Source organism: Beta vulgaris, chromosome 2 (assembly GCF_026745355.1).
Source record: "Beta vulgaris subsp. vulgaris cultivar EL10 chromosome 2, EL10.2, whole genome shotgun sequence".
Classification (NCBI taxonomy): domain Eukaryota; kingdom Viridiplantae; phylum Streptophyta; class Magnoliopsida; order Caryophyllales; family Amaranthaceae; genus Beta; species Beta vulgaris.
In genome coordinates, this window is record NC_079203.1 from 9,890,609 (window position 1) to 9,958,406 (window position 67,798).

The 67,798-nt window shown below is 35.5% G+C and overlaps 4 protein-coding genes and 1 long non-coding RNA gene across 5 annotated transcripts; 4 read left to right on the forward strand and 1 right to left on the reverse strand.

Moving 5' to 3' along the window:
• Positions 1 to 14,577: 14,577 nt before the first annotated feature.
• Positions 14,578 to 17,078, reverse strand: LOC130590562 (uncharacterized). The gene is made up of 3 exons (XR_008968413.1): positions 16,296 to 17,078; positions 15,781 to 15,837; positions 14,578 to 14,886 (listed from the first exon to the last, which is right to left on the reverse strand). It is a non-coding gene; the product is annotated as an uncharacterized LOC130590562 (long non-coding RNA).
• Positions 17,079 to 25,353: 8,275 nt separating this feature from the next.
• LOC104906287 (V-type proton ATPase subunit d2) lies at positions 25,354 to 32,292 on the forward strand. The gene is made up of 10 exons (XM_010695023.3): positions 25,354 to 25,731; positions 27,387 to 27,507; positions 29,270 to 29,377; positions 29,455 to 29,557; positions 30,096 to 30,176; positions 30,355 to 30,440; positions 30,660 to 30,719; positions 30,799 to 30,847; positions 31,519 to 31,653; positions 31,801 to 32,292. Exons 1-10 carry the CDS (start codon positions 25,551 to 25,553, stop codon positions 31,930 to 31,932), a joined length of 1,056 nt encoding a protein of 351 aa, XP_010693325.2. The 5' UTR covers positions 25,354 to 25,550; the 3' UTR covers positions 31,933 to 32,292.
• Positions 32,293 to 36,592: 4,300 nt separating this feature from the next.
• LOC104906288 (plant cysteine oxidase 2) lies at positions 36,593 to 41,407 on the forward strand. Its single transcript, XM_010695024.4, has 5 exons — positions 36,593 to 37,156; positions 39,059 to 39,177; positions 39,261 to 39,411; positions 39,909 to 40,124; positions 40,753 to 41,407. The coding sequence occupies exons 1-5, from the start codon at positions 36,961 to 36,963 to the stop codon at positions 40,875 to 40,877; spliced, it is 807 nt and encodes a 268-aa protein (XP_010693326.2). The 5' UTR covers positions 36,593 to 36,960; the 3' UTR covers positions 40,878 to 41,407.
• A 6,899-nt stretch (positions 41,408 to 48,306) lies between these two features.
• Positions 48,307 to 49,968, forward strand: LOC104906297 (uncharacterized). The gene is made up of 2 exons (XM_048638378.1): positions 48,307 to 49,214; positions 49,515 to 49,968. The coding sequence occupies exons 1-2, from the start codon at positions 48,307 to 48,309 to the stop codon at positions 49,966 to 49,968; spliced, it is 1,362 nt and encodes a 453-aa protein (XP_048494335.1).
• A 2,827-nt stretch (positions 49,969 to 52,795) lies between these two features.
• Positions 52,796 to 56,395, forward strand: LOC104906289 (40S ribosomal protein S8). Its single transcript, XM_010695025.3, has 5 exons — positions 52,796 to 52,948; positions 53,094 to 53,166; positions 54,353 to 54,686; positions 55,689 to 55,855; positions 56,115 to 56,395. The coding sequence occupies exons 1-5, from the start codon at positions 52,945 to 52,947 to the stop codon at positions 56,188 to 56,190; spliced, it is 654 nt and encodes a 217-aa protein (XP_010693327.1). The 5' UTR covers positions 52,796 to 52,944; the 3' UTR covers positions 56,191 to 56,395.
• Positions 56,396 to 67,798: the final 11,403 nt, after the last annotated feature.

Here is a 67,798-nt window from a genome sequence, read left to right on the forward strand (position 1 = left end):
GGAGCCGTACATTCTCATATTCGGAGTCGCTAGTCGTCAAGATTTTTTTTTTTTAATCTTCAAAGAAAGAAAAAAAATATTCATATGTGTTGTATAATATGAGCACTATAAGAGGGGGGGTGAATTATAGTGAGAGAATAAGCTCTACTTTTTGCGGAATTAAAAGTAAACTTGGGAAAAAACAATGGGAACACGAGAGATCTTACGAGGAAAAACTTCCTAGGCCTAGTAGGAAGAAACAACCTCGACCACAAGGGATTTTAAACAACTTTCCACTATAATAGGCCAAAACAACTTTGATTACAACCTATTACTTTTCTCTCTATTCTCAACTTAAGTCACTCAACTCAAGTTCCCAACGATAGTTCCCAACAACTGACGTTTTCTCTCAAACTTCACTCGAAGTTCCTTTCTCTTTCTCTTTCTCTTTCTCTTGCTTCACTCAAAGCTTTCTCAAACTTACAAGAGTTCACTCAAACCCTTTTTCTCAAAAATACACTTTATAAAATAATGGAAGAGTAATAAACTCGATTAATATAAGTATGAATTCTCTTAAGGAAAAGGCACTGACACTTTAGATAACTTAGGACAAATTAACTAAGTCAGAAACAATTTTACTCAAATGAATTAGGCGCCTTTTTATAGACAATTAAGACAAGACATGATTTCCACTAACTTAGACCATTATCACATTTCTCCATGATGTTTAATTAATTAATAAATTAAATTAATTATTCCATGTCATGTAAAGCATCCACTAATCCACTACTTCACTTCATGAAGCAGTAACATATTACGTGGTTTTTGAAAACTTGGAGAGTAATTAAACTTATTTAATTAAATTAAATACTTGGAGGATAATTAACTTAAGCCACTAAATCCACTAACTACATAAAACGTGTAGCAGTAAACCTTAGGCGTGTAATCTAGATTTAGGAAATAAATAAATAAAATACTTTAGCTAGTTTTAGGAAAAATATCTTTTTCAAAATCTTTTATAAAACCGGAAAACAGTTTTTATAAATTAAAAATCCGAAACATTTTGAAAACCGGAAATAATAAATTTTTCGAAAACTAAATCTTTTAAATAAAATATAAAAGAAAAAATATATTTTAAAAAGATAATATTTGAAAATCAGTTAATTTAAAATCAGAAAATCTATTTAAAATCTTTTCCTAACAAACTTAAACTAACTTCCTAAAATAATGGATCTTAGTCAAATTATCCCTAAAAACTCTAACAACTATATTGGGCACACAATTATCTTAGGCGCACAGTATTAGTCACTTATAAGTTCCTAAATTAGTTTTAAGTCTTGTTCCTTAGCTTTGTTCCTATAGTGCCAGGTCTGTTCCTTTCATGGGAACAGAACCAAGTTCCTTTGAGAATTCACCACGAACTTAATAAAGCTTTTACTCAACCTTAACAAGAAGATTAATAAATACCCTAATGTATTCTAATCTTCATTCCATGCTTGATTCTTCATCTCTCGAACATCTTTACTTCGATCTTGATTAATTCTCCGCTTTAATCTTCAATCAAGTATTCTCTTAGCTCGAGCATGAATTACCTTGCAAAAACATAAATAAAATATACTATGTCTTTTGTGGTTAGGTCATCTTCAAAACTCAAGGGTCAACAATTTCCCCCTTTTTGAAGATGGCAACAAAAGACATATACTAAAAATAATTTACATAAGTCATATAAAAATAATTTTAACAAAGTATGTAACCAAGTTAAATTAAGTATTATAGACTCGTTATTTTATTTTGTAAAGTCGAAATATGAGAACATAATTCATGACAAAAAAAATTTACTATATTTGCCTTATCTTTCCCCCTTTGGCATCTTCAAAAACATAGTCCACGATTTCAAAAAGATGAATATTATTCACTAAACACATCACACCACAAACTTGTAAGAAATAAGTTGGTTAGTATAAGCAAATAAAGCATTCAACTCTCAAAAACCGCAATCCAAGAATATTAGCCATTCATTTAGACGCACACATGCAAAAAGATCAAACTTAAGTTCCATTGTAGCATGATTAAAAGGAGAAGGATAGAAAAGACAAATATTAAACAAAGTTCATGTTCCCACACAAAATAAAACAAGCTAAACGAGAAAAGTTTATGATTTAGGAGAGGGAGGTTGTTCTACTTCTTCCACCACATCATGAAGCTTTGCCATCACTTCTTGATGATTTTCGGCCAATGTATCATTTCCCTTGAGCACAATGTCTTCCAACTTCAACAATCTAGAGTTCATTGCTTGAAGTGAGGAAGAAAGTTCACCAAGCCGAGCCATAATTTCTTGTTGTCCATCCAAGGCTTTGTCAACTTTGTGCATTACCCCTTTTACCAACCCATTTAAATCCTTAGCTTCCGTAGCAAACTCTGTCATTGCTTCCGAATGACCCATAACCAAGGAGAACAATGAATCCAATCTTCTAGCATGAGCTAGAGTATATGTAGAGCCAATGGTAGGATTTTGAGAAGACGAGGGAGCTGTTCCCAATGTATCATTTCCCTTGAGCACAATGTCTTCCAACTTCAACAATCTAGAGTTCATTGCTTGAATTGAGGAAGAAAGTTCACCAAGCCGAGCCATAATTTCTTGTTGTCCATCCAAGGCTTTGTCAACTTTGTGCATTACCCCTTTTACCAACCCATTTAAATCCTTAGCTTCCGTAGCAAACTCTGTCATTGCTTCCGAATGACCCATAACCAAAGAGAACAATGAATCCAATCTTCTAGCATGAGCTAGAGTATATGTAGAGCCAATGGTAGGATTTTGAGAAGACGAGGGAGCTGGAGAAGGATGGGGTGCATCTGTTTGTTCCTTAGGTTTGGGAACAGCATTGTTCCTCTAATGGAACACCACCTGTTTTCTTAGCTTTAGGAACATAACAGGAGGGTTTTGAGGTGAGGAGGATAGATCATTTTGTGGTGCTAGGGTAGAGGTGAGGCAGATTTTTGTGGAGATGATGAAAAGGAGGATTGGTTTCCATGGGAACAGGAGTCGGTTCCCTAGAAGGAGGTAGGTTAGATTCATAATCTTCCCTATCAATCACCTTTACTTCATCTTCCTCACAACTTTCCTCCGCATCAAGCAAAGGAAAATTAAGCACTTTCATGTTTTGAACCCTTTGACTAGCTCTAGTGCTTTTCACAACCGGTTTCACCATCTCATCAACCACCTTCTTCCCTTTCTTTTTAACTTCTTCTTTTTCTTTTTCGATTTTCTTTTCTTTTTGATTTTTCTTTTCTTTTTCTTTTTCGGCCTTTTCATTTTTCTTCTCTTCAACTGCTTTTTCTTCTTCTTCTTCTTCCACTTCATCATCCACATCATCATCCTCATCATCATCAAGGTTAGCCCTTCCCTTGATAACTTCTCCATTCACAACACAAACATTCAAGTTATTAGGCACGCACATTCAACATATTTCCCGTAGATACTCCAATGGATTGAGTTCCCGAAATTTTCACATTAAACTTAAGTAGAATTTCAGTTACTAAAGCTCCATATCCAACAACAAATCCATTTTCAATGCAATGACTCAAATGTTGAATCATTAAGAGGGAAAGTTATTTGTTTGAGGCTAAACAATGAAGTAATAATAAACATCTAACTTGAGCACGTTTGGAAAGACGAGCAATAAAGCTTTCTTGAGGATGTGAAACAAAATTTTTGATAAGGGAAAGGAGATATATCAAAATTTTACTTTCTGACCACCATACTTAACAATCAATTGATCAAAAGAAATGCGAAAATGATATGAACCACGTTTTTCTTGAAAAACATCCGTTCCTCTCACGAACACCAAGCAATTTACCCAAAATTTTAGCATTAAAATCTATTTGAGTTCCCTTCACCAAGGTGGAACAATTTCCTTCTTCATCCATGGAAAAGTTTTCACAAAATTCGTCCATCAATTTAGGAATCAAACTATTTCCATAACATTTCACAAAAAGATTTTCCCAACCTTGAAACTTAATCATATTAAGCAATTGACGAAAGTTTACTCTTTTGCACCAAGAAACATCAATAAAAAGTCCATGCACATACCTAGTTGCCGTGGAATTTTTTCGAGCAACACGAGTTGTTCCTCTCTTTGAAACTTAATCATATTAAGCAATTGACGAAAGTTTACTCTTTTGCACCAAGAAACATCAATAAAAAGTCCATGCACATACCTAGTTGCCGTGGAATTTTTTCGAGCAACACGAGTTGTTCCTCTCCGGGAACATCTGATTCCCCCTCACTAGTTGCATGAGCTTCTTCAACCTCCATTTCAACCGATTCTTCTATTTTCTTCCTTTTCCTTAGAATTCTAGATGAAGAATTGGGAGAAATATCCATGGGTGTTGGTGATTCAATTTTAGTGGAGGAGGGAGAGGGTTTTTCGGCTTTGTGGGAGGAGAGAGAGTGAGAAGTGTTTTTGGTAGTCATGATTTGTGGAGAGTTTTTCGGTTTTATGAGAAGGAAGGAAAAAAAAATTTGTTTTGGTTTAAGGAAAGAATAATATAAAACCGTGTATGTACACGTTTTTGAAAAAAAAATCTTCTATCTAATAAAAAATATCTTCAACTAACTTGAGAGATATAAGAAAAAAATCAGATTTTTTAGGAAATAAAATCTGAACAGAATATTTTTGGTTTTTCGAATTTTAAAAAAATATCTAAAGCGAATACGCTGGGAACAGCGTTTGGGAACAATGAATGGAAACAATGAAATTTTGCTACTTTGGAACTCCATTAATTCTTTTAATCCTTTGTCATCACTTAAGGCATAGAATTGTCTTATGAACAATAAGGGGAATATTATTGGACATTGGTGAGCAGTTTTCAGACATTTTTACTTATACATATGAAATAATCATATAAGAATTGTGATGTATTTAGCAAATAAAACATCGAAAATGCACATCCAGACATAATGCCAAAGAATTAACACAAAGGGGAATATGTAGCAATCATTTCAACTTGATTAAGCCAAGTTCAAGTCTCAATTTCTCAAACCTATCTCTATTTAAGGGCTTTGTCAAAATGTCTGCAATTTGACGTTCAGTCTCACAGAATTCCATTTTAATAAGACCCTTTTCAACATATTATCTTTCAGAAAGTGATGCCTAATATGGATGTGTTTGACTCTTGAATGATGTACGGGATCTTTAGAAATACTAATAGCACTAGTATTATCACAATAGATGGGAACACATTCAAAGTAGATTCCATAGTCACGTAGTTGTTGTTTTATCCATAGCATTTGGGAACAACATGCTGCTGCTGCAACATATTCAGCCTCTGCTGTAGATAAAGCAACTGTGTTTTGCTTCTTGGTGCTCCAAGAAACTAAACTATGACTAAGGAACTGAACCATACCTGATGTACTTTTCCTATTGACCAGATCTCCTGCATAGTCAGCATCCGCAAATCCTTTCAATTCAAAGGTATCACTTCTCGAATAGAATAGGCTTAAATCATCTGTTCCCTTGAGGTATCTTAGGATTCTCTTCACAGCTGTGAGATGAGATTCCTTTGGATTGGCTTGAAACCTTGCACATAACCTACACTGAAAGCAATATCAGGACGACTTGCAGTTAGATATAGTAATGAGCCAATCATACCTCGATACTTGGTTTGATCCACACTTATTCCTATAGAATCTTCATCCAATCTGGTTGAGATTCCCATAGGTGTATGATTTACTTTGGATGCTTCCAAACCATACTTTTTCAATAGTTCCTTTATGTACTTTTGTTGATGGATGTAGATTCCTTCTTCGTTTGCTTGATTTGCAACCCCAAGAAGAAGTTGAGCTCACCCATCATACTCATTTCAAATTCTTTACTCATGAGATTAGCAAAGTCCTTGCACAAAGATTCATTAGTGGCACCAAATATAATATCATCAACATATATTTGAACAACTAATAAATGTTTTCCTTTTGATTTTAAAAACAAGGTTCGATCCAATTTTCCTCTTTTAAACTCATTTTCAAGAAGGAACTTAGAAAGTCTTTCATACCATGCTCTTGGAGCTTGCTTTAACCCATAAAGAGCTTTGTCAAGCTTAAAGACATGATTAGGAAATTCTTTATTTCAAAACCTGGAGGTTGTTCTACAAATACCTCCTCATTAAGATAACCATTTAGAAAAGCACATTTTACATCCATTTGATACAATTTGAAACCCATGAAGGCAGCAAAAGCTATGAAGATTCTAATTGCTTCCAATCTTGCAACTGGAGCAAAAGTTTCTTCATAATCAATGCCTTCCTGTTGATTGTATCCTTTCACAACTAACCTGGCCTTGTTTCTTATGATAGTTCCGAACTCATCTAATTTGTTTCGAAACACCCACTTTAAACCAATAACCTTGTTATGTTTAGGCTTAGGTTCAAGGTGCCAAACTTTGTTTCTTTCAAATTGATGAAGTTCATCCTGCATTGCTACGATCCAATCAGCATCAGTGAGAGCTTCTTCATGATTCCTAGGTTCCAACATAGAAAGAAAAGCATGAAAAGCACAAAAGTTTTTCAATTGAGATCTCGTTTGAGTTCCCTTATTTATGTCACTGATTATTAGTTCCACAGGATGGGAACGATGAGTTTTCCAAGGCTTTGGTTGGAAATCCTGGATGGAAACTTGGTTTCCTTGATCATCTTCATTTCCCTGTACTTGGGAACCAGGTTCAACAATAGTGGATTCATTCACTAGTGCATCATCACTTAGTTCTTCTTCTTCCTCATTGGGAACAGGAACAGGATGTTGTTCCCTTGGCTTTGTTCCCATGACTTCGTCTTCCAAAGTCTCATCAATAAGACTTAGATCTTTTGCCAATCCTATTTCGAAGTCATCTTCAACCTGTGTGCTTGCATCAAATTTATCTGTTTCATCAAAAATAACATGCACACTTTCTTCTACACACATAGACCTTTTATTATACACTCTATAAGCCTTGCTACTAGAAGAATATCCTAAGAATAAGCTTCTTCACTTCTAGCATCAAATTTTCCAATATTTTGTTTCCCATTATTATGAACAAAACATTTACATCCAAATGTTCTGAAATATGTAATATTGGGCTTTTTACCAAAATACAGCTCATAGGGCGTTTTATTTAATAAAGGTCTTACCATGGCTCGATTTATAATGTGACAAGCAGTATTCACAGCTTCTGCCCAAAAGTTTTTAGGAAGTCCACTAGCTATCAACATAGTCCTAGCCATCTCTTCTAGTGTTCTATTCTTCCTTTCAACAACACCATTTTGTTGAGGTGTTCTAGGGGCTGAGAAATTGTGATCTAATCCTTGTCTCTGCTAAAGTCATCGAACTTAAAATTTTCAAACTCTTTACCATGGTCGGATCTAAGGTGAAGTAACTTATGACCACTCAAATTTTGTACTTTCTTTGCAAAGACAAGGAACTCATCATAAGTCTCGTCCTTGCTAGAAAGAAAAATAACCCAAGTAAATCTAGAGAAGTCATCTACAATTACTAACACATATTTCTTTCCACTCCACTTTGTATCCTCATAGGTCCACATAAATCCATATGTATTAACTCTAAAGGTCTTGTGGTACTTACCACATTCTTGGACTTGAAAGAAGACCTAACATGCTTACCTTTTGCGCATGCATCACACACATGATCTAAATGAAACTTAGTAGAGGGTAAACCTAAAACTAGTTCTTTAGAACGCAGTTTGTCAAGCAAGGAAAAGCTAGCATGACCTAGACGCTTGTGCCATAAAATGAATCATCATCAATAACACTAAGGCATGTGAATTTGTTTTTGGGAACAAGGTTGAGATCCACAACATATGTGTTCCCTTTCCTTGTTCCTTCCAAAATGATATCCTTTGTGCTATTGTTGACAATCAAACATTTTTCACTATTAAACTTCACACAGTTCCCTCATACAGAATTGGGAAATACTTAACAAGTTATGCTTTAATCCATCAACTAGAAACACATTATCTATGGAATGTGACGATGACTTACCAACTTTGCCCATGGCAACTATGTTACCTTTCTTGTTGTCACCAAAAGTCACACTTCCACCATTATAGGCTGAGAGTGAGAGAAATCTTGATTTATCTCCAGTCATATGCTTAGAACAACCACTGTCTAGGTACCATGTGTTGTTCCCCCTCACTCCAACCTGCAAGAAAACTAATTGTTAGAGTTAGGAACCCAATCTTTCTTGGGTTCCTTTCCTTCAGGAACAATAGATTTCTTTTTCCAAATTACTTTACTTGTTTCCAAGTTCTCATTGATGCGACCAAGTCTTTTAGGACAAGAGTTCCTAAAATGACCAGTGTTCCCACAAAACATACAAACTTTATCACTTGGTAAATCAACTCTCTTTTTAGGTTTTTCAAATTTCTTTTTGTGATTAAAACCAAGACCTTCAGTTCGTTTTGTTTGAGGGTTCTTAATCCAGTTTGGAATAGGTAGCTTTTCTTTTCATTTCTCATTTGGTGCAGTTCCCCTACAAGTTCCTTATTTTCAATTTCCAAAAATGAAACATGATTTTTCAATTCGTTTATTTCAGATTTGAAACTTTGCAAGGGAACTGACTTAATGTCAAATGAACTTACTTCAGGAACAAACTCTTTTAGTTGTGATAACTCAAGACTTAACAAGTAGTTCTCATTTTTAAGATTTTCGAAATCCTCTTTTAATTTAAGATTTTTGTCAAACAATTCGAAAAATCTTTTCTCAATATCAATTCGAACACTTTTAAGCCAAGAGGTATGTTCCTTTGCTACACTTAAAGCATGTTGACATTGTTTTAGTTTAATGGTCTCATCTTTGCAATCATTTACAGCGTCAACAATAAACTCAAATAATTTTCTTTACTTAAAGAATTAAGACGAGTTTTGATGGTGTCTAGACTTGCCTCAAGAGATTCAATCTCTTCATCAGATTCGGAATTGTCAAGAGCCATAAGACAGAAGTTTGCAGTCTCCTCATTTGGTTGAGGATCATCTTCTTCTTCGGAGTCAGAGTCTCCCCATGCAGCAACCATAGCTTTCTTCATGTCAGATCGAGTATAGGAGTTTTTGTATTCCTTGTTCCTATCTCTGCTTCTCCCTTCCTTTGCCTTTTTCTTGTTCCCATTGGGGACAATCCTTGATGAAGTGCTCAGAACTGCCACACTTATGACAAACAAGTTTGTTAGAATATTTCTTATTCTTACCTTTGTAATCTCCATTCTTCATGTTCCTAAACATTCTTTTGAATTTTCGACCATGAGAGCGGATTCTTCTTCATCAGTTTCTGAGTCTTCATCTTCATCAGCTTTTAAGGCAATCGATTTTTGCTTGGACATGTCTCCATTCTCATTGTCCAATTGCAACTCATGAGTCATGAGGGAACCAGCAAGTTGTTCCAAATTGAACTTAGTAAAGTCCTTAGTTTCCTGTAAGGCAGTTACCTTAGCCATCCAACGATCCCTAGGAAGGCTCCTTAGGACCTTTCGTACCTGTTCCTCAGATGTAATCACTTTACCAAGAGATGTTAGCTCATTAATTATATTAGTAAAGCGTGTAAACATGTCTTGGATAGACTCTTTTGATTTCATTTGAAAAAGTTCATATTGGTTCATCAAAAGATCTATTTTTGATCTCTTAACTTCACTCGTACCTTCATGAGTGACTTCAAGAAGATCCCAAATTTGTTTTGCGGTTTTACATCCCATGACACGATTGTGTTCATGAGGTCCAAGACCACAATGAAGTAGTTTTATAGCAAGAGCATTAATTTCCATCTTTTCGAAATCAGCTTTATCAAAATCAGATATAGATTTAGGAATTACCTCATTTTTGTCATTAGTGGTAGTGACTTCAAAATCACCTACCTCTATGACTCTCCATACCTGGTAATTGTCGGCTTTGATAAAGATCTCCATTCTGTTCTTCCAGTAAGTGTAAAACTTACCATTGAACATTGGTGGCCTCTGCGTAGAGTACCCTTCTTCCAGTTTCTCTCTAGTATTCATATTTTTCAAGATCTTGAACTCAACAGGGTTTCCTGAATATTAGAGTTCCCGCTCTGATACCAATTGTTGTATAATATGAGCACTATAAGAGGGGGGGTGAATTATAGTGAGAGAATAAGCCTACTTTTTGCGGAATTAAAAGTAAACTTGGGAACAAACAATGGGAACACGAGAGATTTTACGAGGAAAAACTTCCTAGGCCTAGTAGGAAGAAACAACCTCGACCACAAGGGATTTTAAACAACTTTCCACTATAATAGGCCAAAACAACTCTGATTACAACCTATTACTTTTCTCTCGATTCTCAACTTAAGTCACTCAACTCAAGTTCCCAACGACAGTTCCCAACAACTGACGTTTTCTCTCAAACTTCACTCGAAGTTCCTTTCCTTTCTCTTTCTCTTCTCTTTCTCTTGCTTCACTCAAAGCTTTCTCACACTTACAAGAGTTCACTCAAACCCTTTTTCTCAAAAATACACTTTATAAAATAATGGAAGAGTAATAAACTCGATTAATGTAAGTATGAATTCTCTTAAGGAAAAGGCACTGACACTTTAGATAACTTAAGACAAATTAACTAAGTCAGAACAATTTTCTAAATGAATTAGGCGCCTATTTATAGACAATTAAGACAAGACATGATTTCCACTAACTTAGACCATTATCACATGTTCTCCATGATGTTTAATTAATTAATTAAATTAAATTAATTATTCCATGTCATGTAAAGCACTCCACTAATCCACTACTTCACTTCATGAAGCAGTAACATATTACGTGGTTTTACAAAACTTGGTGATTAATTAAACTTATTCAATTAAATAAATACGTGGAGGATAATTAACTTAAGCCACTAAATCCACTAACTACATAAAACGTGTAGCAGTAAACTTAGGCGTGTAATCTAGATTTTAGGAAATAAATAAATAAAATACTTTAGCTAGTTTTTAGGAAAAATATCTTTTTCAAAATCTTTTATAAAACCGGAAAACAGTTTTTATAATTAAAAATCCGAAACATTTAAAAATCGGAAATATTAAATTTTTCGAAAACTAAATCTTTTAAATAAAATATAAAAGATAAAATATATATTTTAAAAAGATAATATTTGAAAATCAGTTAATTTTAAAATCAGAAAATCTTTTTAAAATCTTTTCCTAACAAACTTAAACTAACTTCCTAAAATAATGGATCTTAGTCAAATTATCCCTAAAAACTCTAACAACTATATTGGGCACACAATTATCTTAGGCGCACAATATTAGTCACTTATAAGTTCCTAAATTAGTTTTAAGTCTTGTTCCCTAATTATTAAGTCTTGTTCCTTAGCCTTGTTCCTATAGTGCCAGGTCTGTTCCTTTCATGGGAACAGAACCAAGTTCCTTTGAGAATTCACCACGAACTTAATAAAGCTTTTACTCAACCTTAACAAGAAGATTAATAAATACCCTAATGTATTCTAATCTTCATTCCATGCTTGATTCTTCATCTCTCGAACATCTTTACTTCGATCTTGATTAATTCTCCGCTTTAATCTTCAATCAAGTATTCTCTTAGCTCGAGCATGAATTACCTTGCAAAAACATAAATAAAATATACTATGTCTTTTGTGGTTAGGTCATCTTCAAAACTCAAGGGTCAACAATATGTTTATTCATATGTTTATTACTAACCCTAATACAGCAATATGTCATGGAATGAATCGATGAGCATTATATCGTCTTTCACTGTTTTGATAAGGGTTGGGAAAATATATGATGGTATAAGTCTCGTATAGAGACTGAATATGTTAAGTGATAACAATGTGGAGATACTATAGGAGTAAACAAAAAGGTAAAGATTAAAAGGAAAGTGATCAAGCACATTAAGATTACCAAAGTGACTCTAGGAAAGTTTTCTATCTAATTTACACTATCAAACTCCAGCTTTTCATAATATGTTATTATGTGCCCCACTGTTTGTTCTTTTGAATAATTCATGTTATTGCTAACTTTGTGGTGCAATGTGGGAAAGTTGATGTTTGACACCAACTGGTAGTTAGTTGGACTCACCTAGGTGAGTGAGGTGGAGAAGAAAACTTCATGGGATTTAATGTTGTTGGGTTCCCTTATTTGTTTCTTTGAGCTATGAGTTGTATACTTCTGCTCGTTGTATTATGTATGATGTATGCATGTCGTACATTATTTCTTTAGAGTTGCTTTGTGAAACTCTAGTAGAGTTTAAATGGATTGATCTTGTTTAGTCATATTGACGTATGGATTGGTTGAATGACCTTTCGGGTTTATTAGCTGCAACTTTAGTGCTAAGTCGTGTCTCGAAGTGACCCTATAGTTGTGTCTATTAGGGTTATTGAATTATTTGAGTTAATTCTTGAGGACTTAGCTTCTTTGGTAAACTTGGAGTAATGATTGGTGAATGTTATCACATTTCATGTGTTGATTGATTAGAGGCTAACATTCCTTTGCTAAGGGTCTAGGTGAGACCATTTGGGACTCCATGTTTGAAGCAGAAGTTTGATATTAAATGTGGCTTTGTGCCAAGTGAGTAGAGTCATTCAAGGTTGAAAGAACATGAAGCTTCTTGAGAGGATTATGAGTTTCTTTCATACCATCTTTGGGTATGATCTCCCATGTGGGGGTTATTGTCATCTTCAGCGATTACAACTTGTGTTAGATAATTGCATGAGTTGCTAGTGATTCTCCCTATGTTAAGAGGGTCAAGGTGGTAACCTGGAATGTTAATTGTGGGGGTTTCTATCTGTGGTCGGATTTCTATCCTTCCTTTTACACAATTGGTGTGAGGATTTAGCTCTTTGTGGTTGTTGCTGTGTTGAATTTGATGATGTGCTTAGTTCTTCTTGAATGAATTTTGTTGGATGAATCTCATGATATTGTTGATGATTTGTTAGTTATTAGTATGATTGTTCAATAGTCATGATTATGTATTTGCTGCCTGATTCTCTTCGGTGTCTCTCCTAATAATGTTGATGTGTAGTTCAGCAAAGGAGTAACAACAGGTTAATTCTCTAAGTTAGCAAAGTCCAGTCTTGCTTGTAACCTTCGTCGTTAGAAAGTTGACGTTGTTGATCAATTGTGTGAAGTCTAAGGGTTATTCTCTAGGGGTGATGATCAATTCACAAAGGGATTTTATGACTTCTGGTTGCAGATAGTGGTTAGAGAAAAACAAGCTTGAACATAAATCATTAGTGACCTGTTATAATCATTGTATATGTCTTTGCCGAACCATAGTTGATACTTTGGTGGTGGGTGAACTTCAATAGACTTTGAAGTGGTATGCTTGGAAAGCTATGGGTAAGATACATGATTCTAAGGTTCATTAATGTTTTGATATTGACCTATGTAGTTATCTCACCTGTTGCTAAGTTTGCCTAGGCTAGTGGCTGTGTTTGCATTGGGATCGTGTTATTTGAGTGTAATGTGTCAATTTGATTCGTAGAGTGCATACTTGAATGGCATCTTAGAGAAGGAAGAGTCATTGGATCTTCCGAGATTGAAACTGACCTGTGAGGTTTCCTTGGTGAGAAGACTTGAATGGTCTGTAGGTGGTTTGTGGTTTATACCACTATCCTTTGTATTTGGTGTTCACACTCTCGATGTCTTTGTGATATTTCAAGTACTTGTGTACATTGTCATGTGAAGAATGGAGGCATGTATGGACAAGAGCATGCACAGATTAGTGTTGTGTTCACTGAGAGGACCTGATGGGTGCTTTTGAGGTCTCGTGTTGGGACTTGCCATGCTCACGTGGGGTCACATAACCATAATCAGTTTGGTGGCTCAGCTAGTTCAAACTTAATGATGTGTGAGGATCCATTACCTTGGTAGTTTGCATAGTGAGCTTGATGGTATAGTGACTAGACAATCCATTACCTTTGTGGTGGCTTGATTTGTTTGAGCTTAATGGATTGATTGATGAATCTATAACCTTTGGGTGGTTCAACTGACAATTGAACTTGGTAGATTCATAGATATCAAGGTGGACAGTGATTGTACTTGATGTGTCAATAGTTCTAAAACGAGACTTATAGACACACTATGGCATACAATGAGAGGTTGTATGTGGCATACAATGAGCTGTTGTATGTGAGGTTGAGCTTGACCGCTCTTAATGCTTCCATATCCCAACAGGCTTGGGTGGTCCTTGGAATGGACTTGATGGTTACACCGTTGTGATGCCTTGTGCATGATCTCACATGGTCAGTATCATAATCCTGTAAAATTGATGGTCTACTTAGTTCAAACCTAATGGATCGTGAGAGTCTATAAACTATATGGTAGTTTGAGTAGTGGAGCTGATGGTACTCGGCGGCAATCGGTTGGGGTTGTGTTGGAGTATGGCCTGTATATCTGATTCAATTTAATTGAACATAATGGACTTGATGATTCTATGGTCTTCGTGGCTGATTCAAAATTATTTGAATGTAATAGAACATCATATTTGAGTGTGAAGGGATGGCCTCCTTCTATCGAATGTCATCCTTGTAGGCATTCTAGGGCGCTCACTGGAATCCCAGGGTGATGGCCAGGATTGTTGAACTGTGTGTAACACCCCCGAAATCCACGCGCGCCTACCACTGCTGCGTCGCGTCGACCTCGGGGGCGTTACCGCCGCGATGGAACGCAAGGCATAATAAGGGTTAACGATAACTTAAAATATCAACTTGAAAACTAAAATGCAGCGGAATTAAAATATAAATACAACTCGGGAATCATCAATGACCCCTTTCATTCAAACCACAAACCATATATAAGTCTTAGAAAAAACCAATAATACTTATTTCAAAATGCTTTAAATGTAGATACCCAAGCCTAGTCCCCGTATGCTCGAGATTATGCAGCAGCACCGGCACACCTAGTCTGCTCCCCATTGTAGCATCAATGGTTCATCGCAGTTCATCAAACACATAATAACACACAATCAGCTATGCTGAGTACGTAATGAACCATTGAATACATGTAAACATAAATGATGCACACATGGACAATCTTAAACATGATGCTACACTATGTTACATCCTTTAACCTTTAATCTTTAATCTTTAATTGGCATCGAACGGGCACCGTCATCTTACTAGAATCATACGGGCTACTGAATCCTTAACTGACACTAGGTCTGTTAGATGAAATGCAAATACGGTTTCGAGCCGTCTCACACCCATCACCTTAGTATGCATACCCCCAAGATCGAACGGAACCTTCCGCCTACTTGAGTGTCAAAAATATAAGGACACTACTGTCGTCACAGTAGGCCTGCGTAGGAGCGTAGGACAAGTCCCACACTCCCCCCATTGTTCATCACTTGTAGGGAGTCCAGCTACAAGATATTGCCATAATTCATTTTAATATTAACCATTCATTTCATAACCACATATCGTATCTCTTGTAACACTCTTGTTACACTATGGACACATAGAATCAATTACCTGTTCTCTTCATTAAAATGCTCAAATCGTATCTCTTGTAACAACCTTGTTACACTATGGATACATAGAATCATTTACCTGTCCTCTTATGCTCAAATCATATCTCTTGTAACAACCTTGTTACACTATGGATAGATTAAAAATGCTCTTTGAAATACTACGATAGAATTACGCATTCCCATGCAACATATCAATTTCAATTACAAATGTCTAACCAGACAATCTCAATCAATCAAACATTCCCTATCATGCTTCTAGGTTCCAATAACATAGATTGCAACCTAATCATGATACTAATACTTGGGATTAAACTGGTACGCGTACGTACCTTGTAACAGAGAATTTTCGCTGTCTTAATCGAACGTTCCGCTTATGAAATTGGGACCTAAACCGTTAAATAAAAGCTTTGGTGCTACGTCGTTGGTAATATTAACAACTACTACGTAACTAAGACTATACGGTTTAATAATTCGAAGTAAACGATTAATAAACCCTTTGTTTAAGAATTTTCGTTACTTTTCTTATTATAAAGAGTTTAACGTCTTTTAGGAGTCAAAGCTAGTGAACATACTAATATTAGTTAGTGTCATTAGTCCACTATCTTTACCAAACCAGTTAAATATAAGTCCAAACATGTTTTATGTCCAAAATCTTATGTCCAAAAGTCATTAGGTCCAATCCAGTATTACGTCCCAAAAGTTATATTTACAATTATACTCAGATCAGTAAAATAAACTCATTAACTTGAATTAATAATTAACTAACTATAATTTAACATAATTATGAAAACATAATTTATAATTAAACTTTATATAATAATATAATATATAAAATGTTTTATACCGTTAAGCTCGCCGGCAATCAATTTCCGGCGACCGATTTCCGGCAACGGCGCAACAACTTCGTCGCACCACTCGCACAGCAGCAGCAGCGCACGTTTCGAGCTTCGTCGCACAACTCGCACAGCAGCAGCAGCAGCCTCGCGCAAGCCTTCGTCGTCCCTCGCTCAACACTCGAACCACTCGACTCGCACTTCGAGCTTCGTCGCACAACGCCCCTCCTGCTCGCTCCTTTGCTCGCACCCGAGCCTCGCACCAGCTTCGTCGCTCGCAGCCCTCGCCCAGCCTCGTCAATCGCAGCCCTCGCACGTCGTCGCTCGTCACAACTCGCTCGATCTTTGAACTCCCTACGCACAGACCCGCTCGCTCATCTTGAACACCGCACAGCCTTCGCTCGTGCGCTCGTCTCCGCACGCCCAGCAACCTCGACGAGGATCCGCGAAGGAATCCAACGAGGGGACGAAGAAGAGACGAACGGCGAGGGAAGGACAAGAGATCCGAGAGAGAAGAGGAAGAGCAGCGCGAGAGAGAAGACCAGCTAGAGAGGAGAGAGAAATTGAGAGGGAAGAAGGAGATGACGGCTGAGAAGGAGAAAGGAAAACTTAGGGTTTTTCTGAAATTTCTCCTCTCATTTCCCTTTTTATAGCCTTCTAAAAGTGGTAACTCTAGATCGGGTGAACTCGGTTTAACCTTTATAAATCCGAAATTAACACAACCGACTCGTAATAATATTATTATATTCTTATTATTCTGTAAATAATACTAAATCCTTTTTATTAACTTCTTCATATTTTCTTAATTAATACGAATTAATTCTCAAAAATACGGAGTATTACACTGTGTGTATGTTCACAATCATTTGAAAGACAAGTGACTTGTATTAAAATGATTATGAATTGTATGATCAACTTAGTTATATGTTGTTCAAGAGGCAATTCATGGATATCACAGAGTTTCTCAAGCTCCGAGGGTAAGATATGTGTTATCGGGTCCCTTCTCTCTCCTGCAAGTTCAATCCAGTGGATACTTGTATGTGAGGGGACACCCCATCTCACTAATATGCTAGTTCAATCCTTGGACACTTGTCTGTAAGCATCAAACCTTCCTTTTACTGCTCATTTATTGTTTTCCTAAATTCGCATTTGTGGGGGATTGTTGGATTTTATCCAAGTTGAACGCGAAAGTTTTGGGCGGGCTTATTTTCCCTTGCGGTTTATTGTTTGGGCTTATTTTTTAACCCTTATATAAATACATTCTTGGCCGTTTTTCTCTCAGAGTTAATTATTCGTTAACCAAAAACACAGAGCCAACTTTTCTTTCTAAGATATGAGCAGTTCTTGAGAAATTCCAATCCTAGAGTTCGGGGTGTAGAATTCTTGGGTGTTGTGTAAACCTTGGGGGAGTTCGTTATTGGAAGCCTACACCGGTATGGTGACGAAATCGCTTCTAAGGCAGTGGCCTCCATACCACGGCACAACAATTCTTAGTACAAGATCACAACAAGTTCAGTTGACAGATATCTACAGATAAGTTTTACTTATTATACTATTTGTCAATATTGTTTATTAATTTGTCCTTCATGAATATTTCAATCATACTGATTATTTCCTACAAATATGATATGAAGGTTGCATTATTCAGGAATAATTAAAAGGTTGGTTTATTAATAATTAATCGGTGAAAGGTTGTATTATTAGAATTAATTATTCCTTTTAAATATATACATACTTGATAAGTCGCAAATGATGGACAAAGATCTACGTTTTTGCTTGAGCAATATAGTAATTATCGCCTACAATCGTGATTTTTCTGATGACCAATCAAATTGATATATTGCCATGATAATGTTACTTATTTGTAAAATGAATAAATTGGTCATATACTCATATAATATTGTTTTAATAATTATCTATAATGAGCACATGATTCAATTGATTTAATTTACAATAATTATTATTCTGGTGGCAAGTTGCATCTTAGCAATTGAAAATAAAATAAACAAAACCTAACTTTAATCGATAGTTTATCAATTGATAGATAGATCACATTAAAAAAACTGTTAGCGAACTTCAAAAACTTTTTTCCAAATTGACCTAATCTTACCTATGACAGTGTAGTCTCATGCGGCAGCATGCCACGTGTCTATGAGATTGTGACTATGTGAGAAGATGAGAAAAAAAAACACGTAATGTTTTTTTGAAACACGTGGGATTTTTTTTTGATCTGGCCAAACTTTTGGGTAGGTTCCGTAGTTGTGTCAGTTTTACTATATTCTACTATATTTCTTTTGAGGGACAATTCATTTTTACTAAGTTGCCAAAATATAGTAGTTATTCTACTACATTTCTTTTGAGGAACAACTTAGTTTTACTAAGTTGTCATATGTATTTAAGCCTTTTCCTTATTGGGATAAATATCATGTGGAGGCCTAAAGCTGTATAAAAAACTTTCCAAAATCCTTTGGGGTCAGACCCAGTCCTGTTCCCATAATGGTCTGGTCCAAGCCTCAACCTACCATGTTAGCACTTGATTATCCTTGTGCTCCATTATCTGCCTTTTGTGCTTTCTGATATTCATCACAAACTCCTGGTACTTGAAAATAAGTCTTCTTTCTCTTCCTAGCCTTTGCACACTTTACTGGTCATTAGTTTTGCCAAGTATTACCAGGAAAAAAATTGCTCCCCTGTGTGCTGTCGTTGTTCTTGCAATACACCTTCCACGGATTCTGTTTCTTGACCATTGTACACCTCTTCCATGTTATGCAACTCATTTGTATGCTCTTGGGTTTCAAAGATAATTCTTGCATCATCATTTTCCTCATGCCATTCATTATCAGTTGATTCAAAACTCAAAGGCATTGTTATAGGATTTTTGGAAAAGTCTTTTGTATCTTGCTTGTAAGGGAAAATATTTTCCTTAAAAATAACATTTCTGCATACAAAAATCTATGTTTACTCAAGGTCATACACTTTATATTCTTTTCAAGTTCCAGGATATCTAAATAATACATATCTTTTTCCTTTTGGAGTAAATTTGTCTTGTTTCTATTGATTATTTGTTGCATAACACAAACAACCAATTACTTTCAAATGTTCATATTTTGGTTTTTTTTCATCAACTTTTCAAAATGAGTTTTCCAGTCTAGTATTGTACTAGGCAACATATTTATAATATGAGTTGTTGTAAGAAGACACTCACCCCGAAACATGTCTATTAAAGTTGTATGAATCTTCAAGGCCCTTGTTGTCTCTATAAGGTGCATGTGTTCTCCCCCCACTAGAGATGGCAATGGGGCGGGTCTGGGTCGGGTCCATCTAGACCCAGACCCGTTTATTTTTACAGACCCACACCCGCCTCAGATCCGTTGGGTCTAGATTTTTCAGATCCAGACCCAGATCCACTGGGTCTAGCGGGTCCATGGGTCCTTACTGGGTCCTAAATGGGTCCTTCTTAGTTTTAAGTTTTCATCACATTTTCTAATATATGTAATCAAAAAATTTCATCCTAATATATATAGATTTTTGTATCCATGGTTAAAGCATTCTCTAAATAAAATTTTAATAAGTAACTCATAAAATATTAAAATGTTACAACTTATAAAGTTACATGTCTTAGTGGAGTTACAACACTAACGAGTTCACAAAATCACAACTCATAAAATTTTAGAGTTTAGGTAAAAAAAAATTATAATATGTAAATGGGTCTGTGAATCGGGTCTGGGTCTGGGTTTAGCATATGTGGACCGGGACCCAGACCCGACCCATGCTCTTCGAGACCCAGACCCGACCTAGACCCATTGGGTCTAAAATTTCTAGACCCAGACCCTTATAAATGGGTTGGGTTCTAGTGGGTCTGGGTCGGGTCCAGGACCCATTGTCATCCCTACCCCCCACCCTCCCAATCAGAAAATTTTCAGCCATACTTTTGTTTTATGCAATATGCCTCTTTCTATATAAAACTTTGAACATTCTTTGTGCAAGATTTTAGTATTGTCACTTCTCACTGTCTTTATAGTGGTCTTAAAGTGATTTCAACATAAGCTAAGAGCTCACTTAAAACGTATCTTACTTGGTCTTTACTGAACAACAAATGTGTTCAAGTGATCCTTAAGTGGTCATCTACAATGGTGAGAAAATATCTTCCACCTGTTATTGCTTGAGTCTTATATGGAGCCCAGAAAGCACATGAATCAAGTCAGATACATTATCTGTAGTTGTAGTGCTTATAGGGACCTGTGATGTTTTGTCACACAACATGTGTCATCATAATAGAAATCAATCAAACCATAGCAATCACAAGCAGATAGATGTCTCATTTTTGACAAAGATCCATGACCTCATCTTTGATGCACCAAATCAAGATAAAATTGGGCTTTACAACCAAAGCCTTCTTATTAAAAACTCTTAATTCTTTTTCTTCAATTTTTTATCCAGTCTTTTGTTCTTTCTTGTCAACTAAGCTGTAGAGTCCTCCAAGCTTCCTTCTAACTTTAATAGTGTTTCCACTAGGAAGATCCTAAAATTGGCACCCATCATTAAGGGTGTGCAGCAGTCCAGGACCGGAACCGACTGGACTAAAATCAGGGGTTTTCTTGGACCGGGATCGGACCGGAAAAATCGATCCGGTCCTGGATCTCTTGGACCGGATTTTTTTTTTCAAAAAAAAAAATCTTTCTTTATTTTATTTAAATATATTTATAAATTATATACATTAAAAAATAATAATTTTAATAACAATAATCCTAAAAGAATAAATAGTAGGTTTTTAATTTTCTAACTTTCTACCTTTTAAATTCTTTTTAATATATGAACTTTTTTTTAATTATAATAATAGAAATTCCGTCCAATTGGTCTGGATCGGAATTTTTCGGGTATGCACCAGATCGGACCGATGGACCGGAATCCTGATTTTTGACGTACTGGAGACCAGACCGGAATCCTGGTCTGGTCCGGTCCAAATTCCGGTCTGGTCTGGTCCAAATTCTGGTCCGGATTGATTTGTGCACACCCCCACCCATCATCAGTAAAAACATCTTCAAGGTTGTTTGTTCCATCAATCTACTTATAGATAACAACTTATGCTTGAATCCATCTATTAAAAGAACATCTTTCAAATTTATCTACACATTCAAAGGCACTGTTCAATTTCCTTCACATCTCTTATGGTCCCATCTGGCATTCCTATACTAACAAGCCTCTTTATCACCTTTTCCTATGTGTTCAGATGCTCTTGAATCAATTATCTATGATTTTTTTTCTAACATTTCATAATAAGATCCCGCATTGTAGGAGAAAATTATACTTGCAAAATCGCTTATATGCATATTTCCTCCAAATGTGTTTCCAGTTTCTCCTTGTTTACCTTTTCGACCCCTTAAGCATATTCATTATCTACTCAGCAACAGAGGAGTTTCCAAAGTATCCTCCTCCTTTGTGTTGGTAATGTTTGCAACATACCCTAATGTCTCCTTTAGCTTTGGTCCTTTATACCAATATGGGAATCCATTGATTATGAAGCATCCTTGCTTCGCGTGATCTCGCATTTTGCAATGATCACAAAAGTATCTTCTCATCTTCTCCTCCCTTATTTCTTTTTTCTGGAAAACTTTTCCTCTTTTACCATAGTAATCTGTCAATCGAAACTAGCAAGTGATCTTAGCCTCAGAGAAACCTTTCCCCTAAATAAGGCTTTCCTAGCCAAGTTATGATGTAAAATTCTCAACGAACCAAACAATCTTTGGGTTCAAACTTGTCTTGGAAAAATACCTTAAGGGACAATCTCTATTCAATTACAAACCCAAACCTCATGATTCTCTTATTTGGAGAAAAAAATATGATGCAAAGACTAATCCTTCACAAATTTATCAGGTGGAAAATTGGCAATGGTCGTGTTATTCTTTTTTGGATTCATAATTGGTGTTTCAATGAAAATTTACTCTCCAAATTGAAGTTACAAGAGCACCGGGTCGATGTCTCTCTATGGCTTAGTGAACTCATTCTTCTCAACGACACGTGGAACTTTGAGAAATTATAGTCATACTTGCCTACCTCTATTATATGAACCATTAAAGGCATTCCTATCATGGTTCATCCTATGTGTGATGATCCCATTTAGGGGCCTAGCAATTCCTGCCATTTCACTGTAAAATCTGCAACTTGGCTAGCCCATAATCTCCATCGTAATAAAGCTAATTAGCCTCATAAGTGGATTTGGAGCCTTGATATCCCTCCAAAATTAAAGATTTTCCTTTAGTAAATCTGTCATAATAGTTTACGTGTGTGCGAGCGGTTCAAGCTTTGGTTTTCTTTCAATATAAGACATAGTCATATGCTCATACTCTTTCTGAAATTCGTCATCACAAAAATCTCCTGCCCAAATACACTTTCCTCATTTGGAGTACTTGAAAATTAAAGAGCTAAATCAAATAATTTTAATAATTCTTTGCTTAACATTCAATGAATTCTTCATGTTAGAGTGGGACCTCATAATTAAAATCGATAACTATATTTCCTCTGGTTCCCTTTGTCAACATTTACTTCCGTCACCTTTATCACCGGTTCCCCCTTATTCTAGATTGGTAGTTGGGGAGCCACCTCCCCAATTCACTTTCAAACTCAAATTCGACGGGTCCGTTCGTTCAAATTCAGCTACGACATGCTTTATGATAAGAGATTCTTATGGTCAGTACCTCCATAAAGATTTGGCGATATTGGAGAAGCTCAAGTATATATGGGTGAAGCCTCAGCCCTTCACCACAACATCAAGCTTGCCTTTCAAGAAAACATTCAACATCTCCATATCAAAGTTGATAACCTCCTTGTCATCAATGCAGTTAAAGGTATTTGGTAAGGCTCCGTGGTATATTGCTCATATTATTAAAGATATTCAAACTCTTTTACTTGCCTTCGATACCTAGAAAATGAGACACATTTATTGAGAAGCCAACAAAGCAACAAATTGGAAACTAGCGTATGTACTCCTGAATATGCTCTTTATTCAATTTTTGTAAAACGACAAGATTGGAGCTCTCCTCGTCCGGGGTCTCCTAACCTTCTTTTGCTTACCTTTATAAGACAAAAAAGTCCAAATCAGTTACAAATCTTTTTATAATTTCCAAAATTATCTTGTTTTGAACTAATAACCATATATTTAGATGGATGGCTGGGATTGGTGTAACTATTCATGGTAGATTTCTCTTAGAACGATTGAGGATCCGGACGTGTGTTAAATAAGGTGCTAGAAAAATTGTAAAAGGTTATTTCTCGCAAATAGTGGTATATAGGGGTGTTAATGAGCCTAGCTAGCTCACAAACTATCTGAGCTCGAATCGAAATTTTCTAGGGCCGAGCATAGCAAAGTTCGATTCGGAAAGTTCGTGAGTAGGCTGGAAATGTTTTACCTATATTATTTTCCATATTATAGAAACTAAATGAAAAGTTATACTCAAACTGTGCACCATACTTGTGAAAAAACTCAAAATAAGTAGTATAAACCTATCTATAAAATATTTATAATATAATATTTTAACTTAAATTGAGTTTTAAGGTAAATTAAATTACAAAATTTAAGCTCGAGAGTAGGCTTGAGTTCGAGTAAAAGTGTTACAAGTCAAGCCGAGTAACTCCAGTCTCTGTCTCGATTCGACTTGCTAAGTGCTAACACCCCTAGGCTCTAATGATATATAAGAATTTTGTTCTGATAATTTATTTATTTTTTTGACGGAATTGTTCCAATAAATTTCCTAATTAATTTATTGGGTTTTTTGTCGGAAACCACCTTCTAAAATAGGTTTTTTGTTAGAAACCACCTTTTAAAAATTTTTTTGTCAAAAGAAACCAAAAAGCAAAAATTTTTTGTCAAGAGAAACCAAAAAGCAAATATTTTTGTCAAGAGAAACCTCAAGCCACTAATCAATGCTTAAACTTCAATTAAAAACATTAACCTTTCATTTTTAATATAAGATGTAGTTATCTAATCTAACCCAAAATAATACAAAAATTAACAATAAGTTAATTACCCCAACCCAATACCACCACCCCCAACCCAATCACCACCACCCCAACCCAATCACCACCACCTGAACACTCACCCCAACCACCCAAGACCACCTACAGCCCACCCCCCAGCACCACCCCACCCCTCGAACAACCCAAATCGAACCATCAGGACACTCACCGCCACTCCTCCATTTCTCTCTCCTCACCGCCACTCCCCCTTCTCAGCCATCTCCAACGACTTCGAACAAACACCACGAACTGCAATCAATTACCCCATCTAACAACCCCATGAACAATCACCGACCTTCGACACAACAACCGTCGAAGAACCACCAATCACCCAAAAACACCCAAATCGAACCAACAACCACCATTTTCAAAACCCCAATTTGAGCATGGGTGGGTCGATTTCGCATGTGGGTGGCTCAATTAAGGGTTGGGGTCAATCAAATTAAGGATGGGTGACTCGAATTACATGTAAATGGCTTGAATTCGGGATGGGGATCGGAGGCTCAAATTAGGGGTGGTGGAGGCGAAGTGGTGGTGGTGGTATTGTGTAGCTTGGTGCTAGTGAAGGGGAGGCTCGAATTTGGGTTGCAAGGGGTGGTGGCGCTGGACTGCTGTTGGAGGTGGTTGGGTCTTGAGGTGGTGGTATTGGTTGTGGTGGTGGAGGAGAGATGAACTTGGGTTGCAGGGGTTGGTGGTGGGTGGGAGTAAGTGGAGGTGCTTAATTTTTGTTGAGATAAATTAATTAAACTTGGTTAATTAAGTTAAGAGCACCAAACAAACCTTAATCAAAGTCAACACATATTAAACAATGGTCAAAACGTCATTAGTGGCTTCAGGTTTCTCTTGACAAAATATTTTTGCCTTTTGGTTTCTCTTGACAAAAAAAAATTTTAAAAGGTGATTTTTGACAAAAACCTTATTTTAAAAGGTGGTTTCTGACAAAAAACCCTAATTTATTAGATAGTTTTGACATAACAAAAAAAATCCTATTCTTGAAAACCAGGCTCCACTTTTATAACGAGGCCCAAACCGTAGTTTTGTTTTGTTTTGTCTTGTTATCATCGTGATGACTGAACAATCATGATCATCAATTAATCTCTCTCCTGTTGATCCCCTAACGTTTTGCACCCTGTGACTTCTTCTGACTTCAAATCACAAATCATAAACCACCAATAAGCTCCTTCTCTCTCCTGCTTGTCAAGTTCCCCAATTTTATCCCGATCTGCATCAATCAAACCCTAAATTTCGCCAAGATGTACGGATTCGAAGCTATGACCTTCAACATCCATGGCGGTTACTTGGAAGCCATTGTTAGAGGTCACAGATCTGGATTGCTCACTGCTGCTGATTACAACAATTTATGCCAGTGTGAGACTCTCGATGACATCAAGATGCATCTTTCTGCTACTGATTATGGTCCTTATCTTCAGAATGGTATAATTTTCTCCTCCTAATTCTTTTATTTCCTCTATTTTCCGATTCTTGTCAATTGAACTGCATTTTGAATTCTTTCTTGTGCGTGATTTCAATTTGTTTGATCTGTTGAAAATTCTGAAATTTCATGCTATTTTCTCTCCGATTTTGGAATTATTCATCTGTTACAGATTATCTGATTACCGCAATTATATCTGGATGATAATGTATCTTAATTATGATAATGATACACATGCGAATATATAAAAAGTTTTTGATCGGACAAAGCAATTGGCTTCGATAATAGCATGGCATTTGAGTCGGGTATAGCATATTATGGTAAAGAAAACACGTTTTGTGAAGGGGATACCTCTTGACTACTGACTACCTCCCTTTTTGCACTAGTGAAGATCATAGATTATAAGGGCCATGAATGAGCGGAATGCTTGTCTGTATTTCTATCTTAAGCACGAAGTAGATTGGTTGTTGATTTGCTATCCCATTGCAAAATGCTGTAGTATGGGTGTCAGAAGAAGTTCAGAATTTTGTGCATACGGGAGAATGTTTCGTTCTGTAGATTGTAACCTTTGACAATCCTGTGACCATGGTTGAGTACGTTTCTCATGTCTAAGGTGGAGGGAATATTTTCTATGCAAGAGTACAGAGTACACCTTTTTTCTGTAATGGCCTTTGGTGATATGAAATTTCCTTGTATCTTTCAGTATTTAGCTACAGTAAAATGTATTCCGGGCTTGTGGAACGTCGGAATAGCTGATATGGATTAAATTTTAGATAGAGAAAATTGGTCTCCGCTAGTTTCCCCCTCTCCCCTTCTCAATGGGAGATCTAGACGACATTTGTGTAGAAATCAGCTGCCAAGACGACAGTTTGTGCCAGAGTTTATGTTACTTTTTTACTGGGTATGCCACCAATACAATGGAAAATAAATTAGGAACTTCATAAGCTATTGGTTTGATGGATGATGCTTTTCACACTTCATCAATAGCTTTCCCGGTCCATATCATTTTTGGTGTTCGGCAAGATAAATTATTGCCATTAACAGAGCTATATGTGATACTATTTTCTACACACCTTTCCAGTCTTCCTCGCTTCCATATTAGGAATTTTCTTTTAGCTGTTCTTATCTAGAATATGGCCTTCTATGTAGCTTGCGAAGCTAGACAATCTGTTTTATATGAATACAGTTGATGTCATTAATATGAGCTTATGAACATTACTTTGGCCCCTTCCCCCTTGCCGCAGCAGTGCCTCAGTGATGTATAAAAGTTTTTATCTTTTTTCACTTGTGGACTTGTATTTGTTTGTGGATATTTTGCACACACACACATATATATTGTTGATAGTAAATTGATCCTTTCTTTTGAGGATTGATGAAGTATTTTATTAATACTGACTTGAGTCAGTGGAGTGGGACTATGTGTAATGCTTTTTCTGGACTCTTAGTGTACTGCTATTTTGTTCATTATAGTAGGCACTAGAATCTTTTGCGTTATTGAGGTATATCTCTGATCTTTTTTCTTTTTTAATATTGAATAGATACTCTTTTTTATATTTTGAATCGATACTTTTTTAAAAATTTTAAGATAAAGGGAGATGGCTATTATATGATTAATATTGGTGCTGACTGGTATTTTGGTTTCTGTATTTGGCTATAGAACCTTCTCCTCTGCACACAACTACGCTCGTGGAGAAGTGCACACTGAAGCTGGTTGATGAATATAAGCACATGTTGTGCCAGGCCACAGAACCTTTGTCGACCTTCTTAGAGTACATCACGTAAGTGGAGTTTACGAATTTTGTCTATACTTTCTATACTATGCCTAATATTGTATTATTTGCTGGTATCCGTTCTACGTAAACATTAGAAGAGGAGTTGTTGAAATTTTCCTGGTTGTTTGAATTTGATGCCTTCTCGCTCTTTATTTGGTTTCTGGTGGATTTTGGTGACATGCATTTATAAGATATCTTGAGCTAAACGTAGCCGAACCAACCTAAACCATGCTTTTCCCAACGTGTTGGTGTTTGTTATGTGAAGGCCTTTTGCTATTCTACTTCTTCTGAAGTTGCATGTCTTTGGAGAAGGTGAACATAAGAAAGAGAACACCAAAACATTTTCCAAATGCTCTTATCAGATACTTCCCCCCCCCCTCCCCTTCATTCACACCCCATATAAAGTTGGAAGAGAAGGGTGAATAACTCTTTTAGGTGAACATCCTCCTTTCTTCCCTCACACCTTCATTGAGGCCTTTGGAATAGAATGAAGAAACCGTTTTGTATGTGTTAGTTGTTAATTTACGTGCTTCTGATGCATGTTCTTGAGAAGATTATGAGGTTCTGCTATTCTTAAGGGCTTAATTTCTTTTTTCCACATTTGATACTGTTTCTTTTTTTTTTTTTTTTTTTTTTTTTTTGCAACCGCTAGGAACTATAGATATCTTAGACCCTATTTGGTTATGCAATGCCTTTCTTTCTCCTGTTCAACATACGAGGATAGCTAAATTAGAAAGAAAATAGAATAACATTTGCTCAGTAATTTGGATATGTTGGGGATAGTTTGCATTATTTTACGTCACTTTTTCTAGTTCAATGAAATCTTGTCGTTAGTTAAAGAAAATTGGAATGGAAACATGCCCCCACCCCCAATAATTTATCCAAAAATATGCAGAAAAATATGTTTTACGTTGTATAGGTTCTGCAAAATATCAGTTGTTATAGAGCTTAGTTCTATAAGATGGTGTGTTCCACTGTTTTTTTTTTTTATTGCACCATTTTCTTTTCCACATTTGGTCAAGGTGCTTCTTTAAGCGTTAATATCTCTAATATCGTATAACTAAAAATTATAAAAAAATTGATATTTGAAATCTAGCTTTGATACGAATCTAACAAGATTCCACTTGACTTGTTTTTTCATATATAATAGTGACTAGTGAGAGTAAACTTGTAAAAGTTAGTTGATGAATAATGCCCAAATGTCAAATGGTGTAACTAAAAAAACAGAGGAAGTATAGAGTTTGCTTGCTCATTAATTCTCTTTATAGGGTCTCTTTTCAGTTCTAGCACAAATTTATTCAGGTCTTACTAGAAAGTGTCTTTTAGCTCAACTTCTTATGCAAAATCTCTAGTTTATATGCATGAATTGCATTATTGTAGCTTATGTTCTTGAAGGCTGTAAGGTATTATTATAAGCACTTAAAGGATTCACGATTCACTTTGAAGCAATTTACGGGAATTTCAATGTGTTTTTCCTTAAAATTTTCATTGTAGATTTATTTCGTACTCTTTAGTTATATTCCTATGGCAGTTAAGATCAAATCATGTAAATATTTGAAGCTGGTTATCATTGGTGTAGGAGACTAACAATTTTGGCGACTATGCAATTTGCACGAGTTCTTTTCAAACTTACAAAATATAGCATCTTTTGAATTTGAAGCTGGGTCTTTACCGTAAAATTTAAGTAATTTTTGTGTCACTTTGCCAACTCTTTAGGGCTTTGGGATGAGCTCTTTGTAAGTTGTATGTTCTCTTTTGCGTTTTCCAGGTATGGTCACATGATTGATAATGTTGTTCTGATTGTTACTGGAACCTTGCACGAGAGGGATGTTCAAGAGCTGTTGGAGAAATGTCATCCCTTGGGCATGTTTGACAGGTATTGACTCCCTTGCTAGTCTCTGTCTATCGCTTTTCTCACAAACAGCACTTATTTTTTTTTCTCTTGCTTGTCAGTATTGCTACCCTTGCAGTTGCTCAGAATATGCGGGATCTATATAGATTGGTGCTCGTTGACACTCCCTTGGCTCCATATTTCTCTGAGTGCATCACTTCCGAGGTACTAATCTATATTTTAGTTGTATGTCTGCATCACTGTATCACATCCGAGGTATTAATCTTCCTTCAATTCTTAATCTTGTAAAAGTATATGATGTTATTGTGAAAAAAGGTTGTCTTCACACCTAAAACATGCTTCGAAATTTGTGGTTTATTGGATTCTTATTTTTCTAATATAGTAGCTGATTTTTAGTATCATCTCTTATTAGTAAGTGGGTCATGTTTTTATTCAGTCAGACTTGCTAAAGTTAGTGGGTTCTTCTGTCGAAGCATGCTGATTTTGTTCATGTTCTCTATAGTCTCATATGCATTGCTTGATTTGCTTCTATTATAAGAATGGCAATCGCTTCCTCTCTCTTTAAGTATGCCTTACTCTTGCCTACTACATTAAATACCTCCAACAGATTGTTGGTTTAGTTAGATTCCCTCTGTGATTATGTGTTGGCAAAGAAGGAAGTTGCCTCTCCTTTATTCATTTCGCCTTACTGTTGATTGGTAGAAATCTTTGCATTTGACCCCTATGTTATCTTCTCTGGTAGGACTTGGATGATATGAACATTGAGATTATGAGGAACACCCTCTACAAAGCATACCTTGAGGATTTCTATCGGTTTTGTCAGGTAACAATGGGAAATTTCGTTTGAGAACCCCCCTCCCCCCCAAAAAAAATGAGGAAAGAAACGCAAAGCCAATTACTCATTTTTTTTAACCCATTACGCCCACTGGTTATATCATTTTCATCTCTACTCTGTCTTGCTAGTCAATTAGTCCTCATTTGATTTGTTGTTAATAAAACAGAAACTTGGTGGGGCAACTGCAGAAATTATGTCTGATCTTCTTGCCTTTGAGGCTGATAGGAGAGCTGTCAATATTACAATTAACAGGTAAGTATTCTGTTGTTAACTCGTGTTGAACATATAAATGAAGCATAATCTGACAAATGTATCATATTTGTAAGTTAATCTCACGAGAAGAGCTTCCTTACAAGGGGTAAAGTTGCATATATAATATATATATTGACGTTACTAGGCTCCAGCTGTGTTACAAACGTTGGTGGTGGTTGCTGATTATGGTTAGTTAACCTAAGGGTTTGTTTTGTGCAGCATTGGAACTGAACTTACAAGGGAAGACCGTAAGAAGCTGTACTCAAATTTTGGTCTCTTGTAAGTGGCTTCAAAACTTGCATTTCACCCTCAACAAATTTATTTTATCTTTCCGATGTTGATGTGTTTGACACTATAGGTATCCTTATGGACATGAAGAGCTTGCTGTTTGTGAGGATGTGGATCAGGTATGGTATAGCGTTTTGCTGTGATTCATTATTAGAAATATGTGTAGTTAGGGGGGCCATTTGTCTGCCATCCCCTCCCCTTTTCAAACAGTCGCGTGAGTACTCTGTCAATCTTTGCTGCTAAATCTGTGATCACCTTTCTAAATGGTTACATTTATAAAATAAGGATGTGCACCATACATCCTGATCTGTTGATGTGTAGACATCTATGTTACCCGGACTCGGGTACTCATGTCAGAAATGGGTACGCATCCAATTTCTCGACTTGGCTATATCCATGGTTTTAAATTGAAGTGTTGAATTGTGATCTTGCACTGCACTGTGAAATGAATGAATTCAATAACGTATTAAGTGCATCAAAGTTAGTTTTACTGCTTTCTCTTCCTCCCCTCTGTTCTGCTTTCTTTTATCAGAGGATTTACTTCCTTGTACTAAATGTTCCATCTCATATCTATCTCTCTTTATGTAAGAGGGAGGGAGGGGGTGATATCAGGAGTTACTACAGCTTGTTCTTAAATAGGAATCACGGTATACATGGTGCATTTATTCATGCATGATGCCTGCTGCCTGCTTAGATTCAGACATTCTTATAACTGTTTGGAGCCTCTAGAATCAGCTATCTTTACTGCTATGCCTGGTTCTGAGTCTTCTGACTATTGCTTTTGTCATAGGTCCGTGGTGTAATGGAAAAATACCCACCTTATCAGTCAATATTCTCCAAGATGTCTTATGGAGAAAGCCAGATGCTGGACAAGGCATTCTATGAAGAGGAAGTTAAGAGACAATGCTTATCATTTGAGCAACAGGTCCTTTTCTAAAATTATTATATGTTCGTTAGCGAAACTGAGAAACATGTCAATTACTTTACAGTTAATATATCATTTGCTTAGCTCTCTTATTTGACCTTCAAGATTGTTTATTGATATTATCTGCCTTGCTTGTACAAACTGCAGTTCCATTATGGTGTTTTCTTCGCTTACATGAGGTTGAGGGAGCAGGAGATTAGGAATCTGATGTGGATATCAGAATGCGTGGCACAAAACCAGAAGTCGAGAGTGCACGACAGTGTTGTCTTCATCTTCTAGTTGTTCTCTGAGGGAATATGAAGAAACTTTGTGGATTTTTTCGGGAAATAAATAAGTCTGGTGCTGCTTGTGCTTTGTACATCTTCATTTCTTCTTGTCCATCGTAGAATCAGTTGCAAACATTATTTATACTGCACAAGATGGAATAAAGCTGTTATCTGTATGATTATTTTATTCAGAAGGTATCATGTACTCCAATCTTCTTGGAGCTAAACTTGAGAGCCCGATGCGCCCCGCCCCTGTTTTGTTGCGGGGCAATGAACTAGTGTCAAACTCTCTTAACTGAATACTAGTGTATTATATGTGATATGTCATGATGTGAACTTTATTTTTTGGCAATGTCTATTATCTTTCATCTTAGCATTTCTTCTTCTTTCTTTCTATTTTTTATTTTTATTTTTATTTTGATTTTATTACCTTTCACTTCAATAGATGTTCGAGAATTGGCATCTAATTTGGAAGGACTGATGCTAGAAATCAGCCATTTAAATTCAGATTCATTTATTTGGTTTAAATTTGGGAACTAGTAGGAAGCTTCTATGGAATCAGGTTTTGTTTTCTCAAATCTCAATATTGGCTGATTCCTTAAAACTTGTTAGGGATATTAAAGAGCAGATCATTTCAAATGATTTTGGAACACACTTCATAACTCAAAAGTAAACTTCATGCACTAAATAGTCGAATTCCCCTGAGGTTAACAATAATGTATGAAAGAATTACTTTAAATTTTTCAAAAAGTAGCTATTGGAGCATTATTTGGGCTTGCTATTTAGACACTCCAACAATATAATTTATCTTTGAATAAAAAAAACAATATAATTTATCTCAATGAATACTTTAATTATATCAAAGTTCCATAATCTTTTTACTAATAGGTACATATATTAATAGTCAAAGATGTTCATTGACAAATGTGTAATTCAAACTAGGACCACTAAGAAATAGATTGAATAATAAGTCTTTCAAAAAAGAAAAATTTTAAATTACAAATTAAAATTCATATACAATACAAATTACCAATCTAATAAAGTAAATTTAGCAAACTCAGCCAATAAAAAAATCATACACATGCATAAATCCATGAATAATATGTAAGGCTTGTTAGGTTTTGATATGAAAATAGTTGTTTAATGTCTATTTTTATTTAAGGATCATTGATGATTTTTTTCTACATCCTTCAGCTATAGTATGTGACAAATTTGAAATAGGTGGAGGTAGGGAGATATGACATAATTTATTTTGTGTTATCTTTCTAGGTTAATAAGCTAGTTTATCGAACACTAATTGTTTTCAAAGTAATTATGACAGCTAATCTTTAATAGCTTACATCTAATAGCTAAGAGCTAATATAACAACTATTGTGACAGCCAAGAGTTACCACAACAACTATTTTTGCTGAATACGCCCTTAATCTCTAATAGTCGATAGTCTAATTGTGAACTCAAGCAAACACATTATTTTGTCTTTTTGCAAGGAGAATTAAGTTAAAAGTGGGTACCACTTGATGACTCAAACATATTTTGGTACTACTAGATATATTATTAATAGATTTAACGATGTCTAGTACCGATCAAACACTTCCTCATTTACGTGTACTAGAAAAAAAACTAGTATTGTAAAAAAATCATAGTATTATTAGAGATATTATTGGCACACTTTCCCATATCAATTTTTTTATTAACAAGTTCACGTCTTGTAAGAGACCACCTACTTTTAGTTTAAAATTAGGCACAGTTCAAGCCCAATATTTAGAAAATAATAGGCGACCTTTCTTAATATAGTGACTACTTTAATCAATTAAATGACTAATTTGATTTATTTAGTGACCAATTTAATCTATTCCGTAATCACATTCTCATACAATGACTAGATTAATCTATTAAGTGACTATTTTAATCTGTTCGATAAGATTATCAGATTATTTTTTGAAATTGAGTCCTGAAGTTCTAGAATAAAAGGGAAACAAAGGAATGAGAAAAGAAGGATAACTAGGTCAGTGTGAGTCTGTGAGATGCATATGAATAGTTTTGAGTTAGAGTGAGATAAAATGGCTTGTTAGATAATACAAGCTTGAATTTGTCTAATTTTATGTTAAAATTAGACTGTCCATTCTAATGGTTTGTATTGATATATATATAACACTTCGGCCCCACTAGGGGGAATTACTCAATGAGCAAAGAGAAAAATATATAATGTCATTGCATATGAAAGAGAAAAATGCTTATGCATTAAAATTATATATTGTTCTCTTATTTTATGTAAATATGATTAATTACATAAAAATTATATTTTTTATCTAGCACCTCAAAGACATCCATTAATAAGATCCTATCAAATATATAGTATTTGAATAGTATATACAGATTACATTTTATATAATTCTTCCTCTATTTTAATTTAGATGCTACATAGAGAAAGTAAGGAATCACGGCAATTTGAATCAATAAACATTTGTTAAGGAAAAAGTATAAGTATTTTATAGAATAAAGTGGGGGAACCACCAACTTTTAATTTTTTTTGATCCATATGAGTCACGAAGGCAGTACAAAGAAGGGGAGGGAGATTCGAACCAATGACCTATCGTTCACAATACCTCAATCTTAAACACTAGGCTAAAATATCCATATATTCATATAAGTAAACTCCATTTGTTCATAGGAGTAACTCTATTTGTTCATAAGAGTTTGTGCACAAGGGTCAACTTCAAAAGGTCATATCTAACAGCACACTTAATATTTTGGGAAGATCCAAGTTGTCGATGAAAATTTGACTCGATAGCTTTCCAACGCCTGATCAAAAGCTCGATTCCGATGAGAAACAAATGAAATATTACCAATTAAAAATGAACTGACGAACTGATAAAGTATTGCGTGCAGCCACAGCTGTAATTTCGCGTATGGCCTGTTGTATGCAAGACACCTGGAAAAAATAATATCGAGATGGGTGAATTTTCAAAAGACCGATCACGTATAATAATATTAAGAGGGGTGATAATTCCAAATAAAATAAAATAGTGGCCAAGTGGATTTAAAGATATGAAAACGCAAAATCCGAATAGTCAACATGAGGAGTAAAAGTTTAAGAATAATACGAATCTGTAAAATGGGAGTATGGTCGTCGTATGGGGGTCTAGGGCTCTAGACAATGAGCGTGGTATTTGGATTAGTATCTTCTTATATTTTTATTTAAATAAAAATTTTAGTAGTACTAGAACTACATATTCACTGTAAATTTTATATTTTATATATCTAAAGGTCAATTATGTATACTTTGTTTAAATTTGTGGTAGAACCTAGAAAAAAAATATTACGTGAGGTCAATATAAAATTAATATATTTTTTACAAGGTTCAAATGACTAATTTTATAACAATTTTTTTAAAAAATGTTAATTATTATAAGTAAAAGTTGTAAAATTTTTAAATCTAGGTGGATTCAACTCTTTGTGGTTCAGCCCCTGGTTTTGATGATATTATAAAAATACTTTTATATATTCATATTCGTACATCTAGATATCTGATTCTCTTATATTTAAAGCTCTCTTTAAACGAGAGAAAAGTAACATGGATTCGTCCTAAAGTTTTTAATAAAAGATGAACCCATAACCTTGAAGTTGAATGAGACCCTTTAAAAAAAATATATATACACACATTAAATACTTTGGCAAGATATTCACATAATTCACTTTGATCATCATTAATAATTTCTATATAAGCAAAAACATACGGTCATGTAAGATACTCTCTTCGTTTCTTTTTAATCTATATATTGTTGCTTTTTCTATTCTTGGTAACATATCCCATCTAATTTCTCCTTTTTCCCACCCATATCATCAACTTTTAAATATTTAACCCACTTTTTATTTATTCTCCCTCCGCTTATCAGTTTCTCTCTCCATCTTTTCAATTTCTTTCACATACTTTTGTACTCCCTTTTTGATTTTCCCCCAAAGTGAAGTGAGTGAACTAAAAATAAACAGAGCAAGTATTGCTAAATTTATCAACTTTTTATTTTCAAATATCAATTTTTTTATACAAATTTTTGTTATTGATGACTAACGATATGGTGGGTAGCTATTTGTTTGAAAAAGATATTTTAGTGCAAAATTTATCATTGTCATACATAAAAATCAAATTCTATAGATTAAAACAAGTAACATATTACAATTTACAAACCTATCACTAGACCAACTTTGCCATAACAAGCTTAAGAAACCTTTTTTTTTAATTTTATCGTCTTATAAACAAGTTATCAAGGTACTTTCAACTCAATTTAAGCCGAAACACCTTATAATAGAGGGAAGATAAAAGAATCCCAATAACAAAACGTCCTTAAATAAAGAATCAAATCCCTAAATTGATTTCCAAATCACAAGAGCAGAACTCTTTACGACTAGACCAAATCTAGCTTGGTAAAACCGTAAAAACAAGAGACTAGACTAGAGACACATAAAGAGGGTCAAGGAAGGTATAAAAGGCGGGGGGATATATATAAAAAATACAAGAGTTATTTAATATTTGAAGTCTGGTATTAAAACAGCCCACTGGAAAATCTTGTAGTTTCGCCCATGGTTTTTCTCTCCTCAAACCAACTGTTATCTATTCCCACCCCTCATCTCTTAAAATGTCCCATATATACACTCTCATCATCAATTTTTCTCTTTCTCACTGTAACCATCATAAACCAAATTTACACCAAAATCTCCTGTTTTTTTTTTTTTTTTCATCTTCCTCATTTATTGGTAACGTACAAATACAATAAACATAATTATATACACATTTGATATTACATACATATATAGAAAAATAAAAACCCATAAAAGAATCACTCTGTTGCTCTTCTCTCTCTTTTTCAACGTTTTTCTGTCCCTTTTTTTTTACTTTCTTAAGTACTTGAATACCGACATCTTTTTTCCTTAGTATGTTTCTTGGGATTTTCACTGCACCAATGTTCATAATATTGAATTTAAGTTAGTTTATTTGCATAAGTTGGGTTTTTGTTAAATTCTTAATTTGGTGAAAAAATATTTCATGGGAATTGAGCCTGGAAAAGAAACAACAACAGCAACCACGAATAGCAACAAGTCTTCTCGGAAGAACCGGCGACGTAATCGCAAAATGTCGCCGGTTCAGAATCTTTTTCACACTTGTAAGGAGGTTTTTGCTAATGGTGGAACCGGCTTTATTCCTCCTCCTAACCACGTCGAACGATTGCGTTCTATTTTGGGTATGCCTATGCCTATGCTATGCTATGCTGCTGTTCAATTTCTTTTACTTAACGTAATAAATACAACAAATGAGTATTATTTATAAAGTATTAAATATCTTATTGTTGCGTTTATTTTGTTACGGAGGAAGTAACAAACTTTGAATTTAAAGTGAGTTAATGCAGATTTCATTTTTGGTTTATGTCATTGTATTTTATTTAAATTAATAAGAGCAATGTTGATTGGCTTATATATACCCATGTCATATGTGAGATAATATTCGACTATGGCGTAGGCATTGTTTCTATGTGTCGTATCGTGTTTGTTGAACATCTACATTGTATTTTGACTTTTCAAAAATCTCCACATTAACCCTGCTGCTTTACAAGTGTCTCAATAAATCATTGAATTTTATCTTGTAAACTAAGTTAATTTTATTATATTTCTTGGTGTAAAGTGGGAAAAAAAAGCTCATTCAAATGCTAGGGTATAATGTAAATATTAATTATTAAATAAAGAATGTGTGAACAATTTTTGAGATATTGATTGTTAATAATGGAGCTGATGTCACTTTCTAGAAGACCCAAATTGAGAAATTGTATGATATGGATATGTTAACATCATAGAGTTAGGTTATAAATGGGATTTTTTTTTGTACATTTTTTTTTGGACATGTTATGTTTTTGATGATGTTATTAAATCATGGTTGCACTTTTTATTATTGATTTATTTGCAATATGTTTTTTCATTATTTGCCTGATGAGGAAAAATCCATGGAAGTACTTCCTTAATTATCTAAACTTGGAAGTTGAAACTTAGAGTGGTTTTATTATTGTTGTACTGCTTAGTTTGAAACTTTAAATGGTTTAACTTATGCGGTCCCCGTATCTTTTATTTTAATACTTTGATAATTCATATAGAAAACATGTTTCATGATGTTATTTGTCAAAAAACAATGGATGTTTGAAAAGTCTTGTTGGTGTTGGGTTGCCTTATTAAATTATAATTAATTAATTAACGTAGTTGTCGTTATGAGAATTGCTACATTCTATTTGCAACTTGTTGCTTGGTAGTATAATAATATGTTCTAGAAAATTATATTATCCTCGTACATACTATAATGCAACTTGTTTCGATGCTATTACATTACGTCCATCCTGTTGTAGTATTTCTGGTTTCTGTTCAGAATAACCCATCAGAATATCAAATTGGTTTCGTCCCGGAATGTAGAACATGGTACGTGGTCTAGGAATTCATTTGGTTTACTCTAGAGGCTATGTTCCGTGTTCTCGTTTTTGTACCATGTTCGTTCCATGTAACAATGGTGGAAATCCATTAGTAGTGGAATGCGACTTAAGTGGTGGTTGTGCGGTATATTTGCAGATAATTTTGATGAGTAAATACTTTATGGTAGTTTCCCTTATTCGTAAGCAACATGGGAAAATAATGGACAAACATAGTATTTGAGATTATATCACTAATATGAGAATGACTGTTTGCTTTTATTATGGATTCTTCAGTTTCAAAGATAGCATATCACTAGCTGACTTTGAAAATTGACAGTTGCTACGCTGATTGCCAAGCATTTTCATGATTCTAGATTCTTGCTTGAGAACTTATGCTTTGACTCTTGTACTTCTTTTTGAAATGTTGGATTAGGCTTTATAAAGTGCTTTCATTACATGGTGTGTTTTTGTGCATTACTATGCAATATCTGTACATATGCCATCTTGGTTATAGTATTTTTTTTTTTATCATGGGAAAGTTGAAAGTTCTGCTCTTGACTCTTTGATTATGATCCGTCTATTCTTTTGTTCAAAGTAAATGGGTGCAATCAATCATAAGTTTTCTCATCTTTGAATGAATAAAATCTTTATTGGAAGTCCATCAAAACCTCACTATTTTATGATTTGTGTGTTTAGATAGCTTGAAGGCGGATGATGTTGGCTTGAGCCCAGAACTACCGTATTTTCGACTAATCAGGAATGGACGATCTCCTATCATAACGTACCTACACCTCTATGAATGTGACAAGTTTTCGGTATGCTTCTTTGTTTCACTCAAGATTGATCTAACTTACTTAAAAGAGTGATCCGAACTCAATTTCTTATTCTCATATTGTAGATTGGGATTTTCTGCTTGCCACCGTCTGGTGTACTGCCGCTTCATAATCATCCAGGAATGACTGTTTTCAGTAAACTTCTATTTGGGACAATGCATATTAAATCATTTGACTGGGCGGATGACGTACCTTGCACCAGTGCTACTTCAGAAAGTAAGTTTCTCTTTTGAGAGGCAATCAAGAGAAAATGTCACTACTCCTGTCTGTAACACTTTGTGTGTAGTAGTAACTGAGGGGAAGGGAGATGAAAGTCACTTCTATATGATGTTTGATACAAAAATTAGTATATATTCGCGTATGCACGCACCAGTTTAACATAAATCACCACCCAAAGGCGGCAATAGAGACTATAGATTCACCATTGATAGTATATTGACGACTGCCATAGTGCCATGGAGTTTCTTGTGCTCTCTCTTTCTCATTTTTGTGCACTTTGAAAGGAGGGGGCACCTCCTTACTTGTAGGGGGGAACAAAACTTTCGAAATATCATGTTTTCCTCAACTGTCTACAAGTCTATTTCTGTCTTCTATTATCTGAAATCTGAATAAGGCACAGATTGTTCTGTTTCCTTCTTTTCCATGTTGATGTTGTTGGGCTATACTAGGAAATTGAGGATTGACTAATTCATACGACAATGATTGGTTTACAGATGTTCCGCGGGCCCGGTTGGCGAAGCTGAAAGTGAACGCAGACTTTGTTGCCCCTTGCAACACTTCAATCCTTTATCCAGCAGCAGGTGGAAATATGCACTGTTTTACAGCAGTGACAGCATGTGCAGTTCTTGATGTTCTGGGCCCACCTTACTCTGATCCTGATGGCCGCCATTGTACATACTACAGGGAGCACCCTTTTGACCGTTTCCCAGGTACCTCAAGTTTTCTCTTTTGCACACTAGTTGGGAGTATGACGTCATTTCATGAACATTCAAACTTTGGAATATTTTCTACTCATTCCGTCCCAAGTTTATTCTTGCAAACCATTTTGGCACATAGTTTTTGGGAATAGAGAAAGAAGTTGGTGCATAGTATATATAGTCCAATTGTACAAATAAAGTAAAAGGTCTATGGCAAATAAATTGGGACAACTCCTAAAGAAAACTAATGGTCCTGTTTGGCAAATAGAGTTTAGAGTTGAGCTGTTGGAGTTTAGAGTTTGTTGTTATTTCTGTAAATGTGTTTGGTAACAATTAATTGATTGTTAACAGGTTATTGCCATTTGTTTGTGTGAAATGACATTTATAAACATTTTAATACATGTGTATTATTAGAGGCAAAAAAAAATCATTGAACATATTAATATCTAATTCTCTAAGAACTCTTTTTTACCAATCACCCCTTTTAGAGTTTTTGATTAGTCAAAATTCTAAAAGTGGTCCAAAACTCTCTTTTTGCTCCAAAACTCTAATTGCCAAACAACCCCAATATTTATGTTATCTTTCTTCTATGTTCAAACATTAATGGACATAATGTGGCTTGTACAATCCCATATCACAGTTGACGGGAAATCCGAGCTTGAAAATGAGAAGGATGGTTTTGCTTGGCTTGAAGAGAGGGAGAAACCGCGAGAATTGGCTGTTGTCGGGGCACCATATAGAGGTCCCAAGATAATGGACAGTTGATCGTGGTTATTAATCTTGGTGGTGCGATTACACTACCGTTGCTGCAACACCTATCCGTGTCTTTTTCTCCTTCAGTCAAAAGTGCCCAAGTTTCTCTACAGCTCTTGCAGCCTTGTACATAAATAGGAGAAACTGAGAAAGTAAGAAGAAAATGCAAATGGATGGACGAAACAGAAGAGGAGAAAAGATAGTGAAAGAGAGAAAATCTATTGAAAAATTAGGCTTAACAGTTTAAGAAAGAAGCTCCAAAGGGAAAACACACCTATTTTTAGATGTAGTGAAAAGTCGTCCAGAGCATAGAGAAACTTCTTTGTTCGAGTTCAATTCTTGTTGGGAAAACCTGAGAATAATTGTTTTGAGTAATTTGTTGCATGTATGCTGAATTCTGTACTTTTTGCTGCGTCGCACTTTGTGGTGTTATGCCATTGTAGTTGGCGGCGTAGTTTTTTCTGCCTAAATTAGAATATTATCATTCATGCATTGCTGGTGTTGTAAAATGACTTGTTTGATCTGATTCAGATGGTTGTGTACTTGTGTTATTATAGCAGTCTGACTAGGTGTTTGATATGGGAAACTAACTGAAAAGAGAAATCGGTAAACTACACCCTAGAGATTGACGTTCGGAAGGTTAAGCGTATTAAAAACTTAACCCAATTTAAATCTTTCAAATTTATGGGAGGGAACATCACAAGAGATTAGCTTTGAAGCCCTGGGCATGGGTTATTTTTCATTTTATATTTTTCGCAAATTTTTTGTTAATATTGCGGTTTTGTTTTGTTGTGAAACGACATTTTTCAACACCATTGTATTAACATACTTTTTCCATTTTTTTCTGTTGTAACAAATTTCATAGTTTTATCTATTGGGAGTTGGGACACTACAATTTTGATAAAAAGAAAAGCAACTATAGCTGATAATATTGCCTTTGCTTCATGTTTTTTTTTTGCCTTTACTTTATGTTAATTAATTTTATATGTACTCGATGTGTGTATTAATTTCAAAACTCGTTATTATGTTATATACTTCATTTATTCTATAGTTATGATTACACTTTAAATGTGAAAGATTAATAGTTAGATGAATTTAGATATATTAATTCGCTTATGTAAGAAACTAACGAAGGTTGTTAATGATTTTTATTAATTTTTTTTGAATGAATTTCGAACAAAAAGAATAGACATAACGAGTTGGTTTGACCGAATTATAGAGTATTAAAGGTAGTGAGTATTTCAAACTTTTCAGGTGGACGTCATGTATATAAGTTAAAAAACGATTACTTCACCAATCACCCCCGACTTTTCAGAAAATTCACGAGGTATCCTCGCACTTTTCAAAATTCATCAATTACCCCTTAATTTTATGGTAATACATCCAAATGCAATTAATGACTAACAACGGTTAACTCTGTTAGTCATCAACCCTAATTAAACCCTTTAACCTAATTAACTCATCCAAACTTAACCCATCTAACTCTAACCCTAATACCTAATTTAATCCCCTAACCCTAACCACCCAACCATCACCCCTACCCCACCAACCCCTTCCCCCAGCCCCACAGATCTTCCACCCCCGCAGCCTCCCCTCCACCACCCCCACGACCCTTCTTCTGTCACCTTCACAACCCAACAGCCCCCCCCCCCCAACTCCATCCACATTGAATTCCACCCAAATTGAATTCCCTGTTTTCGAATTCTCCATTAGCCATTTCTCCTCCAACTCTGATTTCTCTCTCCAAGGGTTGTTGGGCAGCGAGGGTGAGGGAGGAAGGGGATGCGAGGGGGAAGGGGGTGCTCGCGGGCGAAGGGTGGGGGAGGTGGTGGTGGTTGGGTGGCTAGGACATTAGGATTGGAGTTAGGTGTTAAGGAGTTAATGATTATGGTTAATGTTTAGGTTTTGGGGTTAGAGTTAGAGGGCTTAATAAGGGTTAGAGAGTTAATTAGGGCTAATGACTAACGGAGTTAATCGTCGTTAAAAGCGAGCGAGTACCTGGTCAATTAATCGAAAACTCGGGGGTACTTGGTGAAAAAACCGTAAAAAATAAGGTCAAGATATTTTGTCCATATAACTTTTTGATTTAAATATGATGCATATATCATTTTTAACTTGTTTAGAATGACAAGTTGAAATGACAATGGTTCTTAAATTGTTTTATTTTATAATTTTTTCATTCTATTAGATTATTAAAGGCATGTTCACTTTGGCATAAAATAGCTGAACTGAACTAAACTGAACTGAATTGAACTGAACTGGAATGAATTGTGATATGTGAGAGTAAAAGTATTTGTCTAGAGCTGAACTGAACTGAACTGAATTAAACTGAACTTAAGTGAATTGAACTGAACTAAACTGAATTGAAGGAATTGAATTGAACTAAACTGAACTGAAAATAAGTTGGGGAGAACAAGCCCTAAGGGTAATTTAGTATTTTCAGATGGGACACCATCTTCCTCCCCCTTCCCTTATATAATAGAGATGCAACCATCAATAATTACTTAACTTGTCTCAAAAAGTTGTATTTTTATTAAAAATTTATTTATCCCATACTCTAGTTAATTAAAGGGGTTTCTCTATGCTAAACTACCAATTTTGTCATTTTCTTAAAAATATGTCCAAATCCATTATTGCAGTAGAGAAAGAATGGAAAAAGTATTAGTCATTATACTCTAATTTCTAGATTTGTTATTGTGATATATAAATTTTATATTTTTTTACTAATATTCAATTGGATATAGTAGTTAAGTCTACTATTCAATGGTGTCCCAATAATTGGTATGACTAACAACAGCTACACAATTTTAACATGAAGAATGCCCGAATGATACTTGAAGAAAGTAGAGGGTAATAATTTAATAGATGCAAGACAAAAATAATAGAGAAAAACATGAGTCTCAACCACAAGTTCAACTATTAGTATATTGTATAGTCGCTCCGTTTCTTTTTTAATGTACACACTTTCCTTTTTGGTTTTTTTTTTAATCTACAAATTGTTGTTTTTTCTATTATTGGTAACATGTCCCATTTAATTTCTCCTCTTTTTTCACCCATGTCATCCACTTTTTAATATTTTAACCCAGCTTTTCCACTTTTTATTTTATCTTTTATACTTTTGTACTTCTATTTGCTTCTTCCATAAAGTGGAGTCAGTAAATTAAAAAGAAATGAAGGAAGTAAACATTAACGAATATAGAATGAAAGATGAACACTCCAAAAAAAAAGATCATAATAATGGTATCATGAACAAAATTTATTAAATATAAAACTAACCTCTACTAATAATCGAAAATACTATTTAAGAGATAAATTACATCTTCATCAATCATGACCATATCAAGAATAGGAATGAAAGTTTGGTGTACGGTTTGGAATTAGGCGTAATCCAATTCGGTCCGAACAAAATTTGAATTTCAATTTTCCAATCCGAATCCAATCCAATTAGAGTTTGAGTCCAAATCAATCCAATCCAAAATTTCAGACGATAGATAGGATCCAATCTGAAATATCCAATATATTTGAACCCCATTTTTTCTTAATGAATTAAATTAGGCACGAGTATCAAAGTAAAGTTTTTGATAGTAGAACTGATTTGTAAAAGCCTATAATTAGACATGAGCATCAAAATAAAGATTTCGATCGGTACAAGCAACGAAATAAAGTTTTCGATAGTGATTACGAAGTTAGCCAATTCGAGTTTCAGGGGAAGGACCGACCATTTTATTTTATTTTTAAAAAGAATATGTTAAGCCCAATTCTAATTATACAGTTCAAGGCCTATATACTATTTGATTATTTTGGATTTTTCGATCCAATCAGTCTCAACCCGACCCGAAAATACAATCTATCAAAGAAACACAATACCGATCCAATCTAAATCCAATTAGAATATGGTCTCTGTCCAATCCAAATCACTAATTTGGTTTGGATTGGATTTTGATTTATATCCAAATAACTTTCGCATATAATCAAGACTTATCAAACTTTTTCTTTTTTTAATGATCCGAGACCTCAAATAGTATAGAAATGAGAACTTTGATTTCCCAATTAGTTTAATTAGTGTAATTAAGTTCATAGAGAAAATAATAAGATATGACATATAAATATATGGAAAAGACAAAATAAAATTAAATTATTTCAAAACAAAAATTATATAGGAATAAAATAATAGTCATAATACTTATGCAATGTCATACATTGAAAAACTTTCATTTGATTGTTTATGAAGTGCCACCATGGTATACAATTGGTTCAAAATTTTAGATATTTTTTTATCTTTATATAACTCAATTAAAAACAATAACATAACTTGCTTAGATGAAACTCTCTTTAATATTCTAAGGTTTTTTAAAATCGAATTCTAATTTTTTAATTATTCAGAATTATATATAATATATATATATAATATATATATATATATATATATATATATATATATATATATAACTTTATCACTATAGATTTTAGTTCTTGTTGTAAAAATAAATTTTTTTAATAAATTGTTGTGACACTTAATTATTTTGGTTCAGTTGAGTAAGACCGAGATTTTTTAAAGATAATATATTTAATCTTGTAAATTTGACTTATGATAAAATGTTGTAATAACATGAATATTGTAATCCCCCGTAATTTTATGGATTTTATAAATATATTTTAGTATTTATATATTTATATTTAAACATAATTTAGTTTGAAATGGTTTATTTATTTAAAGAAGGTTGACTATTTTGAAAGTCAAAGGAAGTATTTTAAGCATTTAAGAAAGTTAAAATATTTTTGTTAAGGCATGCTTTGAAAAATATTTGAAATATTAATTGGGTTTGGAAAAGAAGTTTAAATGGGCTTGAGGAACCCAAATTCTAAGTGGATTAGGAAAATGATTTCTATTGATGTTAGGAATTCTAAATTATTAATCTTATTCATCATAAAGTTATATTCAAACCCAATTGTCTTTTCCTAAGCCCAAAATTATGTCTTTGAATGGTAAGTTGTTGACTAGGTTCAACAAACAAGAAAGATTGGAATGAAAATGAATCAATCTTGGATTTTAAGTTGTGATCACTTATTTGATCCTAAGATAAATATGAGTTCAGTTGTGAATGTTTAATTCTATGTATCTGTGTTGCTTGTGTGTCATAACAAGTAATAATATGTAAATCACGTAAAGTGTAACTTGGATAGTAATAAACTTTAGACTGGTGCACGTCTGATGTTGGACAATCAGGAGTTGGAGTACATGGTGGTAGCCCATGGTTTTTTCTGGAAAACGGATTGATCACCATTCCTCAATATTGCAGGTCATTCTGGAATACGGAATCGCGCCCGTATTTCGTCTTCCTCTGCGAAGGCATGTTTTGGTAAGACAACTCGACCCAATAACTATTCCATTAAAGTAATAAAAAGATGGTTAAAGTTTAGTTAAGTAAAAGTTATCTGCAGAATGTTAGATTGTTATATTATTATTTATCCCTGCTTATTGTTTATTAGTATCATGTTAGGAATATTATTATTTGTAGTATCAGCTTTGCTGATTACGTGCTTTGTTTGTGTATGTTGATCATGACTTTGCCTTATTAATCCTGTGATGGCCCATTTTGGTGAGCAGATTCTTTAGAGCATTGACATCTATAGGTTTGCAAATGTTGCATCATGAAAATATGGGAATGGAGAGCTTGTGTAACAAATTGTTTTATCTATTGCTTTAGTAGGAACATATTATATTAATTTTTGTTTTGAAGTTAACATTTATAGTGTTTTGGTTTAAGTACATTGTTTATTTATTATTATATTAAAGTATGAAGTTTTTAGTTATATATGTTTTCCGCTGCAAAATTCTAAATAAGCAGATACGTTATCAAACGAGCGATAATGCTTTGGTAATTATCTATGTTTTATATTGAAAAGGTATTTTGTAAAAGAGAGAATTATCGGGGTGTTACACATATAGTACACTATACTTATATCTAATATTATATTTATCTAAAAAAGACTAAATAAACCAGACGGATATTAGGGTTTGTAACTGGACCCAATGGGAGCCAATTCAAAACCAAGTACACGGGTCTCTTTATGCACATGTTGAATTTTTAATTTTAATTTTAATTTTTTTTTGCATATGATAAGCTTTGGGTTTGCGACATTTATGGGATACGGGCTTTTTTTAATAAGCCACATAAATATAACATACCAATTTCAGTAATGGATACCTAGTTCACGAATCGATTCCACTAGATACCCAGACATAGGTATTAGGTCCTAAAATCTCTATCTGAAAGCAAGATAGGTTATACTCGGGTTACGATTTTTGGACCTAGAGTCAGACCAAGTGTAACCTGGTCCAGGTCTAGACCCGCAGAGTCATTGTCTCTTATGTCCCACGTGGTGAAATTTTTTGCGGCATACAACACCCTTTGATATATTACTTGATCTAGCCCCCGTTATTTTAGCTTGAGAGAATCTGAATTGATTTGAACTGAACTGAACTGCAACAATAATAACAACAATAATAACAATAATAATAATGATAATTATAATTATAATGATAATAATAATAATAATAATAATAATAAATATTAAAAATAATAATAAAAATAATTAAAAAATATAATAATAATAACAATAAAAATTGATAGTAAAAAAATAATAATAATTGATAATAAAAATATGAATAATAATTAATAGTAATAATAATAATAATAATAATAATATAATGTAATAATGATAATAATAATAATAATAATAATAATAATAATAATAATAATAATAAAACAATAATAACAGCAACAACAACAACAACAATAATAATAATAATATAATAATAATAGTAATAATAAAAACAATAATAACAACAACAACAACAATAATAATATAATAATAATAATATAATAGTAATAATAATATAATAGTAATAATAATATAATAGTAATAATAATAATAATAATAATAATAATAATAATAATAATAATAACTAAACTGAATATTGAGATTAAACCCTCTTTAAACCCTCTCTAGGCGTATGATAAGGGCGATTGCTATCGGGCACCACCTTAGCGATGGGTCGAAGAAGGGAGGGGACTGCTGGTCCGATAAGTAGCTCGCCGGTGTCGGGATCGTCCACTGGGAATCCTAGTAGTTCTAATGTGGCTCTAGACGTCGATAAGGATGCAAACTCTAATGGAACAGTATCAAACCCTCTGGTTATAAACCCTGATGGCGAAGGAGAAATGAGCAATCCATCCCTAGCTAAAGCTGCACAAAAGAAATGGCAGGGATCCACCGGAGCTAATCTATCTCAGACAAAGGTATGGGTTTAAGTTTTGTTGCTCCTACCATTATTGAAGGTACCCCCACAACTTGTCTGGAGAAAGTAGAGATAGAAAAATTGAATGTGAAATGGGAAAATGTCTTATTTGTGTATATAGTTGGTCAACCACCTACTATGAATGCTATGAATGCATTAATAAAGTCAAAATGGGGAGTTTCTGCTGATCCTACTGTTCATAGACATGATCATGGATATTTTGTGGTTAATCTAGTTAATAGGGGAGATAAAGATTCAATCCTTTATTCAGGCCCTCATTTGTTCTATGGAAAAACTATGATTATCCAACAATGGACATCTAGTTTTGATTTCCATAAAGAAGTGCAGAAGGTGATTCCAATTTTGGTTAAGCTCCCTAATTTACCTCTTAATTGTTGGAGTGAAAATTCTTTAAGCAAAATAGGAAGTTTATTAGGTGTGCCAATTTATGCGGATGATTGTACTACTAAAATTTTAAGGGTGTCTTTTGCCAGGTTTTTAGTAGAGATGGATGTTAGTAAGGTTGTTCCTAAAGAAATTCAGATTGAAGATCCAAATGGTAGGAAATTCACTCAGAAAGTTGTGATTGATTGGTTGCCTGCATTTTGTATAAAATGTCAATTTATAGGGAACAATTGTGATGCTAAAACAGCTAGACCTCCTACAAAGCCAACGCAAAAGTGGGTTCTAAAGAAGATTATAGTTGTTAATGAGCCCAAAGGAAATGCTGCAACAGAAACTCAAGATGATCATGTTACTGGTTCTCTTGTTATGTCTGTAGATTCTGGTTGTGTGGGGCCTTCCAACACAGTTGGTGATCCTACCTTAGCAGCAAAGGTAAGTAATGAGATCACTTCAGTTAGTACTCATGTGCAGCAGCAAAATGTAGAAGAAGAGGAACCATGGGAGGTTGTTACTCGAAAATCTAAGGGTAAACAAGTTGCATATCAACTAATGAGAGGAGTAAGTTATAGCTTGTGGAACTCAACTCATGACCTGGGGAGGCCTGGGGTGCTAAGAAACCCTATTTATCATGATGTTATTCAGTGCTTGGAATGTTAGAGGATTAAATGATCCTCTATAAATAAAGGAAACTACAGTGTTTATGAATATCAGAAGGTTAGTCTTTGTGCACTTTTTGAGACTAGACTTAGAGAGCCTAAACATGCTAAAGTGCATAGTAAATTTGATAATCTCTGGAAGTGGGAGAACAATTATGACTTCTCTCCCAGGGGGAGGATATAGATTGGTTGGAAACTTGGTGAAATAATATGTGAACTACTAAGCAAATCTGAGCAAGTTATGAATGTTCAAGTTGAACAATTGGCTGGTTCTTTTGCTTTCAGGTTGTTTACGGTGTATGGTTTACATACCATAGCAGATATGAGAGGCTTATGGGCAGAATTGGAGCAATTAATTGATAGCTGCACTAGTCCCTTCATTGTTATAGGTGATTTTAATGTTGTGAATCATGCTAATGATAAATACAATGGGAATGCTGTAAGTGAGGTAGAGACAATTGATTTCACAATTTTCATAGTTAGCTCAGCAATGATGGAAGCTCCATGTGGTGGAATCTTTTACTCTTGGTCTAACAAAGGTGTAGGTGAATGTAGAATATCTAGTAGGATAGACAAATCATTCATTAAGGCTTCAATGCTAGATTTATTCCCTGATCTAATGGTGAAGTATTTACCTGGAGGTATGTCAGATCATACTCCTTTAGTTGTCACATTAGCTGATGAGAAGCAGGAAGGTGATAAGCCTGTCAAATTCAATAATATATTAGCATATGACTGACCCCAGTTTTGTGGATGTTGTTGTTGAAGCGTATACTTCTATTGTAGCCCAATTCAAGTTAAAAATGTGTGGATGAAGCTTATGGCTGTTAAAAAAGCTCTTAAGAGTTTGCATACCAATCACTATTCTCATGCTCATGAGAGGGTGGAAGAATGTAGGATTAAGCTAGCAGCGATTCACGAAGATCAAGGGATTAGAAATGATAAGTTCCAACCAATAGAATGTCAATTGAATGAAAAACTTAGGCATTGGTCTAGAGTTGAAGAAAGCATTTTGAGACATCAATCAAGAATACAATGGCTTTCTTTAGGTGATGCAAATACCAAAATTTTCTTCACTGCAACAAAAGTGAGAAAAGCAAGAAACAAGATTGTTGTGTTACAGAATGAGGAAGGTGATTTATTGCATAACAAGGATGATATTCAGAGGAGATGGTGGATTTTTATAAGTAGCTATTGGCGTCTTGTGCCTCCTCTTTACCTGCTATTGATCTTAATACAATTAGGGCTGGTAAGTCTCGTTCAGCTTCATCTAGAGCTTACCTTGTCCAACCTATTACTCATGAAGAAATTGATAGGGCCTTATTTGCAATTGATGACTCTAAGGCGCTTGGAATAGATGGATTTAATGTTGCGTTTTTCAAGAAATCCTAGGGGGTTATAAAATAGGATATGTATGCTGGCGTCATGGAATTCTTTGATAATACATTTATTCACAAGCCAATGAATGTTGCTGCCATTACTCTGGTTCCCAAGGTTGATCAAGCAATTCAGGCTAAAAATTTCAGGCCTATAGCTTGTTGTATTGTAATAAATGTACAAAATTATTTCAAAAATTTTGACTCATAGAATGAATTTGGTAATTGATGAAGTGGTTAGTCCTGCACAGGCTGGGTTTATTCCTGATTGTTTCATTGCTGATAACACTACTTGCTATTGAATTGATCAGGGGTTACTCTAGAGCTCATATGTCCCCAAGGTGTGTCATTAAAGTTGACATCAAAAATCTTATGATTCAGTGTAGTGGCCCTTCCTGGAGAGTGTTTTGAATGAGTTGGGGTTCCCTGAATGCTTTATAGGTTGGATAATGGCCTGTGTTACCAGTGTTTCTTATTCAATTTTATTGAATGGTATCCCCTCTCCTCCATTTGAAGCTAAGAAGGGGCTCATACAAGGGGCCCCCTCTCCCTTTTACTGTTTGCTCTTAGCATGGAATACCTTAGCAGGTGCTTAGCTGAGCTTAGTGAACATCCTGATTTTAATTTTCACCCAAGTGTGAAAGGATAAAGGTAACTCACCTCATATTTGCTGATGATTTGCTCTTATTCTCAAGAGCATATCATATATAGTTGCTTTTCATAAATTTTCTTCTACTTATGGTCTTGAGGCAAGTGTTGAAAAAAATATATTTATATTGCTGGAGTAAATGACTTTGAAGCTAATAATCTTGCTGCTGTTGTCCATCTTTCAAGAGGTACTCTACCATTCAAGTACCTAGGGGTTCCATTAGCTGCTAAAAAGCTCTATTTCTCTCAATGCAATATTTTAATTGACAAAATCACTGAAAGAGCTCAAAGTTGGATGGCTCTCTCTCTCTCTCAGTTATGCTGGTAGATTGCTACTTATAAGAAGTATTGAGCTTATGTAAAATTACTAGACTCATATATTTACCTTGTCCAGTTCTGGAAGCTATTTGTAGGAAGTTTCTCTAGACAGGGAAAACTATGGACTTCAAGAAGGCTCTTATTTATTGTCAAGCTTTTTATAACTCTAAAATTACAGGGGGCTGGGGGCTTATTAAAATGCAGGCTTGTAATAAAGCTGCTATTTTAAAGCTGCTTTGGGCAATCACTTTCAAAGCTGATAAACTCTGGACGCAATGGATCAATGCTTACTATCTTATAAGGCATACAATTCTTAATGTTTCTATTAATAGCAACATCTCTTGGGGTCGAAGGAAAATCATATAATATAGAGAGTTGTTGAATGTCTTTGGAGGATGAGATAATGTTATTGTTGCTAGTGGGAAGTTTAGTATAAGGAAAGCTTATACTTTTCTACAAGGCGAAGCTTAGAAAGTGGACCGCAGAAGGTTGATATGTAACAACAAAGCTAATCTCAAGAGCAAATTTATTCTTTGGATGGGGATGCAGAACAGGCTTGCCACTACAGATAGAATCAGTAAATGGATGCATAACTGCAATCCTAGATGCTGTTTGTATGATGAAGATTCTGAATCAATCCAACACCTCTTTTTTCAGTGTAGATACACTGCTGAGGTTTGGGTTAATTTGAAGTTTCGTGTTGGGGGCAATTTTACTGCTATGCAGTTCATATATGAATGTAGAATAGCTTGAGTAAAGCTCATAGTAAAAGTATCAAGGCAAAGGTGTATGTCATGTTATTCACAGAGGCTATATATGTTATTTGGAGGCAAAGAAATGACAAGATCTTCTCTCACTCCTCAAATGTTTATCAAGGAGATTATCTTTAGAGTTTCTTGTAATTGTAAAGATGATGAGCGTTTGTTGATAGTCCGTTAACTTGTATTCTAGTTACTGGCTTTGTTTTAGTTTTGCCTTGAGTTTGGTTGGGTGTTTTTGTAAACTCATCAATTTTTTTGATTATCAAATATCAATAATAACTTTGAATTGCCAAAAAAATTAATAATAGTTGAACTGAATGCAAGTCCAATAGAACAAAGCCCTAGTGTGTTAACCCTACTATCTTCGTTAAATCAGGTTGAAATTGAAAACAGTACGCAAATTTCCGGGTCGTTGTTCTGGGGTTGGGTTACGCATTGACAAGCTAGAGAAAAGCCCGTTAGCACATAAACAACTGAAGCCCAGAAAGTAGCCCGTTAAAAACATGATTACTAGGGTTTATCTCTCTCTTTCTTCTTCACACTCTCTCTGTATCAACATCAGAGAGGCGAAATAGCCGAAACCCTAGTTTCTTCTTCATCCTAACTGCAAAAATGGGTAAGAATCTCTACTTTCTCTCTCATCCTTTGATTCAATAGATCTTATTTCTTTTCTTCAAGTTATTCTTCAATGGCGGCACATTTCAATCACGATTATGTATATTGTTTTTACGAATAATTTTGGTGTTTGATTTTGATTTCAGGTATTTCTCGTGATTCTATGCACAAGAGGCGTGCCACTGGTGGCAAGAAGAAGGCATGGAGGAAGAAGAGAAAGTATGTTTTTCTATTTCTCGATTTTTTTTAATACATAATGTAATTTTAGTAATTTTTTTTACTTTGATGATTTTTATTGATTGATTGATGCAAATCGTTGTTTATGGGCTAGATGATCCTCAAGAGTTTGCTCTTTTGTATCTGTTGTGTTTTTTTTGGTGAGATATATGATGAATTTATGACAGTTATATAGTGCTTCTTTGCTAATTTTACTTTTAAAATAAAATTAGATGCCTTGTTGATCTAATCTAAGCTATGTCGAGTTTGATTTAGTAGAAGCTCTTGGGCACATTTTAGCAATCAAAATTGTTTTGTGTTCTTTTTCATTGAGTATTTTCTTACATATCGGATAGTTGATAATATCTATTAGAATTTTGTGAAAATTTTGTGCTTATGAGACGGTCCTGTGCTGATAAGTCACTCCATCGGCACGCAACATAACTGTAAGCTACATTACTTTGTGGGGGTATCATCCTTTAGTTTTCCTTACATCTTGAGGAAAGCCATTGATGCCATCGCGCACAGAATTTTCTATCTCTTCCCACATTGGTTAATCAATTGAATTGGTGATTACGGACTTAGTGAGAGATTTAGGTGGATTTTAGTAATCAAAATAACTTTTCTGATTTCCTTTAAGTATGTGTTGTTTATCCCATACTTCTCATCTCTTTGAGTTTCATGAAAATTTTGTGCTTATTAGACGGTCCTGTGCTGATATGTAACTCCATCTGCACGCAACAAAACTATAAGCTACATTACTCTGCCATGTCGTCATACTTCAGTTTACCTTAAATCTCGAGGAAAAAGATTATTGCTGTGGCGTACATATTTTGCTCCTCATTGCTTGAAATTTTTGGTTGGTGATTTTGTTGTTACTTCCAGGCTTTTGTGTTTCAGTTGATTATTGATGACATGTGTGCGTATGAAACAATTTGGTGTTGACAAATCACTTTGGTTGATAATCTTATCTTTGCTGTGAGGCATTATAGGTTTCTTGGTTGGTGATTTTGTTGTTACTTCCAGGCTTTTGTGTTTCAGTTGATTATTGATGACATGTGTGCGTATGAAACAATTTGGTGTTGACAAATCACTTTGGTTGATAATCTTATCTTTGCTGTGAGGCATTATAGGTTTCTATATTTGTCTTCTACTTATAAGTTGTGGGCTTTTATTTACCGTGGAAAAGGTACGAGCTCGGGAGGCAGCCTGCTAACACAAAGCTTTCGAGCAACAAGACAGTTAGGAGGGTTAGGGTTCGAGGTGGTAATGTCAAGTGGCGCGCACTGAGGTTGGACACTGGCAATTTCTCATGGGGTAGCGAGGCCGTGACTCGCAAGACCCGTCTCTTAGATGTTGTTTACAATGCATCCAACAATGAGTTGGTGAGGACACAGACTTTGGTGAAAAGTGCCATTGTCCAGGTTGATGCTGCACCATTTAAGCAATGGTATCTCCAGCATTATGGAGTTGACGTTGGACGCAAGAAGAAGGCTGCTGCTGCTGCCAAGAAAGAAACTGAGGTATATTCTCCTTCCTGATAGTTTCTTATTTAACCCTCTTTTTTCTTAAATCTGATAATCATAATGTACTACCTCTGTTTCTTAATAAGTGCAACATTTTCCTTATTTGGAATAGTCACAATAAGTGCAACCAAGCTCAAAATGGTAAAAAAAGTTCAATATTATTACAAATATGCCACCAAAAAGCAAGAGGGGACCACAACTTTTTTGTTTCATCACTTGAATTACTCTACTTTATTGTGGTCCCAACTATCTCTCTCTAAATTCCTTGGTATTCCCCCACTTTCTCTATGTTGCACTTATTAAGAAACGGAGGAAGTATATTGCTTGAGAATGACCAAGTCTCATAGTCATTGTTATCCCAGCTCTGCTATTCTATCTCTTTCTCATAAAATGTTCCATGGCATTTATATTATCTTTTTTTCTATCTCTGTATTTGCAACAATTTTTTCCTTGTAGGTATACAATTTTTCTGAATGAGTGCTCTCTGCATTCTCCAAATATATTTCGTGAGATCAATTTTTGAGACAAATAGTTGAGGGAGTAATTGCATCTTAGAGCCTCTACCTGATTAGACATTAAGGCCCTGTTCTTTTGTACTTACTTTTAGTTCATTTCATTTTCTCTCAGCTCAGTTAATTTCAGTTCAATTTCTCTCAGTCCTAAAGAACGGGACCTAATTGTATCTTGATCTGATGTTGTGTTCCTACTTATCACCTTTTTCTGAAATGTGTGCTCCTGCCCTGATTACTGACTTGCAACATATGAGATATAACATGGTCTTTATGATTTGGGTTCTGTAATCCTTGTTTCTACATTCTTCCAGTAAGATCTGCTATTTATAGATATTCTATTCTGTCTAGCATGAACTTAATTTTTCTATTGAGAGCTGAAATGGTTTGCTTTGAGTAAGATTAAATGTGTAACTGGTCATGTTTTGTGAGGGGATCATTAGCTAATTTTGATTATGAACTCTCATTATTGCAATTTGTGTCATGATAGGAAGGTGAGACTACAGAGGAAGCTAAAAAGAGCAACCATGTTGCAAGAAAGCTGGAGAAACGTCAGCAGAATCGCACTTTAGATGCCCACATTGAAGAACAATTTGGTGGTGGTCGTTTGCTAGCTTGCATTTCATCCCGCCCTGGTCAATGTGGCCGCGCTGATGGGTAATTGTTCTATTTCGTGTCAATTTTATGGGGTAGAATAGAATACCGTGTTTAAGATGAGGAGACCTTTTTTATTTGTTTGATTTTAAGCTGAATTGCATTTTGAACTGTGATGGGGAAGAGGAACTTAAGTTGCCATGCGTCTACTATTGGAAATCATTGAATAGTGATGATGTTTTATTATTTTGAGGCATTTCACCTTTTGCTTGCTGTGGTCTTTGTTTGAATTACTAAAAGCGCTTTTATTGGTCTGTTGCAGATACATCCTAGAAGGCAAAGAGCTCGAATTTTACATGAAGAAAATCCAGAGGAAGAAGGGAAAGGCAGCTGCTTAATTTTTTTTTGCTGTAGAATCATAGGCAGAGTTATGAATTTTGTTTCTTTTTCTATCATCAATTACTATTTACTGTGGGATTGGACCTAGTCTTGTTGAGATTTAAATCCATGGTATTCGCCAAAGTGTTTTTGTAACTGTAATGTGACTATGTGTTTTCTATGTTGCCTCTAGTCAAAGAACTCTGGATCTGATTTCTCGCCCCAGTGTTGTCTTATGGTTGAGTTTTATAACCTTGGACAGTCCCTTTTTCCGTGGTGCTATGCTTGGGTTGAGAAATTAAGTCTAATTTTTGTGGTATGGAAGAGATGATATAAACAAGGGAGTAAACCTTAGAAATGCATATTATCCAAGGGGTAGGTTTTGTAACTCTGAAATAAGTGTGAGATTTCTCCTCTTTTGCAGTCTATACTCTATACCTTGTCACATATAATGCAGCCCAGGTAAAAGGTGACCATCATTATGGCTTGAAACCATTGATGATGCAAGAGTTAATAAAATGCTACATCCTCTCATAATATAGTGTCTACTTCATTTTTGGTGAGTCAAACTTTAAAATCTTTGACCAAATATTCTCATTTGTATATATAAACAACATATTCATGTAGGATCTTGTTAGATTTGTCTCAATGTATAGTTTCATAATATCAATTTTTCATATTTTTTATTAATACAAAATTGAAGATATTAAAGGTCAAAGTTACATTTTGGAGAGCGTGTAAAAAAGAAATAAGCACTATATTATGGGACGGAGGGAGTAATAGTTAGCGAGTAGTTTGTCCACTAATAATTTTTTTTATTTTTTAAAGTTATTTTTTTTGTTAAAACAAAAATATAAAAAAATTATTTTTTGGCAAAAAGTGAACATGTAATCTCAGCAATAAAGCAAAAGTTTGTAATGATTTTTGTACTTTGTTTAGCGTTTCTTCCAAAAAGTAAAAGTATAATTTGTTATTGATAAGAATGTCTATTTGTGTGTGTGAAAATATAATTATTGTTGTATCAACGCTTGTTTGAAATCCTTGTTTTTGTTAAATCAACCTCATTTTGTGTATGTAAAAAAAGGTTGAAATTAGTATTTGTCAAAAATTAAACATGTGAATTCTATCATAAAACAAGAAGTTACATTGATTTGTGTGTTCCGTTCAGCTTTTCCTCTCAAAAATACAATTGATTTTATAAGAATCCCTACTTGTGTGTTTGAAATCCTAGTTATTGTTTAAATCAACTTATGTTTGTGTGTGAAACTCTTGTTTTTGTTAAACCAGTCTCTATTTGTGTATGTAAATATGTTGAAATGATAATATTATCCTTATTATTGGGCAAGCTGCCCACTAATTATTAGGTTTTATCACTCATGATGTAGAGTGCATTGTGATTTGTGAAATAATAGTTTGTCTGCTTCATAAAAGTCGATACAATCCGGCAGAGGGAAGCTCAAAATACACGTAGGTTGTTAAACACATTTGTTTCTCTTCACATTTCTCGCAATGCTATCCCCGAGCTTGTTCACTTCACTTTTCTCATGCCTTGGCGTAGTTCCTCTTTGATCTCGGAGGAACTCCCTTCATGGACCAACAACATGCGACAAGTAATTATTTATGTTGACTTATATTTGATGGCCATAATTGCATGCATACAATTTGATGCGATCTCACAATTTACCGAGTTTTTCCTATCAACCCACTTGAAAGCAAGAAGAATGGCTTTGAGTTCACCTTCAAGGGTTGTGAATGTTGAAACAGGATGCCCTCAACCCAATTATCATTATGGTCACGGATGCCCTCAACCCAATTATCATTATGGTCACGGCGCACCATGCTCAGGTGGACTTATTTAGAGTCTAAAACAAAGATCAGTTAGTGTTAATCTTAAGGTGTCTGGGGGGAGGGGGTTCAAGATATGTTTGGGAGGTTGTTGGGGGCTTTACCCACCTTAGGCTGGTTTTGAGTGAAAAACATTCAGTAGCGATCCAATATGATTTTTTTTAAAAGGACGACCGAGGGAATATTTTTCTTTTTGAAAACCCAAGCATTTCTGCGGTCCAGATTGCCCAAGAGAGAATTACTAAAAGAACATTACGAGGGACATGGGAATTTTGTTGATTACAATAATTTGTTATTATTGTTTTAAACCATTACTTCAAAGACCAAGTACTATTAACCACAATTTTCGCTAAATACCAGATTTCTCTAGCACGAGGACACCTATGAAGCACATGGTCCATGTCCTCAAGGCTAGGGATGGCAATGGATCGGAGATGGGTTGGGTGGAGCTCCATCCGCCCCATCACATGCGACCCAAATCGAACGCTCGCCAACGCGCAAAGTCTTAACAACGTTAAAATAATAAGACTCACCAGAAGATCGAGAGGCCGATCTATAAGCCTGGGGTATCTGTGAAACAAGCCCCTCTATGGGTCCGGAAAAAGCCGAGCCGTCCTTAGCCGCGTCCGGCTGAGAAATGTCTTGTTCGGCCCCTTCGGCCTCGTCCAAATTAACAACCGCGTCCGGTTGTTCAGTAATAATAGGGGGTGCCAAACCCGCTGGCCGGTATAGGGAACCATGGCCTTTTCTTCCGCCGAAGGTGGAACTTCCTCAGTTGAAGGAGGAATTTCGACCTTCGGCACAACAGGCCGGTCAGTTTTCTTCTTCTTCACCGTGAAGCCTTTGGATTTTTTGGGAGGAGGGGCATCTCCCGTTGCGGCCGGTCTTTTCTTTGAGGTCGCCTTCTCCGCCAACGCCTTAGATGTTGGGGCATTTTTCTGAAAATAAGAGACACAAAGACATAAGCATCAAAGAAAAAAAAAAGAGAGAAAAGGAGATCGTCCAGAAGAACGGCAAGATTCCGATTAGGACGGGGTCCTATCAAAAAGGGAGATCGTCCAAAAGAATGGCAAGACTCCACTTTGGACGGGGTCCTATCAAAAAGGGAGATTGTCTACAAGAATGACAAGACTTCAATTTGGACTGGGTCCTGTCAAAAAGGGAGATCGCTGAATGAAGATAAAAAGTGTTTTCGGACGATGTCTTCCACCGGAAGCAAACCAGCCAAAAAGCATTGGCCGCCTTTCTTTTTGAAGTCAGGAGTGTCCAATAACGGAGCCCGTCCAAAAAGTCAATAAAAATATTGATTCTCAGGACGGGGTCCAGCAAAATCAGGAAGCCGGCCAAGGGAAATATGGCCGACTTCCTCTTTGGAACAGGGACCGTCTGAAAGTTAAAAAAGGTCGGCCAGTTGTTTCTTGGACGCCTTCCGTGTTAAGGAAAGGTTCGTCCTAAAAAAAAAAAAAAAAAAGAAGAATAAATATACATACCAAGGTGTCCGTCCTCTTTTCTAAGCCGGACTTGCTGTACTCCTTCCATAAAGAACTCGTGAACTTGGACATACTGATGTCTCCTGTCCAGGATTTCTTCAAAACGACTTTAGCAGAAGCTACACAATAAGAAGGGCATTGATTAGAACAATTATAATCTTTGGACGGAGGCATTTACTTGGGAAAAAGATGGAAGTATACCTCTATCCTCGGCCTGCCGCAAGCCTGCGGGGACCAAGAAGTTACCATTGTAAAACATTTCTTTAAAAGGAATCCAGTTGGACGGACCCTTAAAAGAAGAACTGTTTGGAGTGGAATACTCCGATATTCTGAAGTATTACATCATCTCCTCAGCTGAATCGTCCTCCAACTCTAAGTAGGACGCTGTTCGTCCAGTATTAGTAGTCGCCCGGCTAAAATATCGATACCGTCTAGCCATGCCTTCATTAGGGGCTTGGGCGAACAGGAATTCTGCCTTCCAGGCATGCATTTTGGATGTCTTTTCCCATGATGTCAAAAGCCCTGATGATTGCATACACTAAACCAGGCTCCGTCCACGGTTTTAGGAACCTTAGATACATAATGTATCTAGGAGAAGGCAGCCAAGGAAGGGGAGACGCCTTTTAGCTCGCAAACAGCCACGAAAGTCAAAATGTTTTGCCAGGAATTGGGGGCAAGTTGGTTGTGGCCGATGCTTTAATACTGAAGAAGCCGGCTTATAAATGGACGCAAGGGAAATCGTAACCCTGCATCCAAAGCCAACCGATAGACGGCGAAATGGCAGGGTGGAGTACTAAGTATAGTGTCCTCTCGGCCGGGAAAAACAAAGCGGTATCCCGGCATCGGCATGGCCGAGGAAAAGTGTTTGAGGTGTGGGCCTACTCGTCCTAGCCAATTGTTGTCGGCCAGGATGAACCTAGGGTCTGACAGAGGGCCTAGGCAGCGTCTAATTTCGGAAGAAGTAGTGGAGGGCTCCTTCGAGTCATAGGACGTGCTGGAGGAAACCTCCACTTCATTGGCCCCGTTCATCTCCCTACCTTGTTCGGACGGGCTGGCTTCGTAAAGTCTCTCGTCGATTCTATCCTCCTGGACGTTTTACAGAGAAGAGATTCTGTTTGCTGGTCGGGCGTTTTGAACTTCGCGCTCCCCGTTAACAGGAATCCGGCCTATCAATGCCTCTATTTCCGAAGGCCGGGAGATTCACCCCTCGTCTAACACGAGCTGTTTGCTTGACGCGCGCCAGATTACCGTGCACAGGTAAAGGCTGGGTCGTCTGGCTTTGCTGTCCATGTCCAAATAAATAAAATGCATATCCGGCCAGAATAGGCCCAACTCTAGAATATGCCGAGGAAGAAAGGCTCTCTGTTCTAGGGTTGAGACCAACCCTTAAGAGGCCGGGATTGTTCGATGAAGAGGACGAATCCATTTTTTCTTAAAAAGAATGAAAAAGGAAAAGCACAAAGTAAGGATTAACAAAACAAATACCTGTTGAATTTACTCGGACGGATGGTAGAAACTTAGCGAAGATCTTGGACGGAGTGAAGAAACTTAGTGAGGTCTTGGACGAAGGATCTTTCTCTGTCTAAGGTTCAGTAAGAAATTGAGCAGAGTCTCTCTCTCTAAAAATTCTCTCAAGGGTGTGAAAATGATTTCAGAAACGACAAGGGGACATATTTATAGAGAGGTAGAAATGACCTTCCCCTCCGGTAAAGTAACCGTTGCATTCCAAAAAACTCTTGAGGGTTGACCTGTTGAGACCGGCTAAATGGCACCCATTTCATCTTGAAAAAGATAGGGCAGTTCCTGTTGGTTAAAAGAGAATTCCAACCGTCTTGGTGCCTAAACTAGGTAAAAATCCTCTTTTAAGGGGTAAATATTGTAGCCTAAAAAATCAATGGCTGTCAATGAGACACGTGGCCTCATCACGACCTTACATGTGGCACCTTGTTGCTGCAGTAAAGTACATGGCACTAGTAGAATAAATGCTATTTGCTGCAGTGATATTGCTGCGGTTTTACCTATACGCAGCAACATAACACGCAAAAAGAAAAGAAAAAAATTGAAAATAACCATATTGCTGTGATTTCGGCCGAAAACCGCAGCAATATGGTTTCAATGGAAATTTTTTAAAATTTTTTTGACTTTTTGACCAAACCTATTGCTGCGGTTTTTCTCAAAAATTGCAGCAATATAATAAAATATTATTATTTTAATAATATTTTATTATATTGTTGCGGTTTTTGAGAAAAACAACAGCAATATCTTAAATAAAAATCATATAAAACGTAAGCCCATCAGTTAGGGTTTATTTTCTTTCTTCATATTTGTCCACTCACACGCCGCAGCCCTCTCATCTCCTCTAACCTTCAGCGCTCTCACCTTCGTCCCTCTCACCTCTCACCTTCGTCCCTCTCTCCTCCCACCTTCAGCCCTCTCTCCTCTCACTTTACCTTCACCCTCATTCCTCTCTCCTCTCACCTTAATCTTCGACGAAGACCGATGATTCCGCCGATCTGTTTTTTTTTTCGTCGTTCGTCCAATTAATTAAAGCTTCCGTCGTTCTCGTCTTCGTCCGTCTCCACCACCGTCGTTTTCCTCTTCGTCCATTTCCACCGCTGTCGTTTTCATATTCGTCTCCACTACCGTCATTCTCGTCTTCGTCTCCATCACCGTCGAAGACCTTCGTCTCCACTACCGACGAAGACCTTCGTCTCCACCACCGTTGTTCACCGTCTCCACCAACGTTGTCCACACCAAGCCGGTCGTCCGCACCAACGTCGTCTCCACCAACGTCGTCCGCACCAACAACTTCACAGTCGTTCGTTTCTAGATTTAATCTGATTTTTCCATTTTCTTTTAATTTTTAGTTTGCTTTATTAATCCTATGTACTTGTGTTAGTTCTGTATCTCTATTTTTTTTTTCATTTTCGTTTTTTTAATTTTTTTCCTTGTTAGTTCTGTTTTTGTTTTTTATATATATATTGTAATTAGGGTTTGTAAAATATTACTTTTATTCAATATATGGTGGTTTGATTTGGTTACTTTTGTATTAGTACTTGACTATTGCAATAGTCTCCTTGGATGAGAGAATGATAGTGGATGGGTTAGTTGTTTGTTCTATTCTTTCAATTTTTTTTGCAAAATGCACAAAAAAAAAAAAAATTTTTTTTATCTGTACCAGGACCTAATGCTGCGGTTTTGGGCAAAAACTGCAGCAATAGACCATTATCTTGCTGCGGTTTCTAGCCAAAATCGCAGCAATATTTTGTATTTTTTAAATAAAAAATGAAACTATTGCTGCGGTTTTGACTAGAAACCGCAGCAATATGATCAGATATTGCTGCGGTTTAAAACCGCAGCAATATATGAATTACCTATTGCTGCCCTCTTAATTGCTGCGCGCCCAAAACCGCAGCAACATACCACTTTTTGACCGCAGCAATAAGCATTTATTCTACTAGTGTGGTCCAGAACAATGTATGGACTAAAGTACACCTTTCTGAATAAAGAAAGTTGCACTAGCCCTTCTTCTGGCCCAATCTGTACTCAGGCCTAGTAAAAGCAAAGGGCATCTCTTTGCTAATAGATGATGTGTTATCTCCAATCAATAATCGCCACGTGTCATAATATTATTGCTTAGCCAATCAGATGCTCCCAAATTAAGGTGACATCAAGGTACATCAGTCATTTTAGACACTATAAATAGTCCTTGAAATCAGGAGAAAGGTACGTTTTTCAGGGTAGGGTACCGTTAGTCTGCCATAAATCCTCTCTCTCTACTTTCTCTCTCTCTCTAAAAGTTTCCTTTCTACTCCTGATACATGACTTAAGCTTCGGAGGGAGAAATACCACCCAAACCTTCAGGGTGTGTCCCTTTTTGCAGGTCTAAAGGCGGAGCTCAGGTTCGGGTGTTAAGTCCAGACATTGTTGCACAAGTCTCTTATTAGTGAACCTACTGTTGGGGATAGTATTATTATTTTCGAGTCTAGAACTACGTAACAACAATGACTCAGTTACAATTCACAATATTAGTATAATTACTATAATATATCACTATATCACAATATCACAATATCTATCACATGTTATAAGTTTATAATGTATATGTTATAACAATCTCGACCCAAGTCATTCCGATTTCCGGGAGCCGATTTATTTCGACCCAAGTCAATACGTCGCCGGTTTGAGATTTCAGCGGATCCAAGAACCAAGCCCTATCGAGAGTCGATCTATACCGACCAAAGACATTCCGAAAGCCGATTTCTTCCGACCCAAGTCATTTCAAAAGCCGATTTATTCCGACCCAAGTGATTCCGAAAGTCGATTTATTCCGACCCAATTCATTTCGATACTGATTTCTTCCGACCCAAGTAAATTCGAAAGCCGATTTATTCCGACCCAAGTCATTCCGAAGCCGATTTATTCTGACCCAAGTTATTTCGATATCGATTTCTTCCGACCCAAGTAATCCGAAAGTCGTTTTCTTCTGACCCAAGTCATTCTGAAAGCCGATATCTTCCGACCCAAGTCATTTCGAAAGCTGATTTCATCCGACCCAAGTCATTCCGAAAGTCGATTTCTTCCGACCCAAGTTATTCCGAAAGCCGATTTGGGTCGATTTCACCTAATTTCGTTCCTATCCAAATTCACCCAACCCAGATACCGGCCGACCCAGTCTCAACAGACCCAGTTTCGAGAGCCCCTCAACCAATTGAACCCGACCCAAGTTCACCCGACCTACCCAATTCCGACCCATGACACACTCTCACCCAGATTATTCCGATCCAAATCATTCGGATCCAGGTTAAGTCAACCGAAACCCAGTCAGTGACCCAGATTGACACCTCTAGGTTAAACTAATTAGCTACTAGTCCTTATCATCTGAATTTTTGTAAGAGAGTATTACGAACACTAAATTTGTATAAATACCTTTATATTTAGTTCATAAGTTTGTTGACTACTAATGTAGGAGGTTAATGCTAATATTTTAGATAACTAGAATAATGTTAATAACCAACCTAGTTAAGTAATCATGCAAAAATTGATGGTTGACCATGGATGAGTAACTTGATAAGATTTTATCATTAGTTTTAGTTTCTAAAGCATATTAGGGGTTAGAATTATAATATATTAGTGGTCGTTAGATTGATGATAATAATAATTCAAGTTTAGTGATAACCACACCTAAGCTTATTTATGAAATAAATTAGTAACTCGATAGTTATAAATAAATATCACTCATTAGACTAGTTTATAAACATATTAGAAATTAGGAATATCATGTTGTTATACTATGAATGTTGTTAAAATAAATCCATTTAGTAACATGTTGTTGCACTAGGTTGTTGATGTATTGATTGTGGGATATGAAAGGTTTTATGAATATGATGATTTTCGATGATATGAAATGACTTTGACGTTATGAAAATATGAGTATGATAACACTAGGATTTTAATTATGTTTTATGATTACGATTACAATGATGCAATGTCGTATTATGATATGTAAAAGAAAAGAAACATGATAAAGTAAAGTGAAAAGATGGTTCTTGGCAGTATTTGGGCAACGAAAGTGTCACCTATGATGTGGCCACCTTTCTGTGGGCACCGAAGGTGACACCTATGTTGTGGCCGCCTTTCTTTTAAAAATATGGGCACCGAAAGTGTCACCTATGTTGTGGCCGCCTTTCTGTATGTTTTTGGGGAGACGTTCCTTATGTTATACTCGTCAAGTTACTAATATGATTAAGTAAGATGAAAAGATAATGATGAAGCTTATGATATATTTATGAAATGATCAAATATGTTTATGAAATGGTTTTACCGCTTCTCTCCTCCCTATTTCGCTAATAAAATGAATTGAAATGTTTTACGATGTTAAAGTAGTATGATACTGAGCCTCGGCTCATGACATTTTATTTTCTATTTTAGATACTGATGATAATAACGGGATGGCGAAGCTATGATGAGTTGGTTAGATTTAAGCTTTCTTAAAGCACTTATAGTTTAGTTTATGTCAAACTATGTTAATTGCTAAGTTTCAACTTTAGTTAATGGATAATTATAATGCTTTAGTCTTTATTATAGAAATCAGATTGTTTGATTGCTTCATTAAAGCAAAGATTCCAACTCCGAGATGCTTGCTTCAATCCATAAAAGGATCTCTGAAGCCTGCAAATTAAAAATTTCTGGATCCTTAAAACCCTCAGGTTGTGTTATGTACATATCCTCATTCAAGAATGCGGTTTTGACATCCATATGCCAAATTTCGTAATCGCGAAATGCAACAATCGCTAAAAGTATCCGAATTGACTTAAGCATTGCCACTGGAGAAAAGATGTCATCATAGTCTATACCATGAATTTGCCTTAATCCTTTTCCAACCGGTCTTTCTTTGTAGACATAGACATTTCCATCTTTGTCTGTATTTAAATTGAACACCCACTTACATCCAATAGGGTTAATCCCATCAGGCAAGTCGACCAGGGTCCAAACTTTATTCTCAGACATGGAGTCTAACTCGGACTTCATGGCCTCAAGCCATTTCTCAGAGTCTGGGATCGCCAAAGCTTGTTTGTAGGTCATAGGTTGTAAATTCTACATAATTTGAGAGTTTTCAGTTAACAGGAAATCAACCAACCTCTTGTTTGGAATCCTTGGTTTACTTGACCTACGCGGGGCCTGAGCATCAAGAGAAATATTTTCTTCAACATCTTGAAGATTTTCGCTTGAATTAAATTCAAGTGGGACGGTAGGAGATCACGCGTTGAATATGTCATCTCCTGGACATGACTTTCGTCTTGTCGGGTCGTCTCTGACATGGTGTGAACCAAGTCCAATTGTTGCTCATCTCGAATTGCTTTGAGTATTATTTTACTCCCATTTGTCTTTCTAGAAAGAAATTCCTTTTCAAGAAAGACACCATCACGAGTAATAACCCCTTGTCTCTTTTGGGTATCCCACAAAGAGACATTTATCTGACTTGGGTGCAAGTTTGTCTGATAGTAACCACTTTACATAGACCTCACATCCCCAAATCTTAAGAAAAGGCAAGTTTGGAGTTTTTCCATTCCATAACTCATATGAAGTCTCTTCTACAACCTTTGACAGGCTCCTATTCAGTGTGTGTGCAGCTGTTTCGAGAGCATATCCCCAAAAATAAATCGAAAAATTAGCAAGACTCATCATTGATCGAACCATATCTACAAAGGTTCGATTCCTCCTTTCAGATACACCATTCAAATACGGTGTTTGGTGGAGTTAATTGTGAAAGAATTCCACAACCCTGTAGATGATCATCAAATTCTTGGCTTAAATACTCACCACCACGATCATATCGCAGTGCTTTAATTGTCTTACCAAGTTGATTACGTACTTCACTTTGGAACTCTTTAAATCCATCAAAAGATTCCGAATTATTTTTCGTTAAATAGGCATATCCATATTTTCTCAAATCATTAGTGAAGGTAATGAAGTAATTAAACCCTCCCCTTGCCTTTGTGCTCATAAAACCACAAACATTTGTATGTATGAGGCCCAAGAGATTGCTAACCCTTTCACCCTTTATAGTAAACAGTGATTTTGTCATATTACCCATTAATCATGATTCACATATACATCAAATGATTCGAAATCAAATGATGGAAGAATACCATCCTTTTGTAACTTTTGGATACGCTATTGGTTTATATGACCCATTCGACAATGCCAAATGTAGGTTATGTTTGAATCATTTGATTTTTGTTTCTTGCTATCTATGTTATAAACTTATAATGACCTATCAAGCACATATAAGCCATTTATCAATTTAGCACTAGCATAGAACATATTATTGTAGGAAATGGAACAACATTTGTTCTTAATTTCAAAACAAAACCCTTCAGAATCCAAAACAGAAACAAAAATTATGTTCTTAGTTATTGAAGGAATAAAATAACAATTATTTATTTCTAAGACAAAGCCAGATGACAAATGTAGATTATAGCTTCCTATGGCAAGTGCAGCAACCCGTGCTCCATTTCCAACACGCAGCTCTACCTCGCCCTTTGCCAGCTTCCTACTTCTTTTTAGTCCATGCACATCATTAATTATGTGAAAATCACAATCGATATCCAATACCTATAAAGAAGTAGAAGTCAAATTGATTTCTGTAACAAATATACCTGAAGTGGAAGCCCCAGACTTCTTTTCCTCCAAGTATAGAGGGCAGTTCCTCTTCCAGTGTCCTATCTTGTGACAGTGGAAGCACTTGCATGCTTCCCACGACGACCTTTGGCTTAGTGGTTGGCTTAGG

What these genes read in the sequence shown, in the direction of transcription:
- LOC104906297 (XM_048638378.1), top strand. Translation starts at nt 48,307, where the DNA reads ATGAATGCTATGAATGCATTAATAAAGTCAAAATGGGGAGTTTCTGCT. An exon ending in ATTTATCATGATGTTATTCA is followed by an intron (nt 49,215 to 49,514) that starts GTGCTTGGAATG and finishes TTTTGCTTTCAG; the next exon opens with GTTGTTTACGGTGTATGGTT.
- LOC104906288 (XM_010695024.4), top strand. Translation starts at nt 36,961, where the DNA reads ATGGGAATTGAGCCTGGAAAAGAAACAACAACAGCAACCACGAATAGC. An exon ending in ATGAATGTGACAAGTTTTCG is followed by an intron (nt 39,178 to 39,260) that starts GTATGCTTCTTT and finishes CTCATATTGTAG; the next exon opens with ATTGGGATTTTCTGCTTGCC. An exon ending in CCCTTTTGACCGTTTCCCAG is followed by an intron (nt 40,125 to 40,752) that starts GTACCTCAAGTT and finishes CCCATATCACAG; the next exon opens with TTGACGGGAAATCCGAGCTT.
- LOC104906289 (XM_010695025.3), top strand. An exon ending in GCATGGAGGAAGAAGAGAAA is followed by an intron (nt 53,167 to 54,352) that starts GTATGTTTTTCT and finishes ACCGTGGAAAAG; the next exon opens with GTACGAGCTCGGGAGGCAGC. An exon ending in CAATGTGGCCGCGCTGATGG is followed by an intron (nt 55,856 to 56,114) that starts GTAATTGTTCTA and finishes GGTCTGTTGCAG; the next exon opens with ATACATCCTAGAAGGCAAAG.
- LOC104906287 (XM_010695023.3), top strand. Translation starts at nt 25,551, where the DNA reads ATGTACGGATTCGAAGCTATGACCTTCAACATCCATGGCGGTTACTTG. An exon ending in TTTGTGAGGATGTGGATCAG is followed by an intron (nt 30,848 to 31,518) that starts GTATGGTATAGC and finishes CTTTTGTCATAG; the next exon opens with GTCCGTGGTGTAATGGAAAA. An exon ending in GCTTATCATTTGAGCAACAG is followed by an intron (nt 31,654 to 31,800) that starts GTCCTTTTCTAA and finishes TACAAACTGCAG; the next exon opens with TTCCATTATGGTGTTTTCTT.